General features: G+C 37.6%; 5 protein-coding genes across 6 annotated transcripts; 2 read left to right on the forward strand and 3 right to left on the reverse strand.

Annotated features, from left to right (window-relative positions):
• Positions 1–28415: 28415 nt before the first annotated feature.
• LOC112177910 (chromatin remodeling protein SHL) lies at positions 28416–28817 on the reverse strand. Its single transcript, XM_024316150.1, has one exon. It carries the CDS (start codon positions 28815–28817, stop codon positions 28416–28418), a length of 402 nt encoding a protein of 133 aa, XP_024171918.1.
• Positions 28818–40971: 12154 nt separating this feature from the next.
• On the forward strand, positions 40972–47484 carry LOC112178558 (DExH-box ATP-dependent RNA helicase DExH9). Its single transcript, XM_024316708.2, has 13 exons — positions 40972–41455; positions 41552–41752; positions 41843–42400; positions 42800–42904; positions 43330–43440; positions 43703–43953; positions 44377–44500; positions 44694–44976; positions 45052–45206; positions 45512–45658; positions 45747–45979; positions 46215–46479; positions 46963–47484. Exons 1-13 carry the CDS (start codon positions 41192–41194, stop codon positions 47239–47241), a joined length of 2976 nt encoding a protein of 991 aa, XP_024172476.1. The 5' UTR covers positions 40972–41191; the 3' UTR covers positions 47242–47484.
• Positions 47485–47650: 166 nt separating this feature from the next.
• LOC112177912 (vegetative cell wall protein gp1) lies at positions 47651–48157 on the reverse strand. The gene has a single exon (XM_024316151.1). The coding sequence runs from the start codon at positions 48155–48157 to the stop codon at positions 47651–47653; it is 507 nt and encodes a 168-aa protein (XP_024171919.1).
• A 2564-nt stretch (positions 48158–50721) lies between these two features.
• Positions 50722–52012, forward strand: LOC112175564. The gene has a single exon (XM_024313249.2). The coding sequence runs from the start codon at positions 50767–50769 to the stop codon at positions 51919–51921; it is 1155 nt and encodes a 384-aa protein (XP_024169017.1). The 5' UTR covers positions 50722–50766; the 3' UTR covers positions 51922–52012.
• An 898-nt stretch (positions 52013–52910) lies between these two features.
• LOC112180010 lies at positions 52911–59900 on the reverse strand. 2 transcript variants are annotated; one of them, XM_024318495.2, is made up of 16 exons: positions 59486–59900; positions 58846–58931; positions 58562–58681; positions 58246–58305; positions 58048–58149; positions 56982–57065; positions 56776–56894; positions 56551–56652; positions 56023–56139; positions 54597–54662; positions 54426–54492; positions 54047–54100; positions 53882–53971; positions 53653–53700; positions 53540–53578; positions 52911–53357 (listed from the first exon to the last, which is right to left on the reverse strand). In XM_024318495.2, the coding sequence occupies exons 2-16, from the start codon at positions 58915–58917 to the stop codon at positions 53265–53267; spliced, it is 1233 nt and encodes a 410-aa protein (XP_024174263.1). In that variant the 5' UTR covers positions 58918–58931; positions 59486–59900; the 3' UTR covers positions 52911–53264. The 2 variants fall into 2 exon arrangements, with proteins under 2 accessions (XP_024174263.1, XP_024174265.1); XM_024318497.2 differs by lacking the exon at positions 58846–58931 and having other exon boundaries at positions 59486–59891.
• Positions 59901–72089: the final 12189 nt, after the last annotated feature.

The following is a 72089-nucleotide window of genomic DNA, read 5'->3' on the forward strand; positions in this document are numbered from 1 at the left end:
CTAAAATCCCACATTATGATGGTATATAATATGTCTACTGCCCCCCACTAAACTGACATAAACCACACAATTTGATTCATTTATCGACTACTGCTATTTAACATTACATTTAATTTGGAATAGCAGTTTTCAGTCCGTCAATGAATAAAGCAGTGATCATTGGCCCCCCAATACGAAGTCTACTGGGGGGCACTAATGTTACAACTTTTATGGTTAGGACTCCACAATAGGCTTTCAATCACACCTCATTTTATCTAAATTAACAGTTTAGAATCGACAAACAACATTCTTATCAGATTTTCTCAATTATGAACCAGAAACCCTATATTTCACCAATTTTGGAACATGCAAAATCGTTCGAGAAATTTCACAGATATGTAACCAAAATGAAACTTGAAACTACTTTAAACGGAAGATTTTGTAATAGGTTCCTCAGAAAACATGGAAAAAAACTGGAAAACGGAGTCGGAAATTGAGTTTTTACTTGTTTTGATATCTTCAAAGCCAAAAAAGGGAAAACAATTGCCGGACCTTGAAGCGTCGTCGCCGTAGAACGGTGAGAATCCAGGTGAGAGAGAGAGAGAGTGAGAGAGAGAGAGAGAGAGAGAGAGAGAGAGAGAGAGTGAGTGAGTGAGGCAGAGAGAGAGAGAGAATCGGGTATGGAGGGAGGAAGAGATTTGAATCGATTTGACGTTTGATAGAGATGGGTAACTGACGAGTCGTGCGGTTTTAGTGTAGTGGCACTACCGTAATAACAATTTTTTCCGGAGCCTAGATGAGTCTTGACACTGTCGAATTGGGTAAGTGGGCACAAACACTTAAAGGTGGAGTGATTGGGCAAATATTGGGCTAAAAATGGGTAATTGGTCACATCCCCTATTTATTAAGCCTCATCATTTTTGCCCACGGATCGCTGATGGAGCTCTGCAAGGCCCGACGGGTAAAATATCGGCCTGGACCTCATAAACATTGGCAAAAAGCCCGGTTTGGTGGGTAGAGGGTTGAGCTTGGTTTAGGGATTTGAAGCTCAGCCCGGCCCATTGACCAATAAAACCCGCAAGGCCCAACCCGTAAGCTCGCAAAATTAAATCCTATATATCATACTATGTGTAGTTAATTATATATATATATATATATATATATATTGGCTTTTCCATATTTTGACCACTTTTTTATCACATATTCACATTTTAACCGTTCAGTTTTTAAGTCCTAATGTATAAATCATCTTTGCAAATTTTCAGCCAAATTGATGATCGCTAAGGGATCCAAAACTGCAATTTACAATTATGAACACGAACGATTAAGGTCAGACAGATTCAGTTCGTTTATTGATTTAATCGAGTTTGTTCATACAGTAATAATAGGCTTCTTCTTCACAGTAATCATTTGTGAAGCAGGGTCCACAATCCAACCTTGCTGTCATATGTAATATATTTCTCGCATCATCCACATTCATGCCTAGAAAGAGAGCTTTATCTTGGATGCTTAATGGCACGTTTACTTACTTGGAATGAAAAATAATCATGAATCGGAAACAACTAGAATGGGAGAAGAAATGAATCGGTATTGATTCCGAATGAGTTGATTCCTAAACCCATCTCTCCCCTTCGTAATCAAATTCCTGAGTATTCAGGAATTGATTTCTTATAAAGAGGTGGGACCTACACACATTCTGATTCCTTTATGTGTTAGTAAACATAGGAATAATTTACCCCGAAATCATTCATATTCCTTTATGTGTTAGTAAACGCAGGAATATTTTTACCCCGTAATCATTCCCTCACATTCCAGGTAAGTAAACGTGCCCTTATTCTAGAATAAGCATATTGCAGCAACTGAAACATCTTCTTGGTGTAAAGATCTTAAAAGCCGCAACAAGACCTTGAGCTTCCTGACTCCAATCAAAACCACCAAGATAGCTTCAAACTTGTTCTGCAAATATTTGAGCATATCTTTCCCTATTGCATTTCTCACTTGGGGTCTCTCCAAACTACAACAATTCCTATCATCGGGAAAACTCAAATGAGTTTATGGTTTAGGGACTAGAGAATTACTTGGATAAACAAGAGAACATAGAGAACATAGGCCCGGCCCGACCCGGGTAAATGGGGGCTACCCGGTCCGACCCACAAGGCCTGATTTATATGGACGGACTTGGATCTTGAAATTTATAATGAAGACCGGCCCGACCAATCATTATGTAAAAATATTGTAAGGCCCGGCCCGGCCCACTCCAAGCCCACTACGGATGGGCCGGACTCGTGATTGAGCCCTATAATTTATTAAGGGTCTTTTCAATTAACCGGCAAATCTTAGATTAAAAAAAAAAAAAGCTCTAGGAAATCAATTTTGCATGAGGAAACAATTGTGCCTTTATAAAAAATAATGTCAAAAGTCATGGTAAATTAAAATAATAACAAAGAAACTATAGCATAAGTCTTCTCTTTGTAAGTGGGAGGTTGTGAGTTTGACTCACAATATACTATTTGTTGTATATGAGTTTTTTTTTTTTTTAAATAAAAGGTTAATATCATTAGATAACCAGCCAACAAGTCAGAGTCTAACATACACTTAAAGACAGAAAAATGGCGAGATAACAACCACGCTCCTATCTAAGCAATGTAAACTCATTACAAGATAATTTTGAGCCCGCTTTGTAAGCGAACTCATAAACAAAGAATAACTCCGTGTCTTCTAGGGCAAAATCATTGACTAGCTTCCCATTAGCCAGGCGTGCAATTGCGGTACCAACAGAGAGCTACTTCCTAGCAGACAAATAGGAGCAAATTCTTATCCATCAGCCGCTTGAAAAAATGTCAATCTTATTCCAGATAATTTACCAACTTCCGAAGCAGTCCTGATCCAAAAATGATTGAACATTAAGAAAAGAAAAGAAAAAATGGGTTTTGCCACCCCCCAACAATCACCACAGGCCCGATCTAGCAGAAAAAGAAAAAGGATAGCCCACATATCTGGACCCAACCCAAACCCTAGCGTGAACTATGAGTTCCGGCCGACCCAGAGACGCAGACCCGATCCTCCCCTCCCTCCCAAATCAGCATGTAGAAAATCGCCGGAAGAGCAGCGACCCATCACCAATCTGCAGGCCAGCCCCTATCTCCAACCATTGCAAAAAAACTTGGACCTCGACTCGGACTCAAGCGACGTTCAGACTGCTTTCGTGAGAAAACAACCCGCCTCCTTTCTTAGGTGCTACAACGGCGGTGAAGTGGCTATGACCGCAGACCCCAACACGACCTCCCCGCTCGGATCGCTCTGATCCACGACCACCGAGACGCTGCCGATCCCAGCACTGGCCAAACTGGTTTAGAAACGAAAACCTGAGACACGATCAAAGAGGCCCCCAAACGGATGCTTCTCGATGCAAAAAACAAGATCAACGCTCGAGTACCTGCCTCGCGCCGCCGTACCCTGCTGTACCACCATCGCCGCCTTGCCCGACGGAAGAGCACCGTCGCCTTGTCGAAACTGAGTTTCGAAAAAACCCTAGGTCGCCGCGAGAAGGTCGGAGACGCCTAGCCTTGTTGTATATGAGTTGTTGATTTGATTAGAAAAAAAGAAAGGAAAAAAAAAAAAACAATATTGTTTTCTTACGACGAACACTTTGAACCCAACTTTCAATTTTCATTATAATTACTTTGTCTTTTGGGTGTAATACGCATGGTATGGATAAAGTTTTGATTGACTGAAGAAATATTACTTCTTCATTCAACAAACATCGAATCATATTAAATACTTTGGAAGTAAACCACTGAATCAAGTTACTTTGTTTAGCAAGGAACCGCTGAGTATTACTAGTATTTCTGCCAGCTGATACGAGCAAAAAAGTGTGATGATATTATTGATTATGTGCCTCATTTTAGCCTTATTTCTCCCTTAGTTTAGTGTTTTGAGTCATTAAGTCATTTTGAGTGTCTTATTGAGTGTTTGGAGTGAAATAGGCGGAAAAGTAAAATTCATAAAAAATCCTAGCTGGATCAGGATTCCTCACTGTCGACTATTTTTGCGGTCTTTACATTTTAATTCCCTTTATTTTCTCCAGAAAATTCTGATATTCTCCTACTTGTTGTAGGAAACATTGCCTAGTGGAACTCTTGGAAACAACAATGATGGAGTCATAAAATAAAGCATTAAGATATTTGACCAAGCAATGAAGAAGGGAAATAAGGGAGAAAGACGTTTTCAGTCGGGGAATAAAGGAGAAAGACGTTTTCAGTTGAGGAATAAAAGAGAAAGATGTTTCAACTGGAAAATAAATAAGAGAAAGACGTTTCAGCTTGGAAATTAAAGGAATTGCCAAATTATGAGAGGAATTATGGCCATAAAGGAGACGTTTCAGATGGGAAATCCAACCAATATTCCCCTATAAATAGGCAACATTCAGAATAGAACTGGCATTGCTTCCCAGCCAAGATCATTTCCTGGCCTATCACTTCCTGGCCAAAAACCATTCCAAGACTGCCCAATTAACTCCTCAAACCTCTATCTCCTACAAGACCGTGACACCATCCATCCATCAATCTACGAAGCTCTTAGGCGCTGAGTCAAGGACGCTCCACCACCATAGTAGAGACGAGTTCATCACCTTGTTGCTAAGCCGCTGAGGGAAGCTTCAAAGTGTAACTATGACTCTACTTATAATTTTTGTTTCGGTTTTGTGTGTTTCAATTTGCGAGTTGTGTAATTGGAGACATGACTTTTTCAGAATATTTTTATTAATATTTTTGAGATTTTCAGTTTATTATTGAGTTAATTTCGAGAATTCTTTTATGATGCATGTTATAATCTTGTGCCCTTTTACGTGTTTAGGTAATTTTCAGAGTTAGGTTCATAAGTTTGCATGCTAGAATAACGGTGAGAGTTTTTGTGTGTTTGCTTAATAACCGTGGCGTGTAGGTTATGATAATTAGAAGCAAAGCCAAAGTTCCTCAACCAGTTGTAAATCTGAAAATAAATGCATAAACAATTAGGATATGCATGGCAGCTTACATCTTATGCCCATCTAAAGTGCAGACCTCATTCAGATTGGGAATCCTCTAGTCAAAAGCAGCTCTTTCCCTCCTCATAATTTTTTACAAGGACTTCCCTTTCAATACTTCCCTGGAAACCGAAAGAATGGTTGAGCAATCATGTGAAGTTAGGAAGATCAACAATATCAAATAATAAATCATGTAAATGAGCAGAAGAAACAGTAAGCTTACCACATCTACCAGGACATTTACCAAGGGAAATATGGAACCGTCACATAACACCAAACCAAGTGTGATCACGAAAAGCTGAGAAGCGCGAATAACCCATCTAAGCAAATCTTGAGAGGTGGCAGAGCAGCATATCAAACAGGTGGCTCGAGGGAGGAAGAGTCGTAGGAGAGAGCAACAGGTGGCAGTGGCAAATGATTGTAATTTGATAAGAGGGAAGGGATAAAATGGTAATTCAATTTAGCCTGTTACTATTCATACGGACTGGCCTTTTAATATGCAATTAATAACATTCATCCCACAGGTTATCAGAGCAATTCTTGAATAAAAGGTAAATAAGCAAAACGTGGATAAAATGGATACATGGAGGTTGTGCTGTTGACTATGCCTCAACTCCATGTATGCCCGACCTCAACTAACCTAGCCTGCAAACTGGGCATTTGAAACCGAAGGGCCTAAGGGAAGAGTATTGAAAACACGTTAGTGTGAGTGGACAAAAATAAATAATCAAGATAATTTAAATGAAGCAAACTTGAATACTTTCCAACTTATTTAAATTTATAAAACCTCGATGCATGCAATGTTTATAAAACATATTTCTTTAAACTCAAAATCTCGTGAAAATATACCAGCCCCGCTTGTTAAGAGAAATCGGACTAGCCCCGCTAGTCAAGTAATAATAGGATATGGGGAAGAAATATCACCATACGGGTAAAGGAGCCCCTTAGGCTCTACCCTCGACTGCCACTCACACATAGATTGTATAAGGAGAACTAATAACCTCGACTACCACTCAAGTGAGGAGGAGAATAAATCACCTCGACTGCCACTCACAATCACAAGATGCTGATGATTTAACATATTCCCAATCCATTTTCAGGGTTAAATTATACGCTTGCTTGGAGATCCACTATCACTAATAAGGACTCTAGGCATTCCAAACCTGCTAAAGATGTTAGATTTGATAAAATCTGCAACAACCTTAGAGTCATTAGTTCGAGTGTCCTTTGCCTCCACCCATTTCGAAACATAATCCACTGCAAGCAAGATGTAGAGAAATCCAAAAGAAGAAGGAAAAGGGCCCATGAAATCTATGCCCCAGACATCAAATATTTCAACAGTTATGATATTAGATAAAGGCATTTGATCTCTAGAACTTAGATTTCCGGTTCTTTGGCATCTATCACAAGTTAAACAATAGGCATATGCATCCCTAAATAACGTTGGCCAAAAGAACCCAGACTCTAGCACCTTAAACGCAGTCTTCTTAGACCCAAAGTGACCCCCACATGCTTTAGAATGGCAAAAAGAAAGTATGGCATGATGTTCATGTTCAGGGACACATCTCCTAATCAATTGATCAGAGCAATATTTCCACAGATAAGGTTCATCCCAAACATATTGCTTAACAGTTTTCTTAAGCCTATCTTTATGAGCACGTGACATGGTATCAGGAATCTTTCTCGAAACAATGTAATTCACAATATCTGCATACCATGGTTCACTTACCTGGATTCCAAAGAGTTGCTCATATGGAACCGTCTCCAACAGAGGAAGAGGGTCTTCTGCATGCACCAAACGACTCAAGTGGTCAGCTACCTTGTTCTCACTACCCTTCTTGTCCTTGAACTCCACGTCGAATTCTTGTAAGAGTAGGATCCATCTAATAAGCCTTGGTTTGGCCTCCTTCTTTGTCATGAAGTACTTGAGAGCTGCATGATCTGTATAGATAACAACCTTAGTACCAAGTAAGTAAGAACGAAATTTTTCAAGGGCAAAAACCACTGCAAGAAGCTCTTTTTCAGTAGTAGAATAATTCATTTGTGCATCATTAAGAGTTCTGGAAGTGTAGTACATGGCATAGGGTCGTTTGTCCTTTCTTTGCCCTAAAAAGCTCCAACTGCGTAGTCAGAGACATCACACATCAATTCAAAGGGCAAGGACCAATCTGGAGGTAACATGATGGGGGCAGACGTCAATAACTCCTTAAGCTTGTCGAAAGCATCTTGGCACTCCTTGTCAAAGGTAAACGTCACATCATTTTGGAGTAGTTGGCATAGAGGTCTTGATATCTTGGAAAAGTCCTTGATAAACCTTCTGTAAAACCCTGCATGGCCAAGAAAAGATTGAATCTCTCTCACAGAAGTGGGAGAGGGTAAGTAACGCACAAGATCTACCTTAGCCTTATCTACCTCTATACCCCTAGAAGAGACAATATGTCCTAGGACTATACCTTGTCTAACCATAAAATGGCATTTTTCCCAGTTTAACACAAGGTTAGTTTCCATGCAACGTTTCAAGATAATTTCAAGATTATTAAGACAATCATCAAAACTTTTTCTGAAAACAGAAAAGTCATCCATGAATACCTCTATGATTTTCTCAATATAATCTGAAAAGATACTTACCATACACCTCTGAAAAGTACCTGGGGCGTTGCAAAGGCCAAAGGGCATGCGACGATAGGCAAATGTTCCAAAGGGACAAGTAAATGTCGTCTTCTCTTGATCTTCATTGGCTATGGCAATTTGATTGTAACCTGAGTAGCCATCTAGGAAGCATTAGTAATCATGTCCAGCTAGTCGCTCAAGCATCTGATCAATGAATGGAAGAGGAAAGTGATCTTTCCTTGTGGTGGCATTGAGCTTCCTATAGTCAATACAAACTCTGTGGCTTGTAACTGTCCTTTGGGGCACTAATTCGTTCTCAGCATTCTTCACAACAGTCACCCCTGACTTCTTAGGTACGACCTGAACTGGGGACACCCATTTGGAATCTGAAATGGGGTAGATCACACCACAATCTAGGAGTTTGATGACCTCCTTCTTCACAACTTCCATCATTGGAAGGTTGAGACGACGTTGAGCCTCTCTAGTAGGTTTGGTTCCCTCCTCAAGAAGTATCCTATGGACGCAAGTTGTAGGGCTTATTCCCTTGATATCCGCCAATGTCCATCCTATGGCGTTCTTGTGTTGCTTTAACATCTCCACCAATCTCTCCTCTTATGAAGGCGTAAGTGAAGTGGACACAATTACTGGTAAAGTCTCCTTGTCCCCTAAATAGACATACTTCAAGTGGTCTGGTAGAGGTTTAAGTTCAAGTTTTGGTGCCTGGATCACTAAAGGTAGAGTCTTGTTAGCAGATAATTGAATGGACAAGGGTGGAGTAGACTTACCTACGAAGGGTGATGCCTCAAGAAAGGATACATTTGCAATGATTTTGTCCTCACAAGTTTCCTTAAGCACATCCTCTTGGATTGTGACTCCATCTTTGGTGTAGCCCACTCCTTGCTCGAATGTAGTGACCAAAGTATCCTCATTCATGATATCAAACATTTTTTGCGCAAGATTGTCCAGAATATCAATAGAAAAACAATCATGAACATCAAGAGGATACCTCATGGCTTCAAATATGTTGAAGCCAATAACATCACCATCGAATTCCATGGTGAGAGATCCAGCATACACATCAATCTTTGTCCTAGCCGTCCTTAAGAAAGGGCGACCCAATAGTAGTGGCATTGAACTCACAAGGGAGTCCTCCATCTCCAACACATAGAAATCAACTGGAAAGATAAGATGGTTAACCTGCACAAGAACATCTTCCAACAAACCTCTAGAGTATGCATTGGACCTGTCAGCTAACTGAATGATAACATTATCAGATTTAAGCTCTCCTAGACCTAGGGTTTCATAAACAGAATAGGGCATAACATTAACAAATGCTCCTAGGTCTAACATGGCATTCTTAAATCTAGAGTTACCAATGGTGCATGGAATGGTGAAACTTCCAGGGTCCTTACACTTGGGAGGTAGTTTCCTCTGAATGAGGGCAGAGACGTTCTCACTTACCTTTACCACTTCCTTCTCACGGTTAATCCTCCTTGTGGTACAAAGCTCTTTAAGAAACTTAGCATACTTAGGCACTTGCTTGATGGCCTCAAGGAGGGGTAGGTTCAGTTGCACCTTCTTGAGAGTTTTCAAGATAGCTTGGTCACTCTCATCCTTCTTAGATTTAGCAAATCTGCGTGGGAAGGGCATGCAAGAAGAAGAAGGGTTAGCAATAACCGAATTTGACAAGTTATAGTTATTACCTTTATGTTCCGGATTTGCTTTTGGAGGTGAGGACGTCCTAGCTTCTACCCTGGACGTTGCAGGGTCCTTCTCAAGGTTCAACTTGGTGGTTTCTTGTTCTTCCTCAACTTCAATAACTACTTGGGCTTCCTTGGATTTCTTAGGATGATCCACAAATACTCTTCCACTCCTAGTAGTCACAACAAATGCATTCTCCATATGACCTTTTGGGTTAGGTATTGTGTTACTAGGGAGCTTTCCTGTCTCATGAATCTTACTCATGAAGTCCACAACTTGGCCCATTTGCTTCTTAAGATCTGCAATATCCTTTGTATGGGTCTGTTGTCATTGAACCAAAGCCTGAGTAGAATTGGTGAGGGCCTCAAACATCTTGTCATAGTTAGGATTCGAACTCCCTGAGGCCTGTTGAGTATGCATATAAGGCCTTTGAAAGGTTGACCCTTGAGGACGTTGAAAGTTACCTCCAAGGGGATTCTGAGTGTTCTCATTGTTTGTCCACTTGAAGTTGGGGTGGTCCCTCCATCCAGGGTTGTAGGTATTCGAATAAGGATCATACCTTGGATGTGGGGGACCTCCTTGAAATCCACCTATGGCATTTAGGGACTCCCATCCTCCATTTTCTATGAGTTGGGGGCATTGGTCAGTCACGTGCCCTTGCATAGAGCACACCCCACAAGCTTGCCTTGGTCCCTTAGCGCTTACAACTTGGTCCATGAGAAGGGTGAGTTTGTTCATCTTTTCCTCAATGGCAGAATTGGTACCTATCTCATTCACCCTTCGAGTTGTGAGTCCTACTCCCTCATATTGGTGGGCGTTTAGGGCACGATTGGCAATGAGCTCTTTCCCAGCCACATGTGATTTATCAACAAAGGCTCCTCTAGCTGCAGCATCAAGCATGTCACGTTCTAGAGGTAGGAGACCTTCATAGAAGCAAGTGAGTAGATTTTCGTCCTTCATTTGATGTTGAGGACATTGGGCGATCAAGGCTCTCATAATAAGTGGCATAAGAGTCATCTTGTGCTTATTGTATCCCACTTATCTTCTTCCTAAGCATGATGACCTTGGACGTTGGGAAGTATTTTTCCAAGAAGGCCTTTCTCATAGAATTCCATGATCTAATACGTCCAGCAGGAAGTTCAAACAGCCAGTCCTTGGCTCTATCAGCTAGTGAGAACGGAAAATCCTTCAACTTAAGGATATCTTCATCAACTCCTTGTGGAATCATGCTTGAACAGACAAACAGAAACTCTTGGAGATGCTTGTTGGCGTCCTCCATAGATAGGCCATGAAACACAGGAAGTCTATACAACAATCCACTCTTTAGCTCAAAGTCTGCAGATCTTCCTTCAGCTGCATCAGGAAACACAATACTCGTAGGAAGTCCTCCTTGAACCACAGATGAAGAGAGTTCTCTAATGGATGCCATTTTTTCGTCCTCTTCTTCTTCAGGGGGTGGTGAACAAGGTGGTGTGATCTGAGGTGAGAGTGAGTTAGACGAAACAACAGGAGATGGAGTTCGTGAAGGAGGAGATGGAGTTGGAAAAGGTGATGCAGACTCCTCAGAAGGAAAGATCCTCTTCCCTTGCTCGTTAAATGTGTATTCTTTGAATCGCAAAGGAGAAGGTCTTCTGTATTCAAGTGGTGGAGGATTCTTCAAACGAGCAAGTCTTTCTTCAATCTCTTGTACGCTAGGGATTTTAGAAGGCTCGGTCATTCATGGAAATCCTGAACAACATTAAGAGGTAAAGAAGTTAGTAAACTATATAACAAATTAAATACAACTTAATGATTTATACAATAAAATGTCACTATTCATGATTTACTATTCACCATACAAAGATACAAAACGTCACAAGTTTTACAAGTATAAGGAGGAGTAATTTATACAAAATTTTCACACAATACCAAGAGTAATAAACGTTACAAATATATACATTTTGATTTAGGGTGTGAAATAAATAATTAATAAAAGCTTGAATCTCATTATAAGCTCTTAACCAAAGTTTAGACATGCGGCCCAAGGGCTCGATCCTTAATACTAGTCGCCCTTCTCAATCTTTTGGTAACTCTTTTCACACAGAGCCAGGTAGTAGAGGAACGATTTTGGTGGAGCTCAGCTCACTTGTTTGGCAGGGGACGAAACCCTTTGTTGGCACTTCTCGTATCCAATCAACCTAGACACCCTGTGCTACTAAGGTGCGCCACATGAAAGAGAAGGGTGGATGACTAATGTTAAAGACAAAGTCCTTCACCTATTCCGTTATGGTCAAAAACTCATAATAAAACTCATACTCTCATAAACCATTAATAACACTTTTTACGAAAATTATGTACAAGTATTTCTTTTCTTTTCTTTTATTTACAATTATTTCAACACTTAGGTACGGGAACAGGGAGTCTCGATGTGCAATGGGACTGAAACAGCTACCCTTTTCAAGACTATGTTTAATCCAATATATCTTAGTGTATCACAACATTTTCTTTTGTTATAAATATCATTGATATCAAATTAAATTCCAAGCGGTAAATCAAGTGGACGTGCAGTCCAAGTATAGTCGTCTAGACACAAAGTTCCTCTTACATCCTTTGGGCAACCTTACTGAAATGGCCAGGTAGGGGAGGGAGAACACAAGAGGCAGAATCCATTTTGGCATGAGCTACTCCCACATTGTGGTTTAGGCCCATTTGTAAGCACTTCTGGATCCAAAACCCTTTATGAAGTTCCCCTTTAGGAATAGGTGAAGTTCCTCTTACATCCTTTGGGCAACCTTACTGAAATGGCCAGGTAGGGGAGGGAGAACACAAGAGGCAGAATCCATTTTGGCATGAGCTACTCCCACATTGTGGTTTAGGCCCATTTGTAAGCACTTCTGGATCCAAAACCCTTTATGAACGTTGTCCCCTTCCTAGACACCATCCCACATAGGCTATACTTACTTAGATGAAAAAGGCCCTAAGTGTGAAGACAGTTCAATGAATGTTAATAAAGGCTGCCCTCAACCTTAAGGGACCTGAACTAGGTACCAATAAGAGGTTTAGGCCAATATTAATAAACACGACTTCACCTATTCCTCTCAAATTACAACTTACAATTTAAAATTCGTGTTCAACAATAAAAATAACAACCTAAGTAATTAATTATCTAAATTTCCGAAAAGTTTATGAACAAATATTAAGTATTTACGAAAACAAGATATATCCAACAATTATTCACACTTCAACAAGTGATTTTTCAATCCCCGGCAATGGCGCCAAAAATTGATACGCTCAAAGCAAGCATATAATTTAACCCTATAAATATCATTAGTAGTATAAGCAAGTAGGGATCGTTCTATTCCGGGGAATGAGGGTACACCTGTCATTGTAACACATTTAAACAATTAAAATAAAAGCAAAGTATGATATTTACACAAGTATATACAATTTACGAATTAAAAAGGGGGTTTTAGGTTTTTGGTTTCCGAAATTTAAAAGAAAGAAATAAAACTAAGTAAAAACAAAAACACAAATACAAGAATGAAACATAAGAAACAAAGATCAAAACCAAGTTCATAATTGAATTCGAATCAACCCTACAATTGTTCTTCCAAGTCATGAGAAAGAAGTTGATCATGTGAAACATTTGAAGTAAACGATTTTCAATATTGTACTTTCCTTTACTAATTAATCTAAGTGAAAGCACAAAGATCAATCTTATCAAACATGCAATCAAAGTCTAGAAAGCTAACAAATCAAAATAAGTTTAACGCAATAAACATAAAGAAAGGTTATCAACTTAAGTGCACAACTTAGTATGAATAAGTTCATCTATTTGCAATCCTTTTCAATTAAATTCGATTCTTGTCCAAAACCTTTACTACTTTTGATTCAAGTTCACAAAACTATTAGGTGAATCATAAACTTAAATCTAGCACCAATTATATGCAAACCCTAGATGTTTCGAACCACATAAGATAAACACATAAAACACATCAATCAAGCAAATTTAATTGAACAAACTCACAAAAGCAACTAAAGAATCACAACATAGGAATCGAAATCTTCATTCAATCATAAAATTTCAGAATTTAAATTTTGTTCAAACATCAATGTCAACTAGAACAATTCTAACGAAATCAAACAAGGTTACAAAGAAAGAGGTTGAATTACACCGTGAGATGGAGATGGGGATGAAGGATGAAATGTTTGGAATCTTGAATCTTGGAAGCAAGTCTTCAAGGTGGAGGATGATGCTCACGACTCCTTATTCTTCTTCCTTGCTTGAAATGTTGAATGCACTAAAGGATGGAGAGAGCTTTCGCGTATAGAGTAATTTTCTGAATTATGGGGTGTTGTGTGAGACGTCTAGAGGAGAGGAGTATATATAGGGGACGGCAAAACTTGGTCTCCAAGCCGTGATTCTTCTTTTATTTTCCATGGAATTAATTTAATAATTCCACCAATGATAAATTGCCAAGTAAGCCCTAGTGTGTCATCCAACCAATCATAAAACTCCAAATTGATTCCCTAATATATTGTTGCCGAAATTGCATGAATATATTCTGATTTTTCTCTTTTATTTCGGCCAAAATACCTTTAGGGAATATATGAATGAATCTAGACGCATTTTGAGCATTTTCTTGATGTCCACACTTCTTCTTTCCTTAAACTCCTCCCTAGAAAATCTCTTGTCGTAATCTTTTATTCTCCCTTTGATTTTCACGCCAACTTTCTCTCTTCCCCTTGGTATTTCACAGCAAAACCCTCCAACATTGTTTCATTGCGTCACAAACCTTAATTCCATGGGCTTTTATGGGCTTTTATCCATTTTGCCGAAAATCCAAGTTAATTCAGAGAGTTCTTGGACCTTGTTGCGTCATCTTCAAGCCTTGTCATCTTCCAACGCCATTTCTTCATTATTTCAGTCAAGTTTCTTGGTTAGCTTCGGAATCTTGCTTGATACACTTTCCTCTTTTGCACAGGGTTTCCTGGTTGGAGCAGGAAAGCTTATTTCTTCATTTCTGCTCATTTGTGTAGCCCTTTGTGTCTCATCTTCGCACCTCTTAATGTTTGCTAGCTCCTCTTTTCTTTCGTGAGTTCATTTCCACCTTTTAGTTCCGAGGACCTGAAAATAGAAACTTTCTAAAAGTGAGAAATGGAAACTTTCTAAAAATGAAAAATAGAAACTTTCCGAAATGAAAAATGGAAACTACAAAATAGAAACTTTCTACAATTAGGAACTTTTCCAATCGAAGAATGGAAACTTCCCTAAACAGAGTTTCTTTAGGGAAATAACGCAGAAAATGTAGGGAAATAGTAGTTAAAACATCGCATTAAAATGCTCCTATCACTTGCCAAGTCACTGTTATATCCTTGTCCTTGGTCAGGTCACATTACATATCACTGACAATGTCACAATACTACAACATCAAAAATCTTCATAATATTTTTCTGGTCATCATTACACATTTTCTTCTTCTCATCGTCATCATCATCATCATCACTTAGTACAACCACCGTAATATGAATATCAAATATAAACGTAGTATCATCAATCAATTCAAAGACACACACATAATTCAGAGGTGTTCACTTGTTCACCAGTGATCATGAATTTGTGATCATCTATTCTTGTCATGGATGAAATCCTCATCAACGTCATCGTCATCATTACGATGTTTTGTAACTTTGGTAGCTTGACCATGTCTTTATGCTGTGGGGACCTGTGTTCTGTCTAGGAGATGGAAGAACATTAGAAAATATTCTTTAACTAACTAAATTAAATTGAACATTGGAAAATATAACTTTGAGCTAAATTCTCTCTCCTCTTTGGCTAAATATAGCTAGAAAATTTAGTAAAAATTATATTTAACTTTTGTTTAGTTATTCTATTGGAGTTAAATATTATCCAATTAGCTAAAATTTTAAATTATTTTGAACTAAGATGTCATTCAAGAGGTGTGTTTGTTAGCCGTTGAACAGCATTCAATGAGAGCCGCGCTGTTTGAGTTCCCGAACAACCTCTCTCTCTCGGCCTCCCGCCCAACAGAGAACACAGCCTCTCTTCAATGCATCGCAAAATCTTGACGCTCAGACATACCTCCTCATCTTGGATATCATCGAAAAGGAGGGCAAGCAGCCGCATTGATTAATCTCCTTTTTTTGGCCAATTTCTAGATTCCAGCCCCAATTTTGATTAGGCAAGTGATTCTTTGCTTTCTGTTTAGATTTACATATTCAATTTTGTTTTTGATTGGCCTAAAACTTTGTGGTCTTGAACTTCTGTATATATACTTTTGATCTTAAAATTTTTGTATACTTTGATGAAGTGGTTGAATAATAGTGATTCTGATTGAACTGTGAATTGTGATGAAATTTCTCTTGTACTTCTTTAGATAAGAAAGTATTGCTACTTAGTGAATTCTGATTGAACTATGAATTGTGAACTCGTTTTGTGATATCAACCAGGCATGAAGTTTGAAACAATTGATTAATAGGCATTTGGATATGGTCTGATCAACCCGTTCTCATTTGTTGTTTGAATTTGGAGATTCTTTGGATATTACTCGATTGCCTTCTCTGTCCTCAACTTGTCCCCCTCTCAATATGACTGAAAGAGGAAAAAAAACGATATGCGAAGCAGTACACTGTCCCTAACTCTGAAATGACGGTTAAAGTTATGTATATGTATGTATATATTCTTTTCTTAGTGGAATGGTCCTATGTAGGTATATATTCTTTTCTTTAACTTTTTGAAGAAAAATAAAAAAGAAGAATTTTATTGACTGTCTTTTGGAGAGTAATGGGTTTCTCAAATGGTTGTTCAGTTGGGGATTATGTGCTGTTGAAGGTTGAACGTGGTAAAATTCCATATATTGCTCGGATTCATCAAATATATATCAGGTGTGTAGATGTATCTCAAGAAGTGCATCTGAAAGTGCAGTGGTTCTATAGACCTGAGGATACTTAAATGAAGTGTGTATCCTTCAACGGAAAGAATGAGCTCTATAAGTCTAATCATTATGATTATGATGTCCCAGCTGACAGCATTCTTAACACTTATAGTGTCCGCTCTTTTAAAAGTTACATAGAATTACCGGATGCAGATAATAATGTTTTCTTCACTAGATATACATACGACAATGTGGCTAAGAAGGTTGAAGATGCAGATGTTGATGTGTACATGGCTTTGCTTTTTTTTAATTGAAGTCTAGTATTATGAAATTTCAAAGACTTTATTTTATTTATGTATACTTTTTTGCAGTTTTTGTCATTGTAAGATGCCGAATAACCTAGATAGACTCATGGTGCAGTGTAAAAACTACAAGGATTGGTAAAGTTCTCAATTTCTTTATTTGTTTATCATTGAAGCCATCGGTAACCACTTTAGAGAAACCGAGTTCTCCTAGAGCTTTTTAGTTTTAAATTTTTATCGATATCCCCTTGTATAAAAATATTCTTAGACAAGATATTCTAACCGGAATTAGAATATCCCTTACGCGTATCATATTCAAATGCTTGAGTACTTGATGCATTTTTGTCGTTCTCGTTTTCAAAAATTATTTTCGGACAAGGTGAAATAATTGTTATGAATGAAAATACATATTATCATCATCATCATCCAACATAATAAATGTTATGGATGAAATCTCATCATTATCATCATCAACCATGAGTGTAGCAATATATTATTCAAAGATGTCAACAATATCACAACATAAAAAAATATCATAATATTTTTCTGGTCATCATTACACATTTTCTTCTTCTCATCGTCATCATCATCATCATCACTTAGTATAATAGTTCAACCACCGTAATATGTTAGTTTATCATACTTTTGGATATGATAATTCATTATATCTATGAAAAAAAGCCAAATTAGAGGTAGAGACTCAATATAGTTGAGAAATTGATGATGATGATGATGATTTCATCCATGACAAGAATGGATGATGGCAAAATTCATGATCAATAGTGAATATGTCAATCAAAATTGTAACCATAGCTTGTTATGTTTTTACAGTATGCAGAGTAATTAAAGACTCTGCAACACCCTATCTTAGATGAAAATGGAAACACTTTGGAGCTGTAGCTGACACTCTGCCCCTGTGTTTTAGCAATCTACTATGTAGCAACCTCATAGAAGTCTTCAAAGTAGTATCAGCCCAATGCTCCAACCAACATTAAGATAACCATGAACTCTCTCTTATATGAAAATTAAAACACTTTAAAGTTGGAGCTGACACTCTGCCCTAGCATGCTATGAGTTTGCAATCTGCAGAGTAAAGACTCTGCAACACCATACATAAACTTTTAAAACATGTCTCAATCAGCCCAACCAGCATTAAGAATTAAATCTCTCTCTTTAACTATCTCTCTATATTTATCTTTCTCTACATCTATCTCTCTTCATATCTCTCCCCTCACATTGTTCACTTTGAAAGAGAATATGTGTGGTCTGTTAGAAAAGCTCGGGTCTCATCAAGATTCTGGCAAATCGTCAAGCCGGAAATTATCTGTTGCGATGTGTTCGAAATTACATAAAATAAGTAATATTAGCCTCTCTTTTACTCGCTTTCAAATCTATTAACAAATAGATGTTTATTGAAATCTATTACAAATCTTTTACTCGCTTTCAAATCTATTAGCAAAAGAGAGGCTAAGAATACTTACCTTCTGTAATTTCAAACACAGCGCAACAGATAATTTCTGGCTTAACGAGTTGCCAGAATTTTAATGAGACCGGAGCTTTTCTAACATACCACACATTCTCTCTCAAAGTGAACAATGTGAGGGGAGAGATATGGAGAGAGATAGATGTAGAGAAAGATAAATATAGAGAGATAGTTAAACTCGTGATGATGACGACGACATGATGATGATAGTTTCTAAATCTTATAAAACATAGAGATGACGACGACTATGTTGATGATACACAGGAACATCAAATATAAACTCGACATCATCAATCAATTCAAAGGCACACGCATAATTTATAAGTGTTCACTTGTTCACCATTGATCATGAATTTGCTATCATTCATTCTTGTCATGGATAAAATCATCATCAACACCGTCGTCGTCGTCATCATCATCCCGATATTTTGTAAGATTTAGAAACTAGAGACATCATCATCATCACGATATATTGTAAGATTTAAGAATTAGAGATATTCTCCAGCCACTCCCACATTTGAACAAGTTGACTTCTCTGAATTATGTGTGTGCCTTTGAATTGATTGGTGATACCGAATTTATATTTGATGTTCAAGTGTTGTGGTAAATATAAACATCAAATATAGACTCGGTATCATCAATTAATTCAAAGGCACACACTTGAACATCAAATATAAATTTGGTATCACCAATCAATTCAAAGGCACACACTTGAACATCAAATATAAATTTGGTATCACCAATCAATTCAAAGGCACACACATAATTCAGAAGTGTTCACTAATGATCATGAATTTTATGATCATCCATTTTTTTCATGGATGAAATCATCATCATCATCATCAATTTCTCAACTATATTGAGTCTCTACCTCTAATTTGGCTTTTTTCATAGATATAATGGATTATTATATGCTAAAGTATGATAAACTAACATATTACGGTGCTTGAACTATTATACTAAATAATGATGATGACGATGAGAAGAAGAAAATGTGTAATGATGACCAGAAAAATATTATGATATTTTTTTATGCTGTGGTATTGTGGACATCTTTGAATAATATATTGCTACACTCATGGTTGATGATGATAATGATGAAATTTCATCCATAACATTTATTATGTTGGATGATGATGATGATAATATGTATTTTCATTCATAACATTTATTTCACCCTGTCCGAAAATAATTTTTGAAAACGAGAACGACAAAAATGCATCCAGTACTCAAGCATTTGAACATGATACGAGTAAGGGATATTCTGATTTCGGTTAGAATATCTCATCTAAGAATATTTTTATACATAGAGATATCGATAAAAATTTCAAACTAAAAAAACATGTCCCTCAATAATTATAAAGTTTAATGAGGGTAAATAAATATCAAACTTTAAATATTTATATTTGCAAAAGTAGGCCTCGTCAACGGGCCGGGCCGGGCCGGGCCTGGCCTAATGAGATTTTTAAATAGTGACGGGCCGGGCCGGGCCGGGCTTCATTGTATATCAACGGATCCAAGCCCGTCCATATAAGGCGGGCCTTGCGGGCTTTTACGGGCCGGGCCGGGTAGCCCACCTTTATTCGGGCCGGGCCGGGCTTTTGTATTATGCGAGTTTTATTGTGCAATATTTAGTGTCATCCACAACAACTAATTTTACTCAACCTGCATGCACCTAATTGATGAAGTCTTCGGCTAACATGTATGATGTACATCCTATATCTTTCTTCTAGAATCTAGATCATCTCACAAGTCATATTGAGGATGCTATTTTTTTCCTTTCAAAGGTTTCAGGGGTTTGGAACCTAGCCGAACTAGGAGGCTCATCCCCACGCCCGTTTTAATGTACTAAAATAAAAATACAGAATACAAAGTGTCCCAATTTACAACTTAGAACGAAAGCAAATTATTAATACAATTTCTTTGAGTTTATCTAATTAGGCATATTCTCTTCCATTCAAACTTGGTATCATTGAGGCTCACTGAGAATCTGCCAGCAACCCTCCATAGTTGGTACAGCCCTGCAAAAATTTCATCAAATGAGCCAAATATCTAATCTGCAAGTTTTAGTAAAAGCAAGCAACTCAAAGTTTCAAATGAACCAATTCAAGCTTTAAAACTACCCACTATAGTCTAAATTCAGATGAAGTTTGTATGTAAAAGCATCTAAGAATTGTTAAGGATCAAATGACTATTTTCCACATAAATTGCAAGTCTGCAAACTGCAGCTTACTAACCTTGAAAATTTAAGGCTGCAGATTCGTTGATAACTCATGGGATTCAACTGATCTTGGTACCTACCCATTTAAATAAAGAATTAAAAAACCAGAAAACATGTTTGGTAAATTGAAAATAAAAAAATAGAAGCAATGAAGTAACCAAAACAATATACCTGTTCATGGGACTCATTTTCAGAATCATTATCAGATTCATTTTCAGCTTCATTTTCAGCTTCATCTTCACTATTTTCCATCCAATCTGGTCGTCCTTCCCTAATGAGCCTCCTTTCTTCAGCTAGCTGCATTTCACGATGAGCCTCTTGCATCCTTGATTTTGCTAAACTCCAATCCTTCAAGCAAATCAATGCCTCTATTGTATTTGGACTCAAGCTAGCCCTTCTCTCGGACACAATCCTACCTCCTGCACTAAAACAAGACTCTGACGCTACAGTAGAAGCTGGAATTGTTAGTAAATCTCTAGCCATGAGAGAAACCACAGGGTATAATGATTGATTTGATTTCCACCAAGACAAGACACTAAATTGATTATCATCATCAACTTCAATAGTTGGTAAATCATAATACATTTGTAAATCATTAGAACTTGTAGTTGAAGTATGAGAAGATGATACCTTTGCCCTTTTCAAACTTTGCATTGAGAAATTACCAACAATAGGCAATGCTATAGAACCCGGAGATAAACTCGAGGTCGAAGAAGCTAAATTTTCAGATTGCCTAGGTGCTACATTAGACACAATATTCTTCTTATATGTTTCATAAAGAGCATGCAATTCGGTTCTTAACTCTAACAATTTTGTATCAACATCAAGCTGATCCATACCCATGCATTTTAGCCATTCTCCAAGAGCAAATAACTTAAATCTAGGATCAAAAATTGTAGCAAAACAGAAAGCTTTGGGAAATGTACCCCAATACTTATCAAATTTGTCCTTCATTGCAGCCAATGCATCTTTAAAGACAGAAAAATCAGAATATGCCACAAATGCTGCATGGATATCTATCAAGCAATTAATAACACGACATGATGTAGGATAATAGACACCAGAAAATATCTTAGTTGAGGATGCAAAAATCCCCAAAAAACCATTAACTAGAAATGCAATTGACCAATCTTGTTCTAATGGAACATCTAAATTGCAAGACCTATTTTCATTCACCTTTTGAGCATACCTATTCAACGGCCCCTTATACTTTATAGCTAGGTCTAAAAGTTCATAAGTAGAATTCCATCTATGAGGCACATCATTGTCAATATTTTTTTTGGCAAATCAAAATCCTTACAACGCACCCACAGTTCATGTCTCTTATTAGAAGAATTCATACTTCGAACAACATTGATTATTTTATCAATAGATGGACCTAAAATATGTAAACCATTTTGCACAATCAAATTCAAAATGTGAGCACAACAACGTACATGAAACAATCTTTTAGGCACTTCCTCAAGCATAAGATAAGTGGGAAGAACAAATGCAGCCACATCATTATTTGAAGCATTGTCTAAAGAAATGGAAAATATTCTATCATGAATGCGCCAAGACAACAATTCTTCATATATATGATTTGCAAGTGACTCTCCCGTGTGAGGGTACTCAATCATCTTAAAGCATATTATTCTTTTATTTAAAGACCAAGTGTTATCAATAAAATGTGCAGTAAGTGACATGTAACCCATTTTTTGACGCGATGACCAAACATCGGATGTCAAACAAATTTTTCCTTTAAACTTTTCAAAAAAAGTCAAAAGCTCTTTTTTGCCCTTAGTAAATTTCTTCATCACATCTCTTTTACATGTTGAGGCTGAAATTCCTACATATTGAGGACAAAATCCTCGACGAATCATTCCTTTAAAATCATGTTTTTCAACAAAAGTAAAAGGCAGTTCAGCTCTAATAACATAATCAACAAGTTCTCTACGTGCAACATTCTTATCGTAAGCAAAACTATTGATATTTCCAGAACTATCTACACCTAATCTTTTCTGCCCTTTTTCATGAATTTGTAAATGCCTTCTTAAATGACTAGTACCAGCACTCGCACCACCTCTAAGCAATGTCTTACAAACCCCACATTTATTTTTTGGTACCATAGTTCCATGATCATTAACTTGAACCCTTTCAAAAAACTCCCAAACATTACTAGTGAATCTAGTTTTCTTAGAAGATGCAGAAATAGATGAAGCTCCAGCTTCTGTCAAGTTATCAGCATTTATATCATCCATTTCTAGCGGGAAAGAAACAAGGTTAAGATATTACTTGAAAGTTTTGAATGAGCAAGCTAAAACTTATTCGCAGAGATGAGAGATGCTACTGTCCATTCCTTTGTTTGCTCTTACTCATCCTGCAATGTAAGAGATCACAATGAAAACAAGATAAAAAAAAACTATGTACATAGTACAGGATATCTATGTATATATCCAATCAAATTGCACAGAGTAAAAACAAATTGCACAATCAAATTCTTTATTCATAAGTGCATCACTATTAGTATCGATTACCGAAAGTGGCAACTGACAATATTAGACAATATCAGAATCTAATCAACGGACAAACAGATACATATCAAGGAAACAGAAGAATAAAACATCCAACTACTGGTTTTGAACTTTATCATCTTAACACCTCCGAAAACAAAAAACCACTTAACAACTGGTAACTTCACACATATAAGTTAACTTCACTCTTAACTTAACAACACAAAACAAAAACCACTTCAAAGAATCATGTGAAAATGAAATTGAAACTGTAAATGAAAATGAAACTGAAAATGAAAATGAAACAAAACAAAATAGAAACTGAAAATTAAACAAAACAAAACAGAAACTGAAGATCAAACTCAAACTCAAACTCAAAACAAACTCAAACTCAAACTCAAACTCAAACTCAAACTCAAGATCAAGATCAAACTCAAACTCAAACTCAAACTCAAACTCAAACTCAAACTCAAACTCAAAACAAAACAGATCGCTCCGTTTCAGTACCTGCTCGATCAAATCTAAACGGACAGATTATCCCCTCCTGCAGCCCGTGAGATGAGGAAGTGGAAGAGAGTAGCTCGTCGTGACCGGCTTTGCTACAGAAGATCCAAGGCTGCACAGAGTCGTCGAGAGGAGGCTGAGGAGCTATGGAGGAACAGAGTCGTCGAGAGACTAGAGGAGGCTGAGGAGCTATGGAGGAACAGAGTCGTCGAGAGACGAGAGGAGGCTGAGGCTGAGGCTGAGACTGAGACGAGAGGAGGCTGAGGCTGAGGCTGAGACGCGAGGAGGCTGAGGCTGAGGCTGAGCTGAGACTGAGGCTGAGACGAGAGGAGGCTGAGGCTGAGGCTGAGACGAGAGGAGGCTGAGGCTGAGGCTGAGCTAAGACTGAGGCTGAGACGAGAGGAGGCTGAGGCTGAGGCTGAGACGAGAGGAGGCTGAGGCTGAGGCTGAGACGAGAGGAGGCTGAGACGAGACGAGGCTGAGGTTGAGGCTAAGACGAGGCTGAGGCTGAGACGAGAGGAGGCTGAGGCTGAGGCTGAGACGAGAGGAGGCTGAGGTTGAGGCTGAGACGAGAGGAGGCTGAGGCTGAGACGGGAAAGTGATAGATTTAGATCTGTCTGAGGCTGAGACTTTAGATCTGAGTGAGGGCGTGAGGCTGAGAGCCTGAGATGAGAGGAGGCTGAGCCGCTGAGGTTGAGGACTTGAGGCGAGAGAAACAGAGAAAGTGATAGATTTAGAATTTTAGATCTGAGATTCTGAGACGTGAGTGAGGCTGCTGAGGCTTTAGGTTTAGGACTTAACTTTAGCCTTTAGGTCATTTAGGCCGTCTCACACTCTCACACTCACAGCTGGTATCCAACGGTATCATGAGAAAACGGTCGGATCCAACGGCAGGATTAGAAAACCAACTGATAGTTTTCTAAAAACATATATATAATTTTACATAATTTAAATATAAATATATATCTATATATCATATTATCATACACTTCAAAGAACAACCCATATCAATTCAAAGAAAATTTAAAAACGGACCGTTGGATGAGTTTATTACAATAAATTATGAGTGTGGTAAAAAATTTAGTCAATTTCACCATATTTTCGAATCCGATCGGATTGGTAAACCGTAGTTACTTATATGTTTTATTGGTTGACCGATGGCGTGGCAACCGCGATACGTGCTTATTTTTTCACATCACGTTTGTATATATTCAATCGATGGATATGCGTGGACATAAGATAAAAAAAATTAATTTTAATTACAAACACATTAGACTATACCAATTTTATTCCTAAAGTTGTATGACTTATACATTGCATTTAAATTGTTTAAGTTCATTCTAAAGCAACCATGAAGTGGAAAATGAATTCAGACAAACCAACCGCTCGATAGAGAGATTGTAATGTTTTATGGTGGTTGTAGAAAATCCAGCCAATTTGGTTCTCGTTTCGAATTCGATCAACTAGGTCAAACGTAGTTACTCTTATAAACCTATATTTATATATCAAACACTCCAAAGAGCAATCCCTATCAATTCAAAGAAAATGGAAAAACCGACCGTTGGATGAGTTTATTACAATAAATTATGAGTGTGGTAAAAAATTTAGCCAATTTCACCATATTTTCGAATCCGATCGGATTGGTAAACCGTAGTCACTTATATGTTTTATTGGTTGACCGATGGCGTGACAACAGCAAAATGTGCTTATTTTTTCACATCACATTTGTATATATTCCATCGATAGATGTGCGTGGACATAAGATAAAAAAAATTAATTTTAATTACAAACACATTAGACTATACCAATTTTATTCCTAAAGTTGTATAACTTATACATTGCATTTAAATTGTTTAAGTTCATTCTAAAGCAACCATGCAGTGGAAAATGAATTCAGACAAACCAACCGCTCGATGGAGAGATTGTAATGTTTTATGGTGGTTGTAGAAAATCCAGCCAATTTGGTTCTCGTTTCGAATTTGATCAACTAGGTCAAACGTAGTTACTCTTATAAACCTATATTTATATATAAAACACTCCAAAGAGCAACCCCTATCAATTTAAAGAAAATGGAAAAACCGACCGTTGGATTAGTTTATTACAATAAATTATGAGTGTGGTAAAAAATTTAGCCAATTTCACCATATTTTCGAATCCGATCGGATTGGTCAACCGATATTTAGAATATATATATGCACATATTTTATATAGAAGTATAATAGTATAAGAACTTCCACACACACACACACACACACACACATATATATATATAAACACACACACACATATATCATATATGATATATTGATATATATATATATATCTATATATATATATATATATATATATCTCTCTCTCTCTCTCTCTCTCTCTATATATATATATATATATATATATATAAACACACACACACACACACACATATATGATATATTGATATATATATATATATATATATATATATATCTATATATATATATATATATCTCTCTCTCTCTCTCTCTCTCTCTCTCTATATATATATATATATATATATATATATATAAACACACACACACACACACACATATATATATATAAACACACACACACATATATGATATATTGATATATATATATATATATCTATATATCTCTATTTCTCTAATTCTCTATATGACTTAATGACTATATATATATATATCTATATAAACACAGTAACACACACACAAATATTAAATATATATCTATATGTGTCTATATATTATATATATATATATATATATATTTATAAACACACACACACATATATAGATATATCTATATATATATAACACACACACACACACACACATATATAGATATTTATATATATATATATATATATATAATATTTTGCGGGCTTTTACGGGCCGGGCCTAACGGGCTTTTGGCGGGCCAGGCCTATGGGCCGGGCCGGGTTTTTGCGGGCTTTTTTTTGCGGGCCTCCATCAGCCCACCAAGGCGGGCTTTTGCGGGTTTTTTGACGGGCCGGGCCGGGCCAAAAGCCCTGCGGGCCGGCGGGCCTCCATCGGCCCACTTGATCCGCGGGCTTTTTGGTGAGGCCTATGCAAAAGCAGACAAGTTATATAAAAAAATTTCTTGAAAATGTGAATAAGATGAAAGTGAAACAAGAGGAAGTAAGAAATAAATAGGAATATGATCTAAACGTTAGAAAGTGGGTGTGCATTGCTACACTATTGAAGGACAAAGAAAAAAAGGGTCAGGAAATTGATTTGGGATAAGGAGATAGGTAAAGACAGTTATGATCTTGGCAAAGATAATGAGTACCCACAACAAAAACCCTCATTGTAAGTACCTCATCTTTATTTCCTTTTTGTTGTGATAAAAATAATCAATAATTTGAGCTGTTGACAGTAAAATGGTATTTATAGTTGAATTTATTTGATAAAACATGTTGTACTACATGTCCATTTGATTTGATACATATAGGTGAAATGATATTGTTTGGTATAGTATGAACATATGTTTGATACTTATGTGGAAGATGTAGTTGGAGTTCTCGGTTTATTGAGGGTCAGTAATGACTAAATTGTATTCATTGCCAAAGTTTTTAGTTTTATTCAGGTAAAGTAATAACATAATTCAATTATTGGTTTACAGTGATGATTCTGGGCCTTTTATACTGCACTTCATAGAGAGTCTCGCGAATGGCGAGAAACTGAACACAGAAAAGGCCAACAACATAAGGCAAAGAATCCTTAAGAGGTTCGTCAAACATGAAGCAGCGTGGACCATTGAAAAGTAAATTAATAAAAATGAGGCAATGAATTCTCGAGAGGATGTACAAATGGACTAAGTATTGTAAATAAAGTGACACTGAACTGACTCAAGTGAGCTTTGGTGGATTTGGAAGTCATGTTAAAGCAGAAGATCTTATAAACTTCTTGGAAGCTGAAATTGGGCTGGTATCTGGTGTCGGCTGAAAACTTATTTGAACACTCTGGAATTTGTTCCGAATTTTGAGCTCATTGATATTGCAAATATTGAAACAACAGATGAATATAAAAAGGTTGAGCCACATGCATTTGTGCATTTTCTTTCGCCTGTGTCAGTGACCGATGCTATGGATGATGTTGGGAGCTGTCCACTCTTTTTCAACAACCAAGCACTGAAAGTAAGTTTGGGCTATGAGAGGAGGAAAAACGAAGCAATCAAGATAGCTGATGTGCGTTTTGAGATTGGAAATTTAGTTTGCCTAGATGATTTCTTTGTTGCTTGCAGGGGATCACCTTATGGAGTTGATTTTGTTGTGAATTGTTTTGATGGTACAATGAAATTTTATTTTCGAAGAGATGCTACATTTTCATTTAAAATGTAGAATAAGCATGATGTGACTGATTTATGTCTAAACATGCTGAATGACTCTCCTCAGGACAGCCAGATTTTTGTTATAGGACAATTAGTTATTTTCTATGAAAATGTGGCATTGATGTCATTGCCCTGATCCATGTCCAAAGCAATATGGCATTCAGGATTAACCAGAAAAAAAAAAAAGAGATCCCGCTTGTAACAAAAAAAAAAATCTGAATATGACATTGAGAGCTCAAATATAACCATTAAAAAACAAAAATCTTGATGGCGCAACACAAAGCTTCGAGATTTTGTGATACAGTGAAGATCAGCCTTGTTCACAGCATTTTGTGCACTCACACTCGACCCCCACACCTAGGTTTCTGGCCTTTGACTCACAAGCAAGATGGTACCTACCAATCAAAAATTAAGTACCATGAGATTCAACACTAGTATGATTGATGCAGGCCTTTGTTAGGAACTAAGGTAGAGGTTGAGTAGGATAGCTAAAAGATGAAATCTGGAACCTTAAAGCTAGAAAGAACCAAGTTGTTAAAGCTGTTTCTAATGAACTTCCAGAACTGAAGACTTACATTAGCTACAACCCCCTTAAATAACTCAGACTCAACTACTCATAATTAATGCATCTTAACTCCAGAACCCCCTCTAGGAAACTCTGGACTCTAGGAGAATTCTTGGGTTTTCTGCAAAGTAGTTACTGACGGCTTCAATGATAAACAAGTAAAGAAATTGAGAACTTTACCAATCCTTGTAGTTTTTACACTGCACCATAAGTCGATCTAGGTTATTCAGCATCTTATAATGACAAAAGTTGCAAAAAAGTATACATAAATAAAATAAAGTCTTTGAAATTTCATAATACTACACTTCAATTAAAACAAAAGCAAAGTCACGTACACATCAACATCTGCATCTTCAAACTTCTTAGCCACATTGTCATATGTATATCTAGTGAAAAAAACATTCTCATCTGCATCCGGTAATTCTATGTAGCTTTTAAAAGAGCGGACACTACAAGTGTTAAGAATGCTGTCAGCTGGGACATAATAATCATAATGATTAGACTTATAGAGCTCATTCTTTCCGTTGAAGGATATACACTTCATTTGAGTATCCTCAAGCCTATAGAACCACTGCACTTTCAGATGCACTTCTTGAGATACATCTTCACAACTGATATATATTTGATGAATCCGAGCAATATATGGAATTTTACCACGTTCAACCTTCAACAGCACATAATCCCTAATTGAACAACTATTTGAGAAACCCATTACTCTCCTAAACAAAGTCGATAAAATTCTTCTTTTTTATTTTTCTTCAAAAAGTTAAAGAAAAGAATATATACACAGGGTCCTTCCACTAAGAAAAGGATATATACATAACTTTAACCGTCACTTCAGAGTTAGGGATAGTGTATTGCTTCGCATATCGTTTTTTTTCCTCTTTCAGTCATGTTGAGAGGGGGACATGTTGAGGACAGAGAAGTACGACTTAATGGAGACTACAAAAATTTCAACAACTTATAGCAAGATTCTTCCATTGGATTATTTTTCTTCCTTTCCTACCCTTTTGGGCATTGAAGATTTTAATGGAGCTTGAAAATGATGATCACAAAAATTATAATTAGTAAGCAGCAAGTTCAGTACATGAAGAAACAACATCAACTGATCAATATGGTAAAAAAAAAAAAAATTGGGAAGCAGACTTACTTGTCGACAATACTTTTCCATTTACCAGCACAAAGTTGCCTTTTTAGCGGATTCATGAAATGCAGGACTTCTTCATCCGGTTTCACCACCGACAACATCCAATGAGCACTATAGAAAAAGATTTAATTTTTTTTTTTGATTAAGTCCATTAAATCTATACATAGAAGCTATCAACAAGCAATATAACATGCCTAACAATATAGTAATAATGATTACATATCCTGAGTTATATGGAACCAAAAATATCTGCCCCGATTTCCCTAACATGTACCGATTTGACATAGATTGTGCCCGTTCAGTGGGATTTCCACACCCAATTATACATGTGTGTGCAGGGTCGATAAAGCCAACCATATCAAGCATCTTAAATTTCTTCAGGACTCCATAAAGATAGCTACAAATAATATTGCAATATTAAAGGGCTAAAAAAAAAAAGGCTTCTGATTATGAAGATAAAGGAAAGTATAGTCAATTACTGAAGATAAGAATAAGATAATTGAAAACTGATTTGTACCTCATGTAAAAAACAATGACTCCTCCAGATACTTTCAGCATACTAGACATGTTATAGATATTCATTCTAAAGATGACGGCTTTCCTAAAATGTCCGAAAATTTCCCCACCAAATGTTGTGTGGATTGTGGCGTCATCCATCAATTCAGTCTTGGCCCAAATACACAAGTCCTTTACTGGTAATGGCAGATTCGTTGGCAAGTTTTCCAGGTCTTCATTGTCATCATCAAATGAATCTTTGATTCTCTTCTTCGGATTAGCACGCTTTGTTTTCTAATTTTGTAACGATAAGACTACATGTTATCAACCCTTTCCAATATTAACATATGCTATATATATGAAACAGATTTGCATATTAATTGAACATCAATAAATAAAAGAAGAAGATGGACTATAAATGAATTAAGAATGAGTTACTTTCTGCTAAATGGGTTTAGGGGTGCCTCTGGTGTAGGGGTAACAACCAGCTTTCTTGGCCAAACAACACAAGTTCCAATGGCATCTCTGACAGTGATATGTACTTCAAGTATGACATAACATCTTCAGTGTTCCACAATACACACAGGTGTGCAAGTCGTAACTCATTTGCAGAAACGGTCACCATGGTTGCGCCTGATAGAGTCTTGCATCCATTACACAGTCTAGATAAGCTTCTTGATGGAATTCCCACAGTGGTATCATCTTCACACAGCATACGTTCTGAGCAAAACTCTATAGCCTCTTCAACAATGTAATTGTCAGCAATACACCCCTTAGGAAAATGGCAACTTCTCACATACCCTTTGAACACTTTCATGTACCTCTCAAACGGGTATATCCATCGAAGAAACACCAGACCACATAACTCTACTTCCCTAACAAGATAGACTGTTAAATGAATTATTACATTGAAAAACGAAGGTGGGAAGAACTTTTCAAGCAAGCAAACTGTATCAATAAGGTCAGCTTGCATCTGTTGAAGTTTTGAAACATCTATCACCTTATTACAAATTGCCTTAAAGAATAGGCAGAACCGAATAATAACATACCTAACCGGCTTTTCTAAAATTGATCGTGATGCCACAGGGAGAAGAATCTGCATAATCGTGTGGCAATCATGTGATCTAAGACTAACGAGTCTCAAATCTTCCATTGAAACCAGATTCCTTATGTTTGAGCAAAAGTGCACAGGAACCGTTATGTTGAAAAAGGAAGAGCATAATATTTTCTTCTCATCTAGCAGCAAGTTCCAACTCGCCAAAGGCAACTTGGCCCTTTTCGAACCAGGTATGTAGGCTTCAAATCAGTTTTGATGCTCATATCAACCATGTCCAAACGAGAAGCAGCTCCATCCTTGGTCTTCCCGGGAATATTCAATAGGGTACCAAGAATAGCATCGCAACAATTCTTCTCAATGTGCATCACTGGAAGATGTTTCTAGTAATCAAGTTCAAAGAAAACCGATTTTTTTTTCCAGCAAGGTCTGTTCCCTTATAAGGGGGAGAAGGTTTTTATTTTTCCAAATGGTATGTTCAGACCTTAAACTCTTAACAACATCTCCTCTCCACTTAATGGTGAAGGAGTGACATCTTCCTCTATGGTATTGTCAAAAGCTGTATCCTGCCTTCGATATGGATGATGTCTTGGCAAAACTCTGCGATGTCTCATGAGTGTCATTTTGTTACTATGCTTCAACCTGTATGGTTGGGTTTCATCAACACAAGCTGGACAAGCATTGTATCCTTTAGTATTGCTGGCCGAGAGGTTCCCATATGCAGGAAAGTCGTTAATAGTCCAAAATAAGACTGCCTTCAGTTTGAAGGACTCTCCTCTAAGGGCATCATACACTTCAAACTCATCCCACAGTAGTTTCAAATCATCTATCAAAGGCTATAAATAAACGTCAATATCATTTCCCAGCTGTTTGGGTCCAGATATTAACAATGTTAACATCATATGCTTCCTCTTCATGCATAGCCAAGGAGGAAGGTTATATGTAACAAGAATAACAGGCCAGCAAGAGTATCGGCTACTTAATGAACTGTGGGGATTAAACCCATCTGAGGAAAGGGCTAGCCTAAGGTTCCTCAGTTTGCTACCAAATTCTGGCCACTTTGTGTCAACTAACTTCCAAGTCGGAGAATATGCTGGATGCCTCATCATTCCATCTGGTTTCCTATCATTGGCTGCCAAGTCAAATTCTTAACTGTCTTGATCAATTGGAACATCCGTTTGAATCTCGGGATTAGTGGGAAGTACCACAAGACCTTCCCAGGCACCCCTTCCTTATTAGTATTGTCTCTGCCCAGTTTCCAACGTGATTCACCACATGTTGGACAACTTGTTGCTTCTACATGCTGCCCTCTATAAAGGTCGCAGTCATTTGGACAAGCATGAATCTTTTCATAGGTGGTGGCTTAGCTTATTCCTATGAAAAGAACTAAGTTGCTTGGATTTCTTACCTAGAAATTAAAGCATGATGTTGTGAGTTTAGGTTCCGGAAAAATTTAGGCTCATGGCATCATAGGCCATTTATAATCCGAAAGATTTAAATGGTATAAAGGTTGTGTAATTTAGCTTTGCTTTGGAAGAGATTGTTAAATTGCAGGACTAGTTGGTTTCTTCGTACCTTTATCAAAGCACTAAGGGGGAATTTATCAAAATATGTTGTTACATTAAATTTGGGGTTATATTGTGTGCATGAGTAAGGCTAGGTGTGATGCCTAAGCCTCTATTTCTCTCTTATATATATACTAAAATCTCTATTTTTTATTTGCTTACTTTATTTTGTGTACTTTAATTTGTTCGCATAAAAATTAAAATCAATCAAGCCGTTCACTACCATAATTATTAATATCATCCTTGCAATCTTTAGCTTCCAAAGGGCTAAGGTTAGAATTTGTAAAAAGTTAGATTGCATGTTTTTCTAGGCTTTCTTGTGGAAATCTATCTAAGTTTGAGTTTCCCCTAAACCTTTGGGTACGATACTCTTCAATTCCCTATATTAAAACTTGGCCTCCTACACTTGGGAGTAGGGCACATCATACATAAATTTGCACACACTTTCATATTCAATGATGTCTCCAACAAGTTTTTGGCGCCGTTGTCGGGGATTGAGTTTACCTCAATCCCTAGCTAATAGGTTGCCGTGGGACTAGAGAATCCGTGTAGTTTATCTTTACTTTATTTTGTTAGGTTTTGTGGTAGTTTTCTTATTTTCGAATTTGTTTTAAGTACTTTAGGAAAGTAGATGGTAAATTGCGGTAAGAAAGACTAAATTGAGCATGTCAAATTAAAAAAAAAATAGTCTTGCCTATTTACTATTTGCTTATTACTTATTGCAAAAAGTTGTAATTGCGGTAAAATTAGACTAATTGGAGCATATTTACTTGTGAAAGTTCGTCTTAACTACTCATTCTTTTTACTTAAAACTTGTACCAATTTCGCTTTTAGCTTGTAAGTTTAAAATTTCTTTGAATTCGTCAAGGAATTTTAATTTCCCTTCTTTAAGGTTTGAATTTAATTAGAACTTGTGGAGTAGGATTTTATCTTTGTACCGTCGAGTTTATTCACTCTTCACAAGTAGGCTCATCCGATTGAATTAATTCATGAGGAGTTACCAAAAAGTTGAGTGTTAGACAACACCAAAAGATAGATTCCTATTCCCCTTTTAAGTACATTGGATCGGGATTTCACCTTCGTAATGGATTGGTTCATCACTTTTCACAACTAGGCTCACCTTAAGAAGGCGATTTCTAGGTAATAAGTGGCTAGGGATTTATCCTGGTGTTGTGTCGTGTACTAAGTAAGCCTCGCTCTACCAAAGCCGCACCTACTCTTACCTGGTCATACTTCGATAAGAGTTACCGAAGGTTTAAGTGTTGAACTTTGTGCTTAAGTTTGGAACTACGTTAAGCGTTGCACTTAGCTTGGAACTACGGCAAGCTCATTACACCTAATTTGGAACTACGCCAAATTTGAAATCCTTCTCCCTTTTTTTTTTCTACTTACAAGTTCTTGCTAAATTCTTATCATCTTAGAAGCGCTATTAAAGTTCTTTTGATAAAGGAAGGGAGGTTGAAAATAAACAAGTCTTTGAGCAAATTACACATATTTGGGTAAAAAGTGTAATTAGTTAAGCAAGCTCTAACAATTGCAATTTGCAAAAGTTAGAAAGATTTGTGCGATTACTCTTTTTAAGTGTGTTAATTTGTATAGTTTCTTGTATTCTTATTTATTAACACATTCAACTTGTGTGACCCATAGGTGTATATGTCCTTGTCTTCTCAATTTGGAAGTGGTTTACACACTGTTTTAAAGCCTAACGATCAAGAGACACCTCAAGGGCAATCACATAAGCTCATGGCCCCTTCTTCATCTACCATCTATTCTAATCCGTTGGTTCAATCATCCGAGGAAGATTCAAGTAGTTCAAGTGAAAACTTGGAGAAAGAGAGTCCCGTTCTAGTTGTTAACAGTCTAGCTGCCTTGGAGAGATTATTCTAGCTAGACCAAGAAGCAAGGGTTGCAAATCCAAGCATTGGACTGAGAAAGTACCATATTGTGATGGCTGGCGAAGAGGAAAGAGAGCAAAGGCCAATAAGGGATTGTGCCTTACTATCGTTGTCCACACATTCAAGATACATTGTCTTGCCACCATGTGCCTCTTCATTTGAGATAAAGCCAAGCTTCTTGCAAACGCTTCCAACCTTTTATGGATTGCCAAACAATGATCCATATCACCATCTACTAGAGTTTGATGAGGCTTGTGCAAACATTAAGCAAAATGGAATGATGGAGGATGCTTTGAAGCTTCAGTTGTTTCCATGTTCCTTGAAGGAGAAAGCAAATATGTGGCTCAACAAGTTGCCTTCTAATAGTATCCACTTTTGGGCAGAAATGCAAATGAAGTTTATCACTAAGTACTTTCCACCCGGAAAAGCAAATGAGAGAATGACCTCTTTGATGACTTTTAGAGAAGATCAAGATGAGTTATTTCACAAAGTATGAGAGAGGTTTAAGGACCTTGAGTTTGGTTGCCCTAACCATGGTTAAAGTCAAGACATGTTGATGAGCCTTGAATTAAATTAAAGTCTAGTATAGAAGATGAATTCTAGGCATCGTTATTCAAAAAAAAAATAATAAAAAAAAATAAATAAAATGAAGCAAAAGCCGCAAGCGCCGCAGCGAACTGGGACGCGACTAGAAAACCAACTCTTAATTCTGAAATAGAATTAGATAATTTTGTAAGACGTAGGTTATCCTCTAAACCTACAGAGCCGAACTCAGAAGTCCCCAACCCCAAAGCAAAAGAGGGGCTTCTTTCACTTCAGTGATTAATTAATGGGATCCTTGAAGAGAAAGTCGGAGGAAGTTGACCCTACAACAGCTCCACTCAAAGCAGCCAAGTCAGAGAAAAAGAATACTCTTGAAATCGTCAATGATGAACAGATGGTCTGCGTGCACGACGTGTCGTACCCTAAGAGTTACGTTCCTCCGCCGCCGCCATCGCCTTCTTCCGAACCCGCCAAGAAATTCCCCTTCACTCTCAACCCTTTTCAGTCCGAAGCCATCAAATGCATCGAAAATGGGGAGTCTGTCATTGAACATGAGCTCTGTGAGGATTTGCCTTCTTTCGGTAACTCCAAAATAAATAAGACTAAGTGAGTAGAGAGATGTCGGTGGAGCAAAGCTTGCTTAAGTACCACTTATCTCAAAACCTTTCTAGACATCATACTCATTTTGGATGAGCCTATGTGAAGAAAAACTAAACCAATGACATTTACTACAAAGTATATGGCAATTGCCTATTACATCTCTTGGAAATAGTGGTGGAGCCAGGAATTTAAGTTCACTGGGGCACAAAAATATATATATATATATATATATATATATATATGAAAACGTACAAATGTAATTTTTATCTATTACAATATTAATTGCCCTCGACAAGATTTCATATTTTGAAATCGTTACATGATAACCTCATCATCTATGCTAGTAAAAATGTCCTTTTCAATATATCAAAATTAGCAATCATTCATAAACTCGTCACCTATTCGACTATGTAAATGAGTCTTCACAATATTCATAGCAGAAAATACTCTCTCTACACTTGCAGTCGCAATTGGTAGAATCAATGCTAGTGTCAAAAGCAAGTACACCAGTGGATATGTCACATCTTTTTTGGTCTAAACCATATTTTTTGCAAGATCAGTAATTCCCTTCAATTCAGAAAACTCAATGTTGGAGCGCATGTCTACTATGTAATTTTCAAGTTGATCATCAAGTAACTCTAGATCATGTGCAGAAAAATTCTGAGGATAATATTGGGCCAGCTTTATCAACTTTTCTTTGTCAAAAGCTGAGAATGAATTTCTCGGGTTCAAACATGACATACAAAGAAGCAACTCAGTATTCTTCTCGTTGAAATGATCATCCAACTCTTGAAGCTGATTATCAATAACAATATAAAACAACTGAACACGGTAATGATGCAAGTTTGTGATTACTTGAGCATTGCGCTTTGATTTCCCTTGAGCTACAAAACATTCATCCATGTTTAGAACTTCAATAGAATGCTTCTCACAAAAAACTGTAATTTGTGTAAGTAAAGAATCCCAACCACTCTATCTCATTGCCTGCAATCGTTCCTTGCATACATAACCAAGTTCATAGCATTCACAATATCTTGATTTTTCTTTTGCAGTGCTTTTGACAAATCATTTGTGATTCCCAACACTTTTCTCATCAAGTGTAGAAAAAAAAAATTCATATGATCGCATATAATCCAATAAAACCCTTGCTTCTAGCTTTTGTTTAGAACTTGTTCCATCCATTCTGATAACCTCGAGTACAGCTATCACAGATTTGAACATTCTAGATAAGCTAATTAACATATCATAATGAGAGCTACATCGTGTATCACTAGTTCGCTTCACACTAGTTTCCTGATTCAAGCCTTGACCACTTAAAAGCTCATTGTTTTCTAGTGCTTCTAAAATGTCATCACCATGTTTTTCTCGAAGAATGTCTCATTTTTTAGCTGATGCTCCAACCACATTCACCACATTACCAACCAAATTAAAGAAATCTGAAATCAAATCATGATTCTTGGCCACTGCTACCAAAGCTAATTGTAGTTGATGAGCAAAACAATGCACATAAAAAGCACATTTATTTTCATTCAAAATAAGTGTTTTCAAACCATTCAGCTCACCTCTCATATTACTTGCTCCATCATATCCTTGACCTCGTAGTCTTGAAATGCTTAATCCATGTCTTCTTATAAAATCATCAATAGCTTCCTTCAGTGTGATAGCATTGGTATTCATAACATGCTCAATACCCACAAAACGCTCAATCACATTTCCATCATCCACATACCGTAGTACAATGGCCATTTGCATATTTGAGGACATATCTCGAGATTCATCAACAAGAATGGCAAATAAAGAATCACCAAGTTCAATAGCAATTGTATTGACAATTTCAACTGAAATAGCACTTACAATGTCCTTCTGAATATCAGGTGATGTTAACTTCAAATTTTCAGGAGCATTTTTCAATGTGACAGCTTTTATATCTTCATTATAACCGCATAACCATTCCAAAATTTCAAGAAAATTTCCTCGATTATTTGAATTTTCATATTCATCATGCCCACGAAATGGAAGTCCTTGCTTCAAAAGAATTCTAACAACACCGATTGATGCACTTAAGCGAGTCTAGTAGTCAACTCGATCTTGGCTTGTATGATTTGACAATATGGTTTCAATCTGTTGTTTTTGATTTAGTAACACTTCACAATTTCTTTGAGCCTTGTTATGGGTATTGTTTGGCCCTCCAATATGACCATATACTATACTCTTATTCTTCCAATTCTTAAATCCATCACCCACAAAAGTATCACCACCTCCTTGTTTAAAAAGATAACAACATAGACAATATGCGGCATCGTTTTTAATGCTGTACTCTAACCAAGTAGGAAAATCATCAAACCACTCTTTAACAAATCTTCTTTTCTTTCTCCCAAATTCTGTGATAGGAAACTCATGAGCTCTTGGTTGACAAGGACCTTTTTGTAGATAATATCTGCGTACTTCATCTTGAACATTAGGATGATAACTTGAAATTGGAGGACGATTTCCAAGATCAGAATGATATTTTTCATTAATTTCAGGACAAGGCTTCTCTGAATTACTATCATTTTTTTTTTGCTGGGGATGAATCCAATGAGCTATTTGTACCTGACGACTCCTCTGCACCAGAATTTTCTTTTCTTTTAAAGTACCTTAACATATTTGAATGAAGAATAGAGTTGTACTGAGAACCAAAAGAATCGACTACAATAATACTCTTCACAAAAGAATTGAATGAGAATTGTTACTTGACGATGTATATATACATGCTATTGATGTAATAGAATATTTTTTTAATCATTTTCTTATTAGACTTGAAAATCTGTAAGTAATAAGGAACTATGAATCATTAATCCTTTTCCTATTAGTAAACAAAAATTAGAAAAGAAAAATATTATGTGAAGTTAAAGACAGTCAAACGTGGGACCCACGTTTCTCAAACAATTCCAACGGAAACAACTAAAGAAGAGCACGTGAAGTACTCTCCAATCTCCATAATCATGAGATAATATTTTTTTATTATATAATACTAACCTTGTATTAATAAAATATTAATACTATATATATATTAATTTTTTTTTCTTCTGAAAATGTGGGTGGGGCATGAGACCCACTAAACCCCTGCCTCCCTCCGCCTCTACTTGGAAAAATAAAGATTTAAACAGAATTGGCGATCTATTGATCCCAGCCAGATTTGTAGTCTTCAACCCTTCACTCTAGATCATCTTCTTGATCTTCTTGTTCCACATAGTGAGCTTCTCTTGCTTCACAATATGCTTTGCAGGTGGTGACAATTTCTTCACGAGTTCTACAAATGTGTGCCTAATGATCGGATACTCCACATCGAGAACATACATCTCTTTGCTCAGACTCCATGGATTGAGACGCTTTGAAAGCGTCATTTAGATGGCTCTTAGTGTTGGTGGCACCACGAATATGGCCAGAGGTGTTGCCTCCCTCTCTCTTTCCACATTGACCTCTTCGGTTTTGTGTTCACCTATTTTGGCTGTTACCTTCCCAAGTAGAGCGATTATATGGACCAAAACGTCCAGAAGTATCCCTAAGATTAGGGTTTCGCTCTTATAATTGGATTTCAGAATATACTCTTTTCACGAATCTCGAATTATAGTTCTTCACAAGGATATTGTCATGCTTTTCAGCGACATTCATGGCTCCAATGAGCTCCTGAAACCTTGTGGTCCGTCCGACAGTAATATCGATTCGATAGTTCTTAGCAACTATCAATGCAGAGACGGGGAAGGTAGAGAGAGTCTTCTCAATCAACATCGCATTTGTGATCTCTTTACCACAAAATTTCATTAAGGATTTAATGCGAAGTGCTTTTGAGTTGTAGTCAAGAACTTACTTGAAATCACATAAGTGGAGGCTATGCCATCTCACTTCTAGGTCAAGAAGAAGGGAGTCACGGACGTTGCCAAATCTTTCTTCAAGTGAGACCCACATCCTTTTGGGGTTTTCTTCATTCATACACTCGTACTGGAGTGAATCATCCATATAACGAGTCATTAGGATGATGACTTTTGCCTTATTTGCCTTTAAGGCTACTCTATTTGCTTCCAAAGCTTGAGCTTGCTCAACAGTTAGCATGTCCTGGCTAGGCTCGAGAATAGTATCCAGGATTCCATTGGCCTTGAGATGCTGACGGACATCACGAATCCACCTGTGATATCCAGAGCCAGTTGTTCCCAACGGAGCAAAGTCCAATTTGTTCAGGTTACTCATCCTGAAAGAGAACAAGAAAAAGGGTTAGTTTCGGAGTGGAAAAAGCTACCACGAAAACATATAAAATTTCTGAGCGTGATCGCTCCTAAGAAAGAAATTAGGAATTTATGAGCTTAATCATTTCTATGAAATTCAATTCCAATTTAGAGGTATTGGATTAGATCGAAACAATGACGTAAGTGGTCGATCATAAATTCTCTACAAACTCTAAGTTTGGAGATCTCAACAAGCTCCAAGCTTGGAGTGAGCACGAACCCCCATAGTTTGGCTTAATTAGGTCTCCCCTATGATGAAGAAATGGGGGTAGAAAAAGGGAGTTTGCAAGTCCCCGAGAAAAAGAAGAGAAATTGAATAAAAACACAGAAAAAGGAAACTTTTAGTAAAAAATACCTTGAAATAGGTTGCCGGAAAATTTGGCAGGAAAAAGTAATCAGAAAATGGCAGGAAAAGTCGCCAGCGGTGGCCAAAAAAGTCATCGGCGGTGACCTATCGCAGGTGATCACGTGGCACCGGACTTGACGTGGCGTGCTGACTGGTTGCTGATGTGTCGCCAGGGTAGGCTTGGTAGTCTGTGGGTCGTGGCTTGGGCTGTCTCCTCTTTTTTTTTTTTTTTTTTTTTCCTTCTATAGGATGTTCAGTCTCCTGGTTCTGTGATTTTTGTACCGGTTTTCAGGGTTTTTCTTCCGGTTCCTAAATTCTAGTATCGAAACGCTGCTGCTGGCAAATTTTGGTAGAAATCAGAGGTCTGAAACGTGGTGAACCGGTAGATTATTTGCTGCAGGTGGTTTGGAAATTTTGGTAGCTGGTTTGGTAGGTTTCCGGCCGGTTCTGGTGGTTTTGCCGCCGGTTCTGGATTCCTGGGGTCGAGGGTTTCAAGTTTTGTGGCAAAGGCAGAAAAGGTTTCAAGGTTTGTATTCATATTTAGGGTTTTAGCTTTTTGAATCAAGGTTTGGCTATTTGTTTCAGAATTAGGGCTTCGTGCTGATAGCTTGTTTAAGGAAAAACTGAATTGGGGAGAGAATTGAGTCATACGTTCATTGATAATCGGGGCATTTTTATATAGAGGATTACAAAACATAAAATCAAAGTTGTACAAGGAAATATAATCGTACAATTAATCGGATATCTATGAATATCTCCGATAACATCTCTAATTCAAAATCCTATTACAACTAGGTCAAGTAACCTAAAGCTAAAGTTTAGGCCAAACACATATTCTGAATTTACTTGAACATATTTGATATTATTCATAATAAAAATGAAAAATACGGATTTCTGCACTTTCCCCTATTAATTAAGTAAAAAATGGCATCGTTATTCAAAAAAGAAAAGGAAAAAAAAGAAAAAAGAAAAAAAAAAACAGGGGCATCTGCAAGCGGTGACCAAAACTGAAACGCAGCGAACTGGGACACGGTCACACGACCCGGTTTTCTGCTTTCCGCAATAGAATTTTGTAAGACGTAGGTTAGCCTCGCCTCTAAACCCTAAACCCAGAGCCGAAAGCAAAGGCCCCTTCCCCCCCTCTCTCTCTCTATCTTCTTTCGCGTCAGTGATTAATTAATGGGATCCCTGAAGAGAAAATCGGAGGAAGACGACTCTGCAGCAGCTCCACCCAAAGTAGCCAAGTCGGAGAACAAGAACACTCTTGAAATCGTCAACAATGAACAGATGCTCTGCGTGCACGACGTGTCGTACCCTGAGGGTTACGTTCCTCCGCCGCCGCCGCCGCCTTCTTCTTCCGAACCCGCCAAGAAATTCCCCTTCACTCTCGACCCTTTTCAGTCCGAAGCCATCAAATGCATTGAAAATGGGGAGTCCGTCATGGTAGCTAATTCTTCCTCTTCTTTTTTTTTTGGCATTGAATTTTTGGAATTACGAGTATGCTTTTTTTTTTTGAATTTGAATCCGCCATTTTGATAGGTGTCTGCTCACACATCTGCTGGAAAAACTGTTGTTGCGTCGTACGCGATTGCGTTGTGTTTGCGTCATAAGCAACGTGTGATATACACCGCACCCATCAAAGCTCTCAGCAACCAAAAGTACAGAGAGTTCAAAGAGGAGTTTTCGGATGTTGGGTTGATGACTGGAGATGTAACAATCGACCCCAACGCTTCGTGCTTGGTATACACATTGCATTACCCTTTTTCTTTTTTCTTCTGTTTTGGGATTGCCCATATGAGAATGGACTTGTCAGTTGCTTTCGTATTTCAGGTGATGACCACGGAAATCTGGCGGAGCATGCAGTACAAAGGATCAGAGGTGACGCGAGAGGTGGCGTGGATAATCTTTGATGAGGTGCATTACATGCGGGATCTCGAGAGAGGTGTGGTGTGGGAAGAGAGCATTGTTATGGCTCCAAAGAATGCTCGCTTTGTCTTCCTCTCAGCAACCGTGCCCAATGCAAAGGAATTTGCTGATTGGCTCGCAAAGGTTCATCGACAGCCTTGCCACATTGTCTATACGGATTATAGGCCCACTCCTCTTCAGCATTATATTTTCCCCTCCGGAGGGGATGGTCTGTACTTGGTAGTTGATGAAAAGGGAAAGTTTCGTGAGGACAGCTTTCAACAAGCTCTTAATGCGCTTGCTCCTGCCTCCGACGCTGCTAAGAAGAAGGAAAATGGCAAGTGGCAGAAGGGTCTGGTCATCGGCAAGGCCGCTGAAGAAACCGATATCTTCAAGATGGTGAAAATGATAATTCAGCGTCAGTATGACCCTGTCATACTTTTCAGCTTTAGCAAAAGGGAATGTGAATTACTTGCAATGCAGGTACAAACCCCTTTGGAAATGTTTATTTTTAAAATGACATTGAGTTCTACCATGCCCCAGTCTAATACATTGCCCGACTATTAGTGGCTTACCCTTTTGCAAAGTGAACTCTTGAACCCTATTGCCTGCATGTTTAAGATTTGATATATTATGACCTGCTTATCCATTTAAACCTTTCTTAAACTTTTGGATGAAAAACCACATGATATTTACTATGGTTATCCATTCAGAAGTGATACTGTTTGTTTTGATAACCTTCTGGAATTTGTTTGATTTAAATTCATGGTCAAGTGGAACAATATTTTAGTATCAACTTTGTTATCATTACTAGTTTCTTCACCAGTTTGTTGAATACCAGTTTTACACTTCAACTTTTTTCTTGTCTGTTTGGTCATATAGATGGCAAAGTTGGACCTAAATGGGGACAGTGAGAAAGCAAACATAGAAACCATCTTCTGGAGTGCTATGGATATGCTTTCAGACGATGATAAGAAGTTACCCCAGGCAAGTTGTCATTCCTTCCTTTCCAAGATACGTGTCTTTCAAAGCATGTCTCTATGTTGGGTTTAGACGATGTGATGTTATATCCTCTTTTGCACATTTACTCTTAAAGAGTGTCGAGTCTCTCTCTCTCTCTCTCTCTCTCTGTGTTTCTGTGCTCTACTCCCTCCAAATATGTGAGTTATATTATGACTTAGATAGTTGGGTAAGCATATGAAATTTAACACACTCAATGGTTGTTTCATCTTATTACTTTAAATACAACACAAATAAAATTACCTAAGAGTTAAGTTAACGGTTTCCTCTTTATGTGTTCAGAGAATAAGAATTTGGTAGTGTAATATTGTGTTTAAAAATATATCATGTGAACCCTGATATTAAGTTTGTTTTATTTCATATTGATATTCTTAATATACTTTTCTAAACAGGTTACTACTATGTTACCCCTTTTAATGCGTGGAATAGGTGTGCATCATTCTGGTTTGATTCCCATTCTAAAGGAAGTGATTGAGATATTATTTCAGGAAGGTCTTATCAAGGTATGGATTACTTGTAGCATCCCTGTGATTTCACTTAGTATGTATAGACCAGCCAAACTTGCTTGCTTTATCATAGACAGGTCTTGAGTTTTTTTTTTTCCTAAACCCCTCAGCCACTTTCAGCCAAAATCAATATTTGTCTGCTTTTACTGTTGATCAAATTGTATACTTTCTTTTCTTCCAGCCTAATGATGTATACATATGTATTTACAGATATATGTTTTAGACAAAGTGGTATAAACATTGAAATATATTTCTTTAGTGTTTATTTGCAACAGAGACCTTCAGCATAGGACTGAACATGCCTGCGAAAACTGTTGTATTTACCAATGTCCGGAAATTTGATGGTAATAAGTTCAGATGGATAACCAGTGGTGAGTATATACAAATGAGTGGTCGTGCTGGTCGCCGGGGTATTGATAAACGTGGGATATGCATACTTATGGTAGATGAGAAGCTAGAGCCATCTACTGCCAAAATGATGCTTAAAGGAAATGCTGATAGTTTGAACAGGTATATGTTCTCAATCTGGAATTATATGTGCATAAGACCTTTAGGACACTTTTTATCCAACAGGCTAAAGGTGGGACTAGTGTGTTTAGACTAGTCATGTGTTTGGCTTTCCCTTGGACTGGATAGCCAAGGGATCTAGATGTTCTTTAAAACCCCGTTCAAATGGTTTGAAGTACAAAACTGAAAATTGAGTTGAAAAACCAAATCCATCTTCTTATGACACATTGGTTTTGGATCAAACCAATAGTTTGACTGGTCTTGATATCACCCTTTCCTTCACTGAGAGTTTTATTTTTTATTTTTTAAGTATATATTTATATTTTTCCCTAAAAATATGCTTTTTTATTTTTTTAATTCTGAGAAATCCTCCTCTTTCCATTTTCTTGGAATTGCTTTTTCCTAACCTATTGCTCTGTTTTCCAGTGCCTTTCATTTAAGCTACAACATGCTTCTGAATCAATTGCGCTCTGAAGATGGTAATCCAGAAAATTTACTTCGTAACTCATTCTATCAGTTCCAAGCTGATCGTGCCATTCCCAATCTGGAGGTTAGTTGCTGGATGCAGAGGCTAATCGTTTTTAATTGCAGTTGGTCTTCCATTTATTTGTAACTTGGTTGTGGTTTGTTTGTTTCACTAAGTTTCTTAACAACTAAAGAAATCTATTAGAGTTAGGAAGTGATTTATATTTTGTATTGTTAGCATACGGATTATCGATTTGCGAGTTATGTTATTCTTGCAGAAACAAACAAAGGAGCTTGAGCAAGAGAGGGATTCAATTATAATTGAAGAAGAAGATAGTGTAAGGAATTATTACAATCTAGTACAGCAATACAAGAGTTTAAAGCAGGATCTTCGTGAGATTGTGATTTCTCCAAAGTACTGCTTACCATTTCTGAAACCTGGTAGGCTTGTGTCAATCCAATGCACCAAGAGTGATGAAGCTTCCGCTTCTTTTTCTACCGAGGACCATGTCACATGGGGTGTTATACTTAATTTTCAACGAGTGAAAACTGTTTCTGAAGGTTAGAACTCTCAATTACTTAGAGTCTGTTACTATTTGGGATTTTAGGTCACTAAATGGTTCATGTGTATTCCAGATGATGCAGTTAAGAGACCTGAAGATTCAAACTACACTGTGGATGTTTTGACTAGGTGTCTGGTCGACACAAATGGAGTTGCAAAAAAAACACTAAAAATTGTTCCTTTGAAAGAACTGGGAGAACCTGTTGTTGTTTCGATTTCCATCTCTCAGGTCAAATGCTTGATACTGTTCTTCTGTTTATTGCATCAAATTTCCATTTCTTTTGGCTTTTCTTGCCTTTATCACTCTTCCAAATTATCAACTGAACTTGGAATTGTTCTGTTTTAGTTATATAATCAATGCTACCTTAATGAATCAATTGCTCCGCAAACTTGTGCTTTTACTTTGATTTGATTTCCTTGTCCTGTTTATGGTTATTTACGAAAACTGCTTGCATCTTTTTTATTCCTGTGCTATTTAACTTTGTTAATATACGGTAACAGTTAATAACATATATTTGTCTTATATATGAACAGATTAATAGCATGAGTCGACTTTGTATGGTCATACCAAATGATCTTTTGTCATTACAAGCTCGAGAAAACACACTGAAGAAAGTTCTTGAAACTCTTTCAAGATTTGGAGAGAAGATTCCTCTTTTAGATCCTGAAGAAGACATGAAGGTACGCTACTGCAAACTTTTTTATCCTCTTTATTTTAAAGATAGCTTTTTTTATTACTGAGCACACCTCCCCTTTTTTCTTTCTTCAGATTCAAAGTAGTTCGTACAAAAAAGTGGCTCGTAGGATTGAGGCTTTAGAGAACCTGTTTGACAGGCATGAAATTGCAAAATCACCACTAATTGAGCAAAAGCTCAAGGTTTTTCACATGAAGCAGGAATTGGCAGCGAAGATCAAGTCAATTAAGAAAACAATGCGCTCTTCGACTGCGTTGGCTTTTAAAGATGAACTTAAGGCACGAAAACGGGTTCTTCGGAGGCTAGGGTAATTACTTCTTTTTCCTTCACTTCACCTCCTCTGGCCTTCTCACTTTTTATGACAGAGTTGCTTAGTTTTCCTGCACCGATGTTTTGTCACTGTTTGCTTATCATTTAGTATGAAATTCAAAAATTACAATTCTCATACTGTAGACGAGATTTGAAAGTCTCAGGCAACTATGACAATTTACTTTTTCAGTCTTTGAAATAATACTAAACTGATTGGGTTGATTGGAATGCAGATATGTTACTAGCGATGATGTTGTGCAGTTGAAGGGTAAGGTTGCTTGTGAAATCAGTAGTGCAGATGAGTTGACCCTCACAGAGCTCATGTTCAATGGCGTTTTCAAGGACATAAAGGTAGAAGAGATGGTATCTCTTCTCTCATGTTTTGTTTGGCGGGAAAAACTAAAAGATGCTACAAAACCAAGGGAAGAGCTTGACCTGCTCTTCTTGCAATTACAAGAAACTGCTCGGAGGGTGGCTGAAGTTCAGCTTGAGTGCAAGGTACATTTTTCTCTGGTGAAGTTAAATTGTTGTTTTAAGCTTTTTCTCAGCTTGTGATAACAAGGATTTATTTGCCTCTAAAAAGTTTGAAGTCCTATTTGTGAAATAGAAGTCGGATGTTTGTTCAGTTTGTCTGTTGTTTCAATGTAGTTTGTCATTATTTCAGTAGCGTAGGTAACATGCATGCATCTTGTTTAGTGAAGTTTGTCAAAATGTGATTTCTCTTCTTTAGAGTATGTATCAACACCAACATGATTTGTGTTATCTGAGATGAAATGGCTAGTTTATGTGGAAGCATAGTAAATTGGGCATATGACAAATTGCTAAGGACCTTCAAATGAAACACCTATGCTGTTGAGTCCAACTTGTGCTTAAGTGGATTCCGTGCTTGGCTTCTTTACGCAGTTGCAAAGTGGATGGTTTTTACCTTCTTATTGCGTGTCAACTGAAATGTTCCCTCTTTCTGTTGGATATATACTGCAGGTTGAAATTGACATCGATAGCTTTGTGAGTTCATTTCGGCCTGATATTATGGAGGCTGCATATGCTTGGGCAAAAGGGTCAAAATTTTATGAGATAATGTCAGTTACAGGGGTTTTCGAGGGTAGCTTAATCAGGGCAATCAGGAGACTAGAGGAAGTTCTTCAGCAACTTATACACGCAGCCAATTCTATTGGAGAAACTGATCTTGAATCAAAATTTGAGGAGGCTGTTTCAAAAATCAAGAGAGACATTGTCTTTGCAGCTTCCCTATACTTGTAATTTTTGGCTGTAACTTTTTGTTTTTGCCATGGTTTTAGGCTACTAGAGGAATATATATATATATATCAAGGTGATGGATCTCTGTACAAGGATTTTCAATTGATCTGCTAGCGGATGCATTCTGTTCTCAAAGAGATTGGCTGGTGGCACTAGCAATCAAGTCCTGGATAGTGAAATATCAATTATTTATGGTACTTGAAGGGTATCTGTATTTTTGTAGTATTGTTGTAAGAGAGCACGTAAGCTTCAATATTTATGAAATAGTAGCTGGTCTGTTTTATTATCATTTCTGTTTCGCCAAATATCTAATTACAGGTAACCAGTAAACATTATGAAGCCAGTAAATACTGTTCACATAGTATTGATACCTGTATTACATATTGCACGGAAAAACCCGAGTAAAATTCCATTACTTGATAACCTCACGAATGCGAAAACATGGAAAAAAGCAGCCAAACAAATACTCAACAACAGACCCGAAGAAGCCAGCAGATCTCGGCCTTGCTGCTATGGCGGCTTGTGCAACTGGTACGCCATACACAGGATCTGGATCTGGAACCGGAACCATATATTGCTGGTAAGTTGAGGTTGAATTTAAAGCAGGAGCAGTACTTTCTTGTTTGCTTGGAACTGGAAGTGGATGATAGGCTAGCTCTGGAGCAGGACGCTGTAGTTCAGGCGCCAGAAGATTGTCAATCTCATGGGTATGCTCAGTATATTCCATCCATGGTGGTAAAGGTGGTGCGGACGGCTGAGTTGTTGAGGAGGAGGAGGCGGTGTACGAGGAGCAACAATGACATTGATGTCGGGGTGGTCGTGGGGGTGGTGGAGGATCATAGGGTGGAGGAGGAGGGCGAGTTTTTCTTTTTCTCTTCTTTCTAGGCCACAACTTGAGCTTCTTCACAGCTTTTATCATTGCTTCCTCCGTTTGGGGTTTGCAAAGCTATCAAGGGATTTTGGATCATGAGATGGGTGAGAGAGCTTGGAATGGAATATTGACGAGGAAATGAGAACCTTTGTCTTAATAGTGTGGAGGAAGAGCGTTGCCTCTGCTTTTCAACGACTAGGATTCCTTTTGTCCTTTTCAGTTTTCAAATCTTATAGCCGTTATTAATCCACTGACCGACACCCAACAACACATACCCCTCAAATTTAATTTAGTCGAAGAAGAATTCTGCAATCCTTTTACGACCTGATTCATACCAGTCTAATTGCTTCAAAACTTTAAGACTTGGTTTCTCAGGAGGCTCCATTCAAATCCATGCATAACAATTGCATTATTCGAAGAAGTGAAGAAATTGGACCATATATTGCCCTGTTTTCTAGTTTACCATCAACTACCACTCTCAATGTCATAAACCCTAAACTCTCAGTCTCTTTCTTGAGTTCTTCCATTGTGGACCTTTTTGCACCTCTTCAACTCCAGGCAATTGCAAGTCGATTCTGCAACTGCTCTGACTTGTTCTTTGTTTTCTTCCATTGTGGTGCAAGAATCTGGAGCAAGCCATTTTGTTGCTCCATGGACAAAAGGAAATGAGAGGTTATTTATTCTAAGCGACAACAGGGAAGGTCTTTGATACTTCTTACTTGCTACTTGCGTATATATATTGCAAACCTGAATAATGCTCTAGTCCCTGCAATGGTCTCTCTTATGAGAGGATAATGTCAAGGGTTGGTTCTAGTTGGACCTCCTAAAACCTACTGTCAAGAGAAATAGTAGAATGTCCTAAAACCTATATTTTGTAAATCAGCTTAAGGAGGGAACAAGGGGAAAATTCATGGTCTCGTGATTAGGGAAGGAAGGATTGAAATTCATGTTCTCGACTGGACACAGTATTGGAACAAGCTTATGTTGTTCGTAGCATAGCTACCAGGGGCAAGGATTGTTAAAGATACAGATTTAATATTTTTTTTAGGGCAACGAAAGACATATCCATTGAAAATCATACGACCTCTCCAAGCTAGAAGGGCTCGAATACTCCACATATTACAAATCTATGCTAAAAAAAAGAACTTCTACATTCCAAAAAGGAACATCTAAAAAGACTAAAATCCTAAAGGAATTGCAGAAAACTAAAATATATAAATTAAAAAACTCCCTAACCCTACACTGTTCTAAACATCTAGACGCCGTTAAAATTGAGAAAGGTTAATTGAACATTCTCGCTCTAGGCTGCACACAATTGCCCAGTGGTTTTGGATTATGTACGAAATGAGGTTGGTTTGTGAAAATACCTAACAGAACACTAGTGCAATATGTTTGATAGAACTGTTTGACAATGTAATGGTTTTATCAAGAAGTACACAGGAATTGCTAACGTAGTGTAAACCTCTCAACTGAGGAAACTTCACTGTGTGGCTTTTAATGTAGCCAACACGAAAATCAATCCAATATGAAACAATAGCGTTTACAGTATACAAGTAGTGTTGTTCATAACAAACACTTTCAATTAGCCAACTGCTAACTTGTTTTACTACTGTTCTAACTTCTAACTAGATCAACACAACATTTTTGCACTTCAATCTTCAATCTTCCTGCACTCAATCAACTCACTGATCTTGAGAATTAATTATGGAAGTGATAGAGTATGCAAGATAAAACATGAAACAAGCAATGAGAGTTTTTCAGTAAACGATTTGAACAAACATATGCAGTTCAAGGAAGACCAATTTTTTCTGCATAAAAAAAGTCTTATTCACAAATCAGTTTTAAACCCTTATATAGAGAAGCAAGACTCCCCCCTGATCAAATCTCTTCTTAATCACCGAATAAGATAAACATGGAAAGGTTTTAAAACTGTTTTGAATAAGCAATCAAAACTTTTCTAATTGTGATCAATATCTCAATTGGATATGCATTTGGAAAACATTTTAAATCAAATGAGATTTTCCAGATCAGTTAGAAGCAATTAATGCATATCAATTTAGAATCATGCAAAATGATATGGATTAAATGACATGCACCTTTATCTCAAGATCAGTGAGAGTTATCTTCCTTGATTTTCTCTCCTTGATACGATTATGCAATCTTCATTTAGTTCCCTTGAGTCTCCGAACAAGTAGGAGAAATACTCTCCTAATGCCTTGCAACTTCTGATTTCCTAGTAGCTTTAGGAAAGTCATGTGTTGAATAGAATCGAGATTGGTTGTAAGAAAATATCGAGACTCTTGGATTAGGTAGTTCTTTTGTAGCTCGGAAAAAAAAGAAAAAGGAAAAAAAAAGACGATTAATTGTACTTAAGAGTTTTGATCATTTTGACTCATAATATTTGTAACTGCTGGAGTGCTGGTTTTGCTTTGGTACAAGTAAAACCATCATTTGGATTATTGAAGTTTCTCATTTTTCTAAAAAAAAAAAAAAAAAAAAAAAGGGTCTCGAGAAATGCATGCTATCACCATCCATAACTTCCTCCTCAATTAGCTCTCCATCCATAACTTCCTCAATTATCTCGGCATCCATAACTTCACATTGTGATTCCTGCATTTGATCTCTCTCTCTCTCTCTCTCTCTACTCGAGTAATTCAATGTCTAACGATCCCTCCACCACCACCTCATCCATTGCTGGAGACACCACCACGGCAACCACAGACGATACCATCAGCACCGCCACCACCATCCCCGAAGACGCCACCAGTTCGACCGCCCTAACCTCCACCACCAAAGCCTCAACCTCATTAGACTCCTCCTCATCCTCAACCTCCTCCAAGCCCCAAGCAGCAGCAATCCTATCCCTCTCCGCCATCCTCCCCTCCCTCTCCTCCACCTCCCACACCACCGCCCGTTCCCTCCTCCACGACCCCCACACATCCTCCCAAATCTCCTCCCTCCTCAAACAACCCGACTCCGGCGCCGGCGACAACAACCTCTGCCGCTGGCTCTACGACACCTTCCAGTCCTCCGATCCCGACCTCCAGCTCCTCGTCCTGCGCTTCCTCCCCCTCGTCGCCGGCCTCTACCTCTCCCGCGTCCCCCTCCGCATCCCCCTCGCCGGCTTCGAGGCCGTCCTCCTGGCCCTCTACGCCCACGAGACCGCCTCCCGCGACGGTCATTCCATCACCGTCAACGTTCCCGACGTGTCCCACCCCAGCCTCTACCACGAAACCAAGGCCGCCGCCGTCAAGAGCAACGCCACCGGGCTCAACTTGACCGTTATATCACCCAGCTTGGAGCCTCACGGCACCGTCAGATCCACACGGAGGGCTAGGATCGTCGGGGTGGCGCTGGAGCTGTACTACACCAAAATATACGAAATGCCAGTCGAGTCCAAGATCGATTTCTGCGAGTTTTGTAAGGTTTGGGCTGGTCAGGACGGAGAAATGTACAAACAGGACTTGGAAAAGAGTAGTGGAAACAAAATAAACGAGGGAAAGGAGGAGGGTAGTTTGGGGAATAATGATAAGGAAGGGATGGGGAGGGTTCCCTTGCCATGCGAATTGCTGCAACCAGTTTTGAGGATTTTAGGGCACTGCCTCTTGTGCCCTAATCAGAACAAGAAGCTCACAGATAAGGCGAGTGAAGCGTGTAGGAGTCTGTATGCGAGGTCTATGCATGACATCAATCCCAAGGCAATTTTGGCTACTGGGAGTTTGCTTAGGCTAGCTAACATGGCTTTCGACTCCACCAAGCAAGACCTTTTTGATCCAACTGACGTTCCCAAGTCTAGAGTCATCTCTATGTAGGTAGCTACCTAGCTAGCTTCTATGTAATCGTTGTACATCAGCAATTTCATTTTTTTTTTTGTAAGAGTGTTCAAATTTGTTCGTATCAAAACTCTAGTAAGATTTTATTATTGGACCTCTCTTTTCTTTTTTGAGAGAGACGTATGTCAGACTGTATAATTGAATCACTGGGTACAACGCCAAGATACCAAGACGTACTCCATGATGTATTACAAAGCCAGTCTAGCTAGCTCATAATCAGCAGCCGAATTTGAATCTCTGTAAAATATATAGGACATAAGACGCAACCTGGGACACTGGGAGGGGAGTTCAAGAGAATGAAATATCCTCTAGTATTCTTCGGCGAGTCGAGTTGTACTTCTTCCTCTGATGATTTGGTAGCTTCAAATATCATAAGGCCGTCTGAATCAAACACGTACAATTCGAGAGTGGCTGTGGCCAGCTAATGTTTCAACAGCTTCAGGAGAACTCAGAGTCAACCTTAAAACAAACTCCTCCCAACACCTACAGCAGTTCTAGAAAGTCGATCGAATGCACTATCAGTGTTGGCTTTTCTTGAGATTAAGGTTCAGATTTCATAGCAGGTAACGTACTTTTTCGTTGTCTTTGTCTTGCAATACTGTTCATGTATTATTTATTTCTTTTAAGAGAAATGAAAATCTCTCTCTCCACTCTCCAGAGCAAGCGAAATCATTCAACTAAATACAGCTCCTTTCGCTTTATGTCCATTTGCTACCTCTTCCCATATTTGTATTGAGCATACACCTACTGTGAACAATCAAAACCAATCAAAAGATGCACAAGCTGCCACTGATTATTTCTGACCTTTCCTTCAACGAACTCTCACCAATAAGAATCACTAGCCTCTATCCGATCTATCTCCTGGAAGCCTAGAAGTCATGGAGTGTGAAGCAAGCCAATGATTAGGGTATGTTATGTCCTCTGCTATTTCAGCTTTATATTTAGTTGCTAGTTCACATGCATGAAAATTCCCCACAGAAAAGAAAGAATAACATTGCTTGGGACAACAATATTCATTACATCATAAAGTTTTGACGCATCAATAAATTTTACATGGTGATATTTACAACAAAATGTGATGCAATCACAACCCAAAATTGATGGATTGGTCATTCCAGCCAGGGATACAACAATATACTGCATGTACAATAAGCGATGTCATTTCACATCATAACTTCTTTTGTCGAACTCCAAAATATTTGTCATCGGCTGTTTGATCTGATGTCTTCTGTCTTTTTGTATAATAATGGTCACCCACCTCGAATTTTCACATGAAGGAAGTTGTATAAATAGAATTTACGGATAACTGGGTTTGCTAATAGTTAATATGGGTCAACCCAACATTTATCCTCCTTCACTGCATTCCTCCATCTTTCCTTAAAGATCCGCATGTCAATGAAGGACTGCATCCTAACCTGCCAACAGATTATAGTTACCAGATAAGTGGTTGCAGATTGCATGTATACGAATAATTAAAATTTTCTACAAATACACATGGCTAATTGGCTATGCAAAGAGACGAGAGCGCAAGATTATTAAAATCTAAGCTCATGAATGGAAGAAAGCTACTAAAACAGTACAAAATATGAAGGCTTACTTTAGCTCTATTACTGGCTTGAGGGAGGCCAGACGGTGCCTGAAATTACAAAAGATGAATTCATTTTATATCATTAAATAGTCTGGAAAAGAACCAAAGAATTAAAAACTCACCAATGCTTTTGAGCCCTCTTTGTGAGAATGAGCCATGCCATTGATACCCTGTGCAACAATATTGAACAATCAAGACCATAGGCAAGTTGAGCAATCAATGTTGATATGTATCCCTATCAGTAGGTATTTGCTATTCATATAACAAAGTGCATCTTGCATATTGCATCAAACCAAGTAATCAATTTTGATCAACATCCTTATCAGTAGGCAAAGATGCGATGATACTTGCCTTATTGTCATCTGCAACACCAAGTGTAGGAAGACCAAGATGAACTATATATTCCGAGTCAACCACACCAACATTTTTCATTCGATCCCCCTGAAGGAAATTGTTCAGGTGTCAGAAGTATGGCCAAGACAATTAGAAATGGAAACTTTATGGCAGGAATATTACTTGTGCACAGTAACCAAGCTGCACATCCAGTCCCCATGCATGGATCAAGTCATTCTGTGAGGAAATATCAGTTATAACTACTTAAGTTCCACAAAAAAAGATACGATAAGAAAAAAAAGACAGATTTTTGTTACAAATTCTAAGTGCTCCCAGCCAATTTCCTGGTTACATTAAAATACAATGGTAACTATGTGCAGGATTGCCAGGCTCCTGACTTACTGAACTGAATTCTCCATGACATACTTTTTCATTCAATGGTGGTGGTTTGTACTTTGTACTACAATTTATTCTTTGGTCTTAATTGCTATTGAATTTTTAACCAATTAATTCTTTCATTCATTCTGCCATATACTGTTGTTTATTTCCAGGGTTTTTGTACCTGAATCATGTACCATACACATTGCCAAGCCGCACTTGAGAATACAGGTGCCATCATTTCCACCCAACTGTTGTACCAGTTTATATCAAATACAGAAAACAAAATTTTGCAGCAATATTATAACTGATCATAAATATCAACATAGGTGATGGAGCACACAGTTTTTTTTACCCTATACATGGAGGACCAGAGCTTTGATCATCGCACCTTCCACTGCCTTTGAACTTATAAAACCTTCTGTAAGGGAAAAAAAAGAAAAAAGGATCAAAGTCAATCACACGATAGTTGTGCAGTAGTACCTCTGCCCTCCTCACCCACAAACCCAAAAATCGAAATAAATAAGTAAATCGTTATAATCTATCGTTTGATATTTGCTATGCAAAAAAGAGTTTATCAAGAAGAATAGTATAAGTCATGAAAAGAACTCCAAATGGTGGCTGCTGGTGGTAGAAGGCAATTGATGAAAGAAACCTAGTAACAGTCGACTCGACGGAGTAAGGGAAGCACAACATTACAAATAGTTTGCAATGCATCAATGAAAATCTATGAGAAATTTCACAATTAACTATTATTTGTTTGACACTCAAAATTGTGAGCCTCAAATACACTAGATGATCTCTAAAATAATATGAAATTAAAAAAAAAAAAAACCATGACACTGGGCCCACAGCAGTTCCGACGCACTTCAACAAAATGGACAGTTAATAAATTGGCATTAAGACTCTAAATTGGCACGTCACATAAATTTACAATAAAGTAAATGTCCATGATTTTTATAAAGCTACTAAAGAGTGGAATGTATTCAAGAAGGACAACCTTCGATTCAGACTGGTGAATACAGCTGTTGCTCCTGAAAGGAGCACTAAATTTGAATATGACTTGTTGGCTGAAAGAAGTCGAAGTTAGGTTAGCCTTTGCCGTATCTACAATGAGGCCCCTTGCAGGAACAGTAGAAATCAGACTCCGTGGACCTATGAGGGAGCTGAGTAATCTCGATCCTCTAAATTGATTTTCGCAATTCATGCCATTAGTGAGATCATCTTATGGTGTAGTAATCCTATAGGGTTCCCTTTTCTTATTGGATCTCAAAGTAGTCAAAAGATTGCCTTTTGTGTTCACATTATTAGTGAGATACAGTGGTTCTTCCGTCTTGGTAGAGCCGACCAAGGATCTCATACAAGAAAGTAGGATCCCAAAGCATCTATTAGACAGTATTGATCAATTACAATCCTGTAAACTAAGCTTTGATTATGGGATTAGGTGTCCATTAATTAATTAGGCGCTTACTGAGTAATTAGGCATAGATGATGTAATTAGATGTTTCTTCCTACTGATTAGGCATAGACAATCTACCAATGCAAATTCCTCCAAGACAGAGGAGAAGTATCAGAGAAGAAATTTTCTCTTAATTCCTAACAGCACCAACAAATGCCAAAATATCAGCTTTACATCCCCCTTTTCTTTTCTTTTATTCCTTTTTTCCCTCTCTTGAAAGCTAGCCTATGGACTAAACAGGACCTGAAGTTCATTTGCCTCTTTATAACATACACCGTCCTTTTACCATACAATTCACTTTCCACAAAAAAATTACACTAACCTGTGCACTTTTGATTTCTTTGCACGTGCAGTGATTGGATGATACACCTCCGATTTGACAGGATCAAGTGCTGGCTGTGATATTTCAAGTCCCTCTTCCCGAATAATTGATAGATATCTACATGAAATCAACATCTTTAAGATGCAATGCAATATGTGTTTATACCACATCAGTGAAACATTTATTTTATGGTTTTATACCTCGAAAAAACCTAGAATTTGATATTGACTAGTTTTTTTTTTTCCTCTCATTTTAATAAGGAGAACTTAATTTATGCAGGCACGCACGCACCCACTCTCTCTCTCTCTCTCAGGAAATTTAATTTTCTCTTCTCTAGCTCTCAAGATTAAATTTAATTTATGCACCCACTCCCTCTCTCTCTCTCTCTCTCTCTCTCTCTCTCTCTCTCTCTCTCTCTGTCTCTCTCTCTCTCTGTGAAGCATGAAAGCAGACAAATAATGTGAAATATAACAGAGATCTCAATAGGGATGCTAAGATCATTCTCAAAAGTAAGCTGGTTATGCCTACCGTTCTGGATCAAAATTCTCAACTCCGAGGTCCTCATCCCAGAGAAAAATATATTTATATTCAGTCACTATATCTGGATGCAAGAAACGTTTTGCGAACCACCTACAACATCACACAGTATTTGTTTCAACAAAAAACATTGCATAGATTGTTCCCATGCAAAAATTGCCAACTTATTCTTCGGTTGCTCCATATCTAAGCAACTATGTGAAAGGATTAACATACCATTTTGTTTGGTTCATCACAGATACATGTATGGCAGTATCACTCCAAGGTAAGTCCCTCCATTTATCCACAGCACCATCATAATGGAAAAGCATTACCACAAAATCACTTGATAGAAACTACAGTCAAATAACAGATATTTAACACAAAGATGGACATATAATTCTCAAGTGAAAGGTCATAATCAAGAAAGTCGAGGAAATTACCTTCCTAACAATTTTGTCCACTATTTCTTTCTGTTTTATTCCAACTGCAATAGCCAGCAAGCTCATTGAAGGCGTTGAGTTTTTCTGTCGCAAGAAATTGCAATTCATAGGCAGTCAATCCCAGCATTCACAATACAAGAGAGCAATGGAGAATTTCATATACACGCACAACATGCACCATGAAATCTAAACGAACAAGAAATTGCAAGCTTGCTTAATTTTACGAAGTCTAAAAGCTTTTGCAGCCATAGTAAAGAAACATAGTTTATAAATTTTCAGTTGAAGATCGCAATTGCAGTTGAAAGTTAACCACTTGCATAAATTCCATGTTCCACATGTTTAAGGCTACACACTGAGTTATGTTTCTTAATTTGCAATCAAGTTGATCCCCGAAGGAAAAACAAAAAAAACAAAAAAGCTCAAGTTGAAATCTGAGGCTACTAAATGAGAGATGATGACAACTTCACAACATGCGTCTACATATATTCTAGAGAAAAAATAAGATAAAATAAAATGCGATAATCCATTACATATGACAAGACCTTAAAAATTTTGTACATGGATGTTTTTGGATGCAAATGACCTGAGTTACACTGTTGACTTTACTTGTATAAGAAGTTGGTCAGATTCAGATCAAATTGAAGGAAAAAAAGAAAAGAAAAGAAAAGGAAGAAGTAGAAGATGACAACAACAATACATATATTCACATACTCAATCGTTATAGACAACTCAAGTTACAATTACCCAAATTTTTAGAGACTGACCATTTTCCAGGCCATGCAAGAGTTTACAGCATGTCAACAACAAATTAATCATCATTGAAGTTTGCAGAATATAATATGCTATCTATAAACTTGGTTAATTATATATAGAAGTCACCGAAATAAATTGGAAACACACCAATTAATTAGCAAAATTTCATAATTAAGATGGGGATGAGTAGGTCTTCTCATTTAACACTTTAGCAACAAAATAACAAGCAATAGTATAGAGTTTTAATAAACTATATAATGAACTAACGTCTTCATTCTAACATTCATTAGGAGCGAGCACTAGCTTCTCATACATTTTTCATAGAGGAGCCCCATAAAGGCCGCATTTCCAAGTCCGATGTTTTGACAACAATTCCTTCCGGTAATGCCTCAGTCCCTGATGGCTGGCACTGTTTCTAATCATAAAAAAAGGGGAAAAAATCAGCAAACATACAAGTAAGCTAAAAGTGCAGTAATAAAAAGGAAACTTAACTGTTCTGTAAGAAGCTCACCTTGCAAGTACCAAGATTTGTATTCTGCATATTGTAGATAACTTTCCATCTAGTTAATTTCTGCAAACAAAATTTGCGGAACTATTTAATCAATGTAAGACAGTAAACTCTAGTTATTCAGACATTTGTCTACTTATAATAATGAGTTCAATTATAGGATGCACAAGTTATGTTGTTGTTGTTGTTGGTTTTTTTTTTTTTTTTTTTTTTTTTTTTTTTTTTTTAAGAGATTGTAAAACAAGCATATAATTTACGAATATGACTGTGATAGTAAAGCAGTTAAGTAGATGATACTGAAACGGAAAGGCTTTCATACTTCCTTGTACTCCTTAGCAATGGACGCACTACCAATGAAATAAGCACCGAAAATCAATGAAACTACAATGAAGAGACTGCAGTAGAATGATCTATTCTTCGGATCTGACAGTACAGACACCTGACAAAAACACAGAGCAGTAGGCTTAGAAGTCACATTGTATCAACATTTGATCTCATCAAGAGCATTCCATTGGACATATCATCAGGACCACAAACCAAGAGTCTGGATTAAGCTGGTGAAAAATTATTAATTTGTAAAGAAATTCTTGTTAATTATTGAACCTGAATATTCCAGCATTTTATTTTTAGGTGGGAGTTCCAACTCTTGGCGTTTGAACCAATAGAATTGACCATTACAATTTGGTCAGCGGGGAAAAAATTTCCAAATTGTGAGTCTTTCTCTTGGCACAAGCTTTTCACATATAGCAAACAAGCTTTCTCTATTAGCAAAAACAGAGAGAAATAGTTCTGTTGTAATAGTAGAATTTGGAGTAGTGAATCAATTTAACTATAATTCCAGTGCATATGTTGTGCAACTATGACCCAAAAGAACACAATAATTCCGTCTCCAGCATATGTTGTGCAACTATGACCCAACAGAACACAATCCTGTCTCCAGTTTGGCAAATTCTCCAGTTCCAATCCCTTCTGTTACTTACAAAATCTCAGCTAAAAAACAAAAAAAAATTTGAATTCTCAACTCGGACGCCATGGTCAACCAGAATTCAACCCAAAATACAATTCAAACTCCAAACCAATATAAACTTGTCACAACCCAAAAGGAAAAACGGTGTGCTGATATCAATTGGGTAGGTAGAGTAGTGTTGAATGGAATGATTGAAGAAGCTGTAAACACTTGCAGGCTCCCAAGTATACACAGAGAAAGAGAGAGAGGCAGAGAGAGAGAGAGAGAGAGACTTACAGGATTGATCATTGTGGCAACTTTGAGAGGAGCATATGGATTGTGGAAGAAGGGAAGGAAAAGTTCCTTTTCAATTTGAAAAGAGAAAAGGGGGTCTAGTCTTGAAGTAAAGAAAGGAATGGCAAAAGGGTAAAGCAAACACCCAGAAAAGGAGAATCATTACTTGGTTTGAGAGACTTGCTCTTGCTTATATATTTAATTTAAGCAACGGGTAGACGACATGCAAAGGCAGTTGCATCACCCAAACGGCATCGTCATGTCCAATTTCAGGAGTTGGAAGAGTGTTGGGGCACGTCAGGATGAATCTAAACCGTTGGATGCTGCCAGTTCCAGACCAAACAGAATGTGTTTGGTCTCCGATTTTGTTATGTTAAACCTGATGGGTATAATAATGGTGGGTGAAAACGATGGAGCATCTATTATTATTATTCGTTGAAGAATGAATGTGGGAAGGGAAGGGAAGGGAGACTAGTTGACATTATTAAACCCCGACCAGAAGCGCACGCCGTGGCGAGTCTAGTGTGTTGCACATTACACGCGGGAATATTGCGGGTAATGGAGGAGAAGTGCGCCCATTACTACCACGTACCTCTGTTCTTACTCGCTTCTCTATTCTGACACGTGTTTTTTTAATTTTATTTTCTAACCTTCTCTTTTTGGTCTTAATCTCAATGAGGACTTCTAAGTACAGGCTGCTTCATTGTAAGTGAGCTGTAGCACCCACGAATTTTGTTTCTCATCATTCTCCATGTGATATTTGAGACTGTTTTTTTTTTTTTTTTTCAAGTGTTATGATTGTATAGGTACCAAGTAGAGGTGGAGCTAAAGCAAAAAATATTAAGCTAGGCTAGCCTTTTTCAATTCCAAGCCAAGACGCTTCTAGTTTCTTTCGGCTAGTTTTTCTTCTGTGTGTGGTTTTGTTTCCTCTTGTTGTCTTTGTTATGGTCCCTCCCCTATCTTGCTTTCCATCACTCTCCATCCTTCCTTCACTCTTCCCAATTCCTTTCTCTCTTGTTGTTCATCCACTTATTCTCCATCTTCTTAATCTCTTCTCTGTCTCTTGTCCACCATCCATCCCTTTACATGATTCTAAGTACTACCGATTCCACCAATGTATCTTCGTCTTCAATCACTATCACTACTTTCGCTTTTCGAAGCGTTACCTTACCGGCTTAGTTCCGCAGTTTACCCTTGTGGTTCCTGCTTATACTACCTTTCCGTGGTTCTATATGTTCTTTTCGGTGCTTGTTTTGTGGCAACCCACTACAACCCAAGTGGGTATACCACAGCGCCGTAATATTCAGCCAATAGGAGCTCGATACATCATAGACGTACCGTAGACCTACCAACTTAATACTACAAGGCCTTTTGAAATACAAATTCTAGAAAATAGGAGAAAAAGAAAACTTTTAAGAAAAGACTTTCAATCAACAACCAAATATTTGAATTAACAAGTCTGGAAAAGTTTCAAAATAAAGTGGGCAAGTGCACCGTGACGCCTTAGGGCTTACATCATAACCGAAATGAGAAGAGTTCAACAACAACAATAAAACAAAGGGTGAGGCGCGCTCCCAGGTAGGCGGACCTCACAGAGTTCAGCATTGTAAGAAAAGAGAGTAAATCAATAGAGTACCAAAAGGGAAGAACTTCAAGCAACAGGGACAGCAACACACAGACTCAGCTAACGACCCACTTCTAGTTCAGATCTTCCGGAGTGATCTCGTTGTAACCTGAAATGTAGGGGTGAGCATTTCATCCTCGCTAGCCCAATAGGGGCCGACCCAACCTTAGTTAGGTTTGAAAACTAATAAGTAAAACCCAACCTTAGTTAGGTTTGAAAACTAATAAGTAAAACATAACTATTAGAATATAGATTGTGCGCATTTGTAAAATCGAGTAAAACAAATGCAAACAAAAACAATCAAATTTGTCCTTTTTCAGGAAATCATATGCAGCATGCTTCACACAACTTGGAGCTCCGAAATACTTACCTGCCAGCTAATCTAAAACAATCGATGACTACAAGTAGCGAAAGTGTCCATTTCATGGCCCTGAGTGTCCTATGACTGGTTCACTGTCGGTACTCACCCTTCCTCGACAAACATAGGAGCACAACTCCCTCCGAAGGTTCACGGTTATTGACACCGTGTGATCCCTAGGAATCAACGCGTTTAGGTCCCATTCACTTTCATGTCACAAGTACAAACATACAATGGGTACAGTATCTCAACATGCAAGTCTAGCCTCGGTTTTCGTAATCAGTAATTATCAGTTATGAAAACACAGGTATCACGAGGCATTGACTAATGAACAACCAAAAACGTACTTGCAGGCAACATACTATTATATTAGAGCATTCCACGTATATCAAAAAACTTCTAACAAGGAAGGGACAGCTTACCCTACCTGGAAATGCCGGCATATTCCACACTCTGGTGTTTTCCGCTTAAGCTTCCTTAACGATCGTGTTTCCTGAATCATTACTTAGTTTGTAAGTAATTATCCAGGTAAACATCATGATCAACTTTAAGTAATCGCGCATACTAAATCCTTTTATTTCAATGAGGCCATATGTTACTTCTTTCAACTTTTACCAATTTGGGAAACTAACTTCTTTTTTAAAAAGGAAAAACGTCCTTATCGCTCCATTAAACTATCGCTAATTAGAGCGACCAAAGTCGAGTCGATCCTCTCGTTTTACGAGGTCAGTCAACTCTCAGAGTTGACTTTTGACTTTTGACTTTTGACCAAGTATCTCTTTATTTACCATTATTTCTTATTTATTAAAAATAAAATAAAGTTTTACTTCTACTTTTACCTATTTACTCCTCCTTTTTCACCATTTTTCTTTTACCGTGATTTTTACCTCCCACTTTCACCTTTACCTTTTTCCGAATTTACTTTTACTTTCACCTTCTTCACTTTTTACCACTTTACCACGGTAAAACTCAATTCTTTTTCTTCCAAAATAAAGTCATTTCTTTTCTTCTTCCTTTTCTTTTTCTTTTGGCCAAAATTACACAACAACAATCACCAAAATCCTCAACACAAATTTACCAACACTTTGAAAACTAGGTTAATAAAATCCTACTAATTAAACCCTCCTCAAATATCTATTTTTCACAATTTTCCACCAACAAAATAATTCAACAAAAATCAAAATCAATACAACAAATTCCAAAAATTCTAGGGTTTGTCCAAAACCCATTCCTTACCCTTTATTCTTCAAAACTCACGGCCTATTCCTCCTCATTGGCCTTCTTCACCTATAAATCCGTCCAAAATCAACATCACAACCAAAAACTCGAAACAAGGTTGCATGGGATAGATCCTTACCACAAATCCTTGCCAAACCCGTAGCCTAGCCTCATGGTTCAAGGGAAAATTTGGTTCATGCACCAAAATCAAAAATTCGAATTTGGGATGAAATAAGTATAGATAGGATGAATAGAGGCTAGATTAGGAGGAAGATTACCTCGATTTGAACCTAGAATGGAGAAATCACAAAAACCCCCAAATTGGCTTCAGGTTCTAAGGTTTTTGGAGGATTGAATGGCCAAATTTCATGATTTTGGTTGGAGAAATGGGAAGAGGGAATGAAGAGGAAAAAATCTGGAAATTTTGGTAAAGATTGGGGTTCCAGCGACGGCGGCGGTGCGGCGGCTTCCGGAGAGAGAGAGAGAGGGAGAGAGGAAAGTGAGAAAATGAGGTTTGAGGCTAGGGTTTGTGGGGATGTGTTTCTTTTATACCTCCCCCCTTTAATGAGTGCGAAAAGTCTATCTTACCCCTCCTTTTGGGCCAAGTGGGCTTGGACTGCTCCAATTTTTTTTCTCTTAATTTCCCTCAAGCCTACTCCGAAAATACATCTTCAAACACCCTTATTTCTCCGACACTTCACCGAATCCTTTTGGGAAAATTTTCCGAGCTTGTCCTAAGCCTCGATACTTTAAAAATAGTTTCCTGGACCTAAATTGGATTTTCTCTAAATTCTTAATCCTTTAAAATGGCCTCAAACTCTTAACCTAAGCACGAATACTTTTGTGCTTTACAAATACGTAGTTTCATACGTTATGCGACAAATTAAAATAAACAATAAAAAGTACGGGGTCTACATGTGTACTTCGGACTACCCAATGATAGTCGAAGGGACGAGTTAGGTGCCTCTCGGTGTTGGATCCTGGTCTTATCAGCGTGTTCCTTTGGAAGGATTGGCTGGCTCTGCTACCCGCTTCTGCGGGGTTGTGTTCCTCAGCTTGTTCTTGGAGTGGGCCTTGTTAATTTTTTGTTGTTTCTTTTGTGTTTTTCAGCCCTTTCTTGGGCTTCTGTTGTAATATTCCTTTTTTTTTTTTAATGAAAGTTTGGTTCACTTTGTCAAAAAAAAAATAAAGACTCAACTTAAAACATGTGGCTAACTTAATAGAATGAACTTTCAGCCACTACAGCAATTACTCATATGTAATTTCATGTCATAAAATACTAGCCCCTTAACATGTGCTCCGCACCTGTCAATTGGTTTTTATTTTTTAAATTAAATAGTTACAGCAATTTTCTCTCCTGATTTTGGGGAAGCTTATCCTTTTTTCAAGGGAGGTATTGCAATTTTTTCAAATATGATATAGTCTGTTGACTATCTTATCCTCATATAGAAATCATTTGTTTATTAATATCTATATTATGTAAGGGCGTATATGGTAGTTCAAAAATTTACTATTTCTTCAAGAATTGGCTTAATTATATAAGATATTAGAAATCTTTACACACCCGATGTGTGTGGAATAGTGAGTGATAATAAAAAAGGAACACCTGGTACCAAAACAACATATTACATATCCATGAAAGAACTGCCCTAATAAGAGCAAACCCAAAAGGGACGCCTACAACAACCTACAACTTGGACCCAAACATGGAAGCTGAAAACATAGAAAATTGCATTAGTCTAGTCCTAATAAGTAAATATAAAAAATATTAAATAAAAATAAAAATAAAATTAAAAAAAACCTCCTTTTCTAGGATCGCTGCCATTGAATATAGAGTGCGTACACGTTGCCAGCATATTCCATCAAATTTGTAGATGACATATCAAAATCTTCATGTCAACACTAGTACATGATGGATTCCTAAGAAGGAACTCCACTCCTTCATCCTAAATTGAACCTCGGTAGACATAGCATATGTAATGATAGGACCTGCCCCGAATTTCACCTTGAAATCCGAGGTGGCCCTATGGGGCCCACCTTAGGACTAACCCCACCAAAAATTTGGCAGAGTCACCCCTAAAAATGGACTACCAAAAACCTGTAGAAACAAATTACACTTCTAATAAATCAACCTTATTCTCCTGGAGCCACCTTGCTCCCCAAATTCCAACAACTCCAAAATCAACTGAGATTCGAAATAACAACATGTTCTCAAATACACTAATAAAACTCTCAAGCTTTACAACAAATGTCCCACAGGTTATCAGAGCAATTTAAAAGAGAAAAAGAATTCAAGATACAAGTAGGTTCAATAATTAACCTACAATATGAAATACAACAGCAGCAGATGTTATCTCCCGAATCCTACTATGCCGAACAAGCTATTCTGCAGATTGGGCATTTGAAACCGAAGGGCCCAGGAGAAAGTAGATAAAAACTTTAGCGTGAGTGGACAAACATAAGTAACTGAAAAGAAAAGGGATTTTATACTTTCCCACATTTATTCCGTTAAAAACCTTATGCATGCAACATTTATAAAATACATTTCTTTAAGCTAGAAAACTCGTGAAAATATATCAGCCCCACTAGTTAAGAGACATCGGACTAGCCCCACTAATCAACTAACAGTAGAGTATGGAGATGGAGTTATCACCATACAAGTAAGGGAGCCTCCCAGGCTCGGGTCGGAGCCTCCCATGCTCTTTGCTCAACTCACCCATAAACACATAGTAAGCAGGGAGGAGTACTAATAGACTAGCTAGCAATAAATAAAATGACCCAAGTATGGTGGGTTAAAATCATACGAAAACCGAAAACCAATAAGACTTCTCCAAAATCTCTCAAATAAAAGTACGAGTACAACTCCAACCGTACTCAATAAATCTCATGATAATCAAATAAATTAACGACGTGTCCCATACGCCAAAAGAATATTCTCAAATCCATCAATAAATACGCGAGAATTAATAGATGAATATAATCTCCTCGAAAATCCCATTTTCGGAAACCTTTCAAAAATCTCAAAATCGACGAGTAAAATATTATTAAATTTCAGAAATCACATCGGAAAATAATTCGTCGAAAATCAACATAAATTATAAATTTGTTCGCTCAAAAATCGTCTCGGCCACGTGTCACTTGGCCTAGGTCTTCTTGACTTACCCACGTCCTTCTGGCTTGGTGACATGTGCGTGGGCGTGCCAACTCGCGGCCGAGAGGCCAAACGAGGTTTTGATCTAGGTTAATGAATTTATGCTGATTTGACTTCTAATCAGTCGACTGTGGGCTGAGGAATGATCGATCTGGGTTGCGGGGTTCTCTCTGCCTTGGATGTAAGGACCTTACACGATTTGACTTTGCTAGCCAGAGTGTTCGTGCTGTGCAACTCGGTGAGTGAATGTGAAAGTGCGAGTGATAATTGATAAATCTATAGGATGCAGATACTCACAAGTCATAGTAAAAACAAAATCAAGGTATAAGGTGTTACCCTGATACCTTGAATTAATTCGAGTAAGGACGAAGAAACCCATGAACCCTAAAAACTTGTTTATATGATTTGTGAAAAAGTAAATGCAAGAGAGTAGATGCAAAGAAATCAAGTGCAGGAAAAATAATGAGCAAGGAATTAAAGAACGACAAAATAAATATGCAAGAATGTAAAGTGCAGGAAAGACGAGAAAAATACCAGTAAGTAAAAATAATTGATGAGAGATACTGTATATTGATAGAGTGTAGAGATGCGATAAAAAATATGAGAATATTGAATTTGTATTGAGCTGTTGTGTTTTTTGGTCGTGGCCCTTTAACAAAGATGTCTACGGCTCCTTTTATAGTACAGAGTGAAGATAATAAATACAATCTCAGCTTTAATTGTTGAGACTGGATTGATTACAAATTGAATTCTAAGAATAAAATTCTTTTGATGTGCATAACTGGCGATCAACCATCATGACTCTTCAATGCTTATTTTTGTAACGGCCACACTTAGTGCTGTAATGTCTTTGAACGTAGAATTTGGCATTTAGTAGATTATATCTCTGCTCATAATGTCCTGCCATCAGCGTCCCTGACCAAATGAAACGGGCATTGGATAGGACTTTCTCAGCCACAAGTAAACCATACCTCGACTCAGGTGAGCCAAACCTCGGCTGAGGTGAAGTGAGCCGGACCTCGGCTGAAGTGAAGTGAGCCAGACCTGGGCTAAATACTTATTATATCACAGCCCATCATGACCCAGTCTTGCCTCATGTGGGCCTAGCTTAATTATCTACTACGTGGGGCCTTGCCAAATTTAGATTCAAACAAAATCGAAATCCGAGCATAATAATTTCATATCCGAAAGTCATATAGAAAATCAATGCCAAAATTATAATCCAAAGCCAAATAATATGCTCAATAAATAAATGATAATGAAATAAATCCGTAATTCAGAAAATACTTGCATGCATCATTTAAAATCAAATGTCCACTCATAGTATACGACTAACGTGGTACCCAAGCTTAAGGATCCTCGTCGAGCGATGAGTCGGTATCTCGTTCTGTACACAATTATATTCTATAAACGACAATTCGACAAATAAATACGATTCTAAAATGAAACCCGAAAACCCCACGTAAACCAACATCTCCATTACTTCTATGATTCAACCCAAACTTCACCACTAATATCAATCCGTCGATTATAGTATTCCATAGCGGAAATAAGGGAAATCCTAAAGTCGGATTCCCATAAATCGACATCCGAAACTCCAAACTTCAGAAATTCACAATCGATAACAAACTTCCCCAATTTCCACCAAAAAAACATCTACAAGTTCTACAACAAATATGTGATTTAATTGGCTAAAAATAGGAAGTAAAGCTCTACCCTACGCCCCACCCACAGTGGTGGTGCCTGGGGCCAGTCAACTCTATTACCAGTCACCAAATTTCAGCAACACCATCTTCTCAACTAGCCCAACACTTTTCTCAACTACAACAAAGTCAAAAAACATCTAGAATGGCCGGAAATCAAGCCCAACAGTAAAGCCTCAATTTGCTACAGTGAAGAAAAATTCAAACCTTCAATTCTTCCTCCACGCTCCGATTTGCTGCAAAAGGCTTGGAGGGCTTCAAGTGCACGCCAAGGCGCTTCTACTAGTTCAAGTTTTGTCGCCAAAGGTGGCCGAATTTGAGAGAAATCAACGTTGACCTCTTTCTGCTACAGTAAACAGTTTGGCCTTGGTTTGCAATTTTCAGGCCAAATTGTGGTGAGCTACCGCCACAGGGTGTCGAGGAGGAGGAGGCGAGTCGAACAAGCCTAGTGGCACCCCGTCAGGTGGCCGGACGGCAAAGAAATGCAGGGGAACAATGAACTGTCAAAGAGAGAGAGAGAGAGAGAGAGAGAGAGAGAGAGAGAGAGAGAGAGAGAGAGAGAGTTCCAGCGGTGGTTTCCAAAAATGGAAACCTACCACAGTAACTTTCCATTTATATAAAAACTTACCATGAATAGTAGGAGAGACAGAGAGAGTTACTGCGGTGGTTTCCGAAAATGAAAACCTACCCAGTAACTTTCCATTTATGTAGAAACTTACCATGAATAGTAACTTTAGTATTTTGATCATAACTTTCGTATACGAACTCTGATTTTTACGTACCACATATGCACGGACTCGGTTTAACGTCCTCTACGACTTCCGTGGAGAAAAATTTCTCAAAAACTGATCCGAACAAGAAGTCAACTTTTAGGGCCACTAAAAGTATCGAAACAAAGTAAAAAGTGAAGGTAGTTGTCGTTTACTGTCTAAATGACTAGTAAATGAGTAATTGCGATACAGGACGTAACATGTAAAACTAACGAGATCCAGTTTTTGCAATTTTAGGTTAACTGAGGTGAATATAGTAGTTAAGACATACATGCTACATCTATAGAAATGTAATTGTGTAGAATGAATCTTTGTATTGATATCAATAGATTATATACACAGACCTAGTCTTGTACAGCAAGCAAAATTCCTACAAGTCAGGCGCTAAATATGGCAGTACAACTATTATGATAATTACAAATTGATATGCTGCAGATATGCTTTCCAACACTCCTCCTAAAGTTAGACAGTGGATGTCAAGAACTCCCAACTTGTGCAAGAGTGATTTGAACTTCTCCTTTCCCAAAGCTTTCGTGAACACATCTGTCAATTGTTGTGAAGAAATAACATGTCTAGTAACAACTTGACCTTCTAGAATTTTATCTCGAATAAAATGGCAATCTATTTCGATATGTCATGTCTTCTCATGAAAAACTAGATTTGCAACAATATGCAAAGTTGCTTGGTTGTCATAATGCAGAACAACAGGACCTAATATAGGCATATGTAAATCTGCCAGTAAATGTCGTAACCAAGTGAGTTCACAACATGTACCTGCCATTGCTCTGTATTTGGCTTCAGCACTAGATAGGGAAACAATCTTTTTCCTCATTGTCCTCCATGAAATCAAGGAATCCCCCAAAAAGACACAATATCCAGTCATAGAATGATGTGTTATAGGACAACCTGCCCAATCAGAATCACAGAAAGCTCTTAAGTTTAATGGACTGTGAGACTGGAGAAGCAAACCTTGACCTGGAGCAGATTTTAAGTATCTGAAAATTCAAAGACTAGCTGCAAAGGGAGGTTAGCATGGTTCATGCATAAACTGACTACGAAAATGTACTGAATATGTGATATTGGGTCTAGTAATTGTTAGGAAAATTAATCGACCAACTAAACGCCGATATGCAGCTGGATCTTTAAGCTGTTCACTTCCATGGGAAACTCAACTAGGTTGGCACCCAAAAAACCACTGTCTTTAATAATCTCTAAGGCATATTTGCATTGAGATATGTATATCCCTTTCTTTGAACGAGCGATCTCTATATCTAGAAAGTATTTCAAGTCACCAAGGTCTTTAATGTGGAAACGAGTATGAAGAAACCTCTTAAGAGCATTTATAGAGTCTAGACTGTTCCCTATGATAAGAATACCATCAACATAGATTAATAAGGCAGTGAGAGAGGTACCATCATTGTGGACAAAGAGAGAGTAGTCAGCTTTGGACTGAGAGAAACCGGCAGCAAGTACAGAAAGTGCAGCAAGCCTATTTTAATCCATACAACGACTTGTTGAAGCGACATACAAGGTTTTCCCCTGGCATCGAAGACTAGGAGGATGAGACATATACAATTATTCATCCAAATCACCATTGAGAAAGGCATTATGAACATCTAATTGATGTAGAGGCCAATTCTTGCTGGCAGTAATGGCAAGAATGCAGCGAACAGTGATCATTTTGGAAGTATGACAAGACCTGTCCTGAATTTCACCCTGAAATCCAAAGTGGCCCTACGGGCCCACCTTAGAGGAAATTTTACCAAAAATTTGGCGGAACTTCCTCTAAAAGTGGATTACCCAAAACCTGTAAAAAAACATTATAACAGTCCTCAGTAATCAAATCCATCCTCATATCCTGGAGCCTACCTGCTCCCCACAATTTATAATCAACTTCCCAACAATTAGCATAAAACAATTCTGAAACTCAAATCTCAAATACCAAACTATCTTTCTTATAACACAACTGAAGATGGTCATCAGAGCAATCTAAATAGTGAATTGAAATAACATACAAATATGTCAAACACTTAACCCACAGGAAGTCGGAAGCGGATGAACACTATGCCTCGATGCCTATGCACACTCAATCTCAACCTATCTATATACTGGGCACGAGAAAATGAAAAGCGAAAAACCGTTAGAGTGAGTTGACAGAAAATAAATGATTTCAAAGGAAATACAAGAAGATTTAATGCTTTCCCAATTTATTATCTTAAAAATTAAGCATGCAATAAAATCTCGTGAAATACTCTTAATCCTCATCTTTCCTGCGATCTCAAAATGTACTGTAAATCATATAGAAAACCGTCTCAAAATCTCATTAAAATATTCAAATATTGAATACCTCAAAATCATTCAGAAATCTCGGAAATCTCATTAAAATACTCGCATCATAAAATAGGCAATGACTAGAGAGAATTGCTGACTGGTCATCTCATGCCACTGGAGGGAACTGCCGACCAGAGATACATTACTGCCTACCGGACGAGGAGGTGATGGCTAGAAAGTACTGTCGACTGACCATAGATAGTTAGAGGGTACTGCCGACTAACTACCTTATGTCATCTGGAGGGTACTGCCGACTAGATGACGCATCGGAGGGTCCTGCCGACCGAAACTATATTCTGGAGGGTACTGCTGACCAGGTAATGCATGATGCGCTAACATATTTACCTCCTCGAATAAAGTGAAATCATTAATTCATAACATAACTCATGATAAATCCATACATAAATATCATCATCAGTAAATCATCGAAACCATAAATCAAATACTAGATAAGTCAAAGCTCCATAGAAATCATTATAAAATCTCAATAATTCATCAACTTTCCGAAAGAGATCATAATAGCTCAAAATTCAATTAACTCGATAATTAAATAAAAGCTTTCGGAAAGTGAAACTCAATCTCAACTTAATCAACCACGTAAATAACAAAAGCGTAAAGCACGAAATCTCGATAAATCAAAACTCATAAAATTCAATATATCAATAAATCATAAATGCATAAAATCTCAATATCAAATCTTAAATTAAATCTCATAATAAATAAATGCTCCAAAGTACTGCATGCATAATTTATATTAAAATCAAATGTCCACTCACAGGTTTACGCTATGGCATCCGTCTGACTATTACATCCTTGAACTCGATCTACACATCGTCATAAACAAATTAATATCATGAGTAACTGATAGGAGCATAAAATGCGACGTTTATAATGTTTAAACCCTATATTTTGCCAAGTTATTTCCTTTAACTTGATCAATTTAACTTAGTTAGTGTTTTTCAGGTAAAATGGAGTCTCAAAGTCTAAAAATGGCTAAGGAAGGCACAAGTGGCGCAGAAATGGGAAGAAATGAAGAAATGGAAGTTCTCCCAGTTTGACTAGGAAAAGGAATCCTAGTTGGAGTAGGAATCAGAAACTGACTTGGATTCAAACTCTTAAGTCGCGGAAATTAGAAGTTCTACTTGGACAAGGAACCCCAATTCTACTCAGATAAGGAATCCTAGTGTGACAAGGAGTCCCTGTTGGATAAAATTTACTCAAGAAGGTTCCGGAAGAGTGTAGAAGAATTGCAGAAAAGAAGTTTGTATTCAACTAGGAAACCTACTTGCATATGGAGTTCTATTCATTCTAGGAAAGCCTTGGAACGTTCATGAAGCATCTAGAAGTCTCAAGAAGATCATATGCCGTACACATAGAAGAAAATACACTTTGAATTCGGTTTTGAGAGAATTATGGAGTTAGAATTCAAAGTGGAAAAGGATTGAGGAATTT

This window comes from Rosa chinensis, chromosome 7 (genome assembly GCF_002994745.2).
Source record: "Rosa chinensis cultivar Old Blush chromosome 7, RchiOBHm-V2, whole genome shotgun sequence".
Lineage (NCBI taxonomy): Eukaryota > Viridiplantae > Streptophyta > Magnoliopsida > Rosales > Rosaceae > Rosa > Rosa chinensis.

Coding starts and splice junctions, on each gene's coding strand:
- LOC112177910 (XM_024316150.1), bottom strand. CDS start 28,817: ATGGGTTTCTCAAATAGTTGTTCAATTAGGGATTATGTGCTGTTGAAG.
- LOC112178558 (XM_024316708.2), top strand. CDS start 41,192: ATGGGATCCCTGAAGAGAAAATCGGAGGAAGACGACTCTGCAGCAGCT. Junction 43,441..43,702: donor TTCAGGAAGGTCTTATCAAG/GTATGGATTACT, acceptor ATATTTCTTTAG/TGTTTATTTGCAACAGAGAC. Junction 45,980..46,214: donor CGGGTTCTTCGGAGGCTAGG/GTAATTACTTCT, acceptor ATTGGAATGCAG/ATATGTTACTAGCGATGATG.
- LOC112177912 (XM_024316151.1), bottom strand. CDS start 48,157: ATGATAAAAGCTGTGAAGAAGCTCAAGTTGTGGCCTAGAAAGAAGAGA.
- LOC112175564 (XM_024313249.2), top strand. CDS start 50,767: ATGTCTAACGATCCCTCCACCACCACCTCATCCATTGCTGGAGACACC.
- LOC112180010 (XM_024318495.2), bottom strand. CDS start 58,917: ATGGTCAATTCTATTGGTTCAAACGCCAAGAGTTGGAACTCCCACCTA. Junction 54,663..56,022: donor AAGAAATCAAAAGTGCACAG/GTTAGTGTAATT, acceptor TTTCCCTTACAG/AAGGTTTTATAAGTTCAAAG. Junction 53,579..53,652: donor AAGAGGGCTCAAAAGCATTG/GTGAGTTTTTAA, acceptor TTGTAATTTCAG/GCACCGTCTGGCCTCCCTCA.